The following is a 72,089-nucleotide window of genomic DNA, read 5'->3' as shown; positions in this document are numbered from 1 at the left end:
ATTCAGAATAATGAGTCTTTAAGACGATCACATAAAGAGAGAAAATCTATGATTCCAGACGATTATATCATCTATCTACAGGAGCATGAATTTGACATTTGGGCTAAAAATGATCTTATATCTTTTCCATAAGTCAAACAAAATATGAATTCTTCTCATTGGTTCGATGCCGTGAAGGATGAATAAAAATCCATGAGGAATCAAAAAGTCACATCGTTGAATTTTCGGAATGGATTAGGCTGATTAGTTGTTAGTGTGTATTGAAAACCAAACGGGATTCTAAGGAAAATATCGAAAGGTATAAAACCCGAATAATTGCAAAGGTTTCAGTCAGCGCAGGGGCATTGACTTTAATAAGACTTTCTCACCTGTGTCCAAGAAAGACTCCTTTAGAGTCATTATGGCTCTTATGGCTCATTCGGTTTTAGAGTTACATCAAATAAAAGTGAAAACTGCATTTCTCAATAGAGACTTAAGTGAGAATGTATATATGTTGCAACCAGAAGGTTTAAAAGCCAAGGACTCATAATATCTGATCTGTAAGCTCAAGAAGTCCATTTATGGGTTGAAGCAGGCATCATGATAGTGGTACTTAAAGTTTCATGAAGTCATTTCCTCATATGATTTCATTAAAAATACTGCAGATGTGTGTATATATATGAAAGTCAGTTGGAGTAAGTTTATTATTTTAGTCTTGTATATTGACGGCATCTTGTTGGACAATAGTGATATTGGATTATTGCATGAGACTAAGAAATTTCTATTTCAAAACTTTGAGAAGAAAGATCTTGATGATGCATCATTTGTCATCGACATTCAGATTATCCAAGATAGATCACATGAACTATTTGGCCTGTCACAAATGGCCTACATTAATAAGTTTCTCGAAAGATTTAACATGCAAAATTGTGCTCCTGGCTAAGCATCTATTGTAAAAGGTAATATGTTTGGCCAATTTCAGTGTTTTAAAAATGATTTATAAAAGGACATGATGAAAGATATGTCGTATGCATCAGCAGTAGGGAGTGGGTCTATACGCGCTTGGATATTTCTTTTATGGTTGGAATGTTGGGCAGGTACCTTAGCAATCCATGGATGAATCATTGGATATTTGTTAAGAAAGTGTTGTGCTACCTGCAAAAAAACAAAGGACTTCACAATCACGTATAAGAGATCCGACCATTTGGAGCTGCTTGGATATACAAATGCAGATTTTGTGGGCTGTCTCGATTGCAAGAAGTCCACCTCAGGCTGTGTATTCTTGATAGTTGGTGGAGCCATATCATAGAAAAGCATGAAACAGAGTATGTAGCTTGTCTTGAAGCCATGAGTCAAGCAATCTGGTTTCATAATTTTTTTCTGGTTTATGGGTTATGCAGATGATCCTGAAACCATTGAAAATCTATTGTGATAGTTCAGTTGCAATTAACTTCTCAAATAACAGCAAGCATTCATCGATGCCAAAGCATATTGATATTAAGTACCTTATTGTGAAGGAGAGATTTCAGAATCATCAAGTGTTTGTAGAACTCATTAGCACGAGGCAGATGATAACAAATTCTCCCAATAAAGGCCTTCCTATCATGATCTTTAAGGAACATGTGACATCTATGGGTGTTGTAAATCCCAATGATGTATTTTGAACAGTGAGAGTTTTTTCAGTTTTGATCCATTATGTACAGACATTTCAGAGATCTCTTTTATATGCATTGATGATTCTTTTATTCAGTTTATATCTTGCTTCTCCTTTAGTGTGCACTTTTAGTTTTGAGTAAGTAAGACTTTAGTTTGTATCTTGGTGACACGTTCAGATGGACCACTTGAAGATAGGCACATGTGATTAGAGGTATACACAAGTTGAACCGAGTCTAGCTTGGCACGGCTCAACTCTGCTCGACCACTAGCTGACCCCAGCTCAAACTTGGCTCGGTTCGGTCTTTGAGCCTGACTGGCCAGCTTGGCTCGGTTCAATTAACAGCTCGGGCCAGTTCAAGCCAAGCTCACCTCTGCGGCATTTTCACAAACACATGGACTGCACCTTCAAATTCTCACTGTTTGTAAAATAGCAGCATCAATTTTATAGGTATTTCATCAAACACCTTGTAGGCAACATCATAATCAAGAAAAAGGGGTATTTGTTTCACATACATACCTTCCTTATCACCTGTCAATACTTCGTTGGGTCATTTCATCAAACACTTAGTGAGCAACATCAATATCAAAGTAACCGAGTCACTAAATTGGTTCAATCCGAGTTCGATTCGAGTTGGGGTTCGATCTGAGTCAAGTCGAGCTCGGCCAAGTTCGAACTTGGTTCGAAATTTTTTCGAGCTAAAAAAATCAGCTCAACTCGGCTCAAACTCAGTTTCAAACCAAGTTGAATTGAGCTTTTTCGAGTCGAGTCGAGCAAGCTAACTGAGTTAACTCGGTTCATGTATAGCCCTACGTGTGATCACATTAAACGTATAATCTTCATACCACACCCCATATCCGAGGCTATATCTTTTTGCTAGCCTCGGGTCTTCCCGAAGTACAGTCCATGTAATTTCTTCTCATGATATGAAGGTTGTGTTTTGATTTATTTTTATTTAAAAAAAAAAAAAAAAAAAAAAAAAAAAAAACACCCCATATCCTTGATCTATGTTATTAAGGTCATAGATATTTATGACATTGATTTCTTGCACTTCGAAAAGTATAAATGTTGTATTGACTATTAGGATCCATTATCAATAGTCTTGATGGACTGAATCTGACAAGTGTTACTCATAATTATCGAACGATGCTGTTTTGAAATTCAGTAAGGCGCTCGCTCATTAGGAACTTTCAAAAGCAAATGCATTTTACAAAATTATATTCACAATTAAAATAAAATGTTTTGTTTTCTTTTGGAGATCAGTGTAGCTCAAGTTGGAGAATATAAGACTCTTATCAGGTGGGCTACACATGATTATTGTTTTACATTTGACCATCGGATTATTTAAATTGAGTGCTTTAATGGGCCCCACTATAGCTGTGATTATTGTAAATGGGTTAGGGGTGGGACACTTGAATGGTCCCTATACACGATTATTAAACTGGATATGGAAACCTACAATGTGGAGCTCCTAGAGGAGAGAAGTGTGATGGGTAAGCTTCTTTAACAATCTTTCGTATGAATAGATGTCTTGGCCTCCTCACCCATATAAGAGAGAAAAACCTAGTTCCCATTGAGAGGTTCCACTGAACGGTGTGATGTGTGGAAGATCAAGATTCCTATTGGTGACATCGAGACATCGAGAATATCTTCTCAATCAGACATGCTTTAAGATTATTGTGTTGAATCTCCATTATTGATGCATAGATGATCTGTCAATTCCACGATAAAGATATAACACCTACTCCCCTCATTTGATGACTATAAAATAGTAGTAGCAACAGTGGCTATTGACATTTAAATTAGTTAGAAATAATGTAAAAGTAAAACAATAGCTAATCTATTGGTAGCACACCATGGTCCAATTCCCTTGTCCTGTTCGAGTTGTGTCAAGTAGACTTGATGAGTCTTCCTGAGTGAGTATTGAGGCACCTCCCCGTTTGAGTTTTCTACCGACTTTGCTCGAAGTATCACTAAGTCGAGTTGACCCAGGCGAGTTTTAAAACTATGCATGCAAGGACTCCATCGAATCTTCAACTAGACTCAATACGAGTGGACAGTGAGCCAAGTTTTGAGTTTTCACATTTTTGCACTTTGATACAAGCTCGGAAATTTGGAACATGATTAGCTAGATTTTTTTCGCCACGTACGTAATTTCAGCTTAAAATCACCAATCAATCCTTGGATTCCCCATGACTCAGCTTGAAATCTCACCAAGTTGAGTTGACCCAGATGAATTTAGAGAAGAGTTAGCGAGTTCTAGAACTATGCATGCAAGGACCGCATTGAGTCTTTGAGTCGACTCTGCGTGACTGGACAGCAAACCGAGTCATCTTTCCTGGTTTTTGAACTTTGACACGAGCACAGTACGACGAGACACTCGACATTTGGACCATGTTTACAAAGGTTTTTTTCAGCCACAGAATTTCAACTTAAAAGCACCAATCAAACCCTTGGTAACCATGGGGTATTTTAGTAATTTTAACTTAGCATTTTAATACCGAGCAACCTCTTCCAACCAACCTCATTATATCTTCTCGTCCCTATATGTATCTTGCATATCCAACCATATTTCAGTAGGCATGGATTCCAGAAGAAGCACGCCATCTCCTTCTCTCCTCTTCTTCTTGATCCTCTCTCTCAAGGCCTACCTCTCCAATGGTTCAGATTCCATCAACCCAACTCAACCTCTTAGTTGGCCCCACAACCTAACCTCCCAAGGTGGGACATTTGAACTGGGTTTCTTCACACCAGGCAAGTCCAAAAACTACTACATAGGCATCTGGTACAAACAAGTCTCTGAACAAACAGTTGTCTGGGTAGCCAACAGAGAAAAACCCCTCCCAGCTCTCTCTGATTCAATCTTAAAAATTGCAGAAGATGGCAATCTAGTCCTCCTCAGCCCCAAAAATTTGCCAATCTGGTCCACCAATTTAACATCCAAGCCGCTGAATTCGACGGTTGTGGTCCTCCTAGAAACTGGAAATCTCGTTATGAGAGATCGGTTTGATCCATCCATCGTGCACTGGCAGAGCTTTGATCACCCAACTCATACATGGCTGCCTGGAGGTTGGCTCGGATTAAACAAGGCTACAGGTGAAAAGCAACAGCTTACTTCATGGAAGAACTCAGAAGATCCGGCCCCTGGGCAGTTCTCTCTTGAGATAGACCCAGGCGGGAGCAACCAGTATTTTATCATGTGGAATGGGACTGAAAAGTACTGGACTAGTGGGATTTGGGATGGGGTGATTTTCAGCAAAGTCCCTGAAATGGGGGTGAACTATATGTTCGATTTCAGCTTCATCGAAGATGAACAGAGGAAATATTTCACTTACTCAATGAAAAATGATTCTACACTTTCAAGATTCGTTATGGATCTTTCAGGCCAGATCAAGCAGCTTACATGGTTGAAAGACTTCCATATATGGAATCTGTTCTGGTCGCAGCCGATATCTCAATGCGAGGTTTATGGTCTCTGCGGGGCCTTCGGGAGCTGCAATGGGAAGAGATCGCCATTCTGTACGTGCTTGCCTGGTTTTGAGCCTAAGTCTCTAAAGGACTGGAATTTGGGGAGCTGGTCAGGGGGTTGCATGCGGAAAACCCATTTGGGGTGCGGGCAGAATGGATCGTTTACTGGTAAGAAAAATGGCTTCTGGGTTTTGCCTGACATGAAGCTTCCTGCCGGATTGCGTTCGCGTTCGTTGGCGGTTGGGACTACCCGAGAATGCGAATGGGCTTGCTTATATGAATGTTCTTGCACTGCTTATGCTTTCCAGGGCAGGTGTTTGATATGGAATGGAGATTTGTTGGATCTGCAGCAGCTGTCTGATGGAAATGTTGAAGGTAGGACTCTTCATCTCCGCCTTGCGATGTCTGAACTGAAGAATTCGGACGGTCCTAAGGGTACCATTACATGGGCCATTGTAGGTGCGGTTGCAGGGTCTATTTTTCTATCGAGTATTGTTGGGTTTTTTATTTGGAGGTGGCGTCAGCGACGGAATATAGAACGTTCGGAGGTGGTTCAAGACTCCTTGATTGCATTTAACTACAAAAGTCTGCTGATTGCAACGAAGAATTTCTCGGAGAAATTAGGCTGTGGAGGTTTTGGTTCTGTTTTCAAAGGGACTCTGACTGATCTAACAATCGTGGCAGTAAAGAAGCTTGAAGGGCTTCAGCAAGGAGAGAAGCAGTTCCGGATGGAGGTAAGCACGATCGGGATGATCCAGCACGTTAATCTCATCCACCTTCGTGGGTTTTGCTCAGAGGTGGCTAAAAGGCTGCTCGTCTACGAATACATGCCGAATGGTTCTTTGGATTCTCATCTGTTTGGTCAGAATTCCAACATCCTGGATTGGCCGACGAGGTACCAGATTGCGATTGGGACAGCAAGAGGAATAGATTATCTTCACGAGAAATGCCGAAACTGTATCATACATTGCGACATTAAGCCAGAAAACATACTTCTGGATGCTGGGTTCTGCCCGAAGGTTTCAGATTTTGGCCTGGCAAAGCTCTTTGGGCGGGAATTCAGCAGGGTTTTAACAACCATGAGAGGAACGATAGGTTATCTTGCGCCTGAATGGATTTCAGGCCTGGCGATCACGCCGAAGGCCGATGTCTACAGCTATGGGATGATGGTTTTCGAGATCATATCAGGGAGGAGGAATACAGAGCAATGGGCGGTTGGGGAAAGGGCGTTTTTCCCAACTTGGGCTGTGAGGAAAATCATCAGCGGCAAAATCTATTGCTTGTTGGATTACAGATTGGAGGGAAATGCGAACATGGAAGAGCTCAGCCGAGCTTGCAGAGTCGCTGGCTGGTGCATTCAGGACAACGAGAATGACAGGCCGTCGATGGGGCAGATTGTTCAAATTTTGGAGGGTGTTTTGGAAGTGAATGTGCCACCAGTACCAAGATCGCTTCAGATTCTCATGGAAGATCAGAACATGGTTTCTTTCTCTGAGTCTTCGCCGTCTGCTTGTCAAATCTCTCAGGTGCCAAGCAATACTTCAATGAATTCAAGGTAAAAAAGTTCTTTGTGGGCAAGTTACAAGTAACAATGATCGTCGTGGAGAGATCTGGACCGTCCGAATGTTCCAATTCAGATAATGGCATAGAAATTACAGTTTGTTTTATTAGCTTTGGCTTGTTTAGTTTTTGTTTTTATATATAGGCCACGTTTGGATGTTCAATTGAATTCAGTCGAATAGTGCTCCCAATTTGTGGTTTAGATTATTGTTTCAGGTCCATCTTGAAACCATGGAATCGCAATGGTGCCATTCCCACTAAGCTAATTGTTCTGTATCCGTCCGATTATTGTGTTTCAGTTAGATTGAGGATCCAAAAGCGCCATAGGTTTCTTTGAAATCCTATAGAAATAACAGCTGCTTGAAATTGTCGTATTTAGATTACTATTGCTGGATTGAAGCTTCGAGGTATACTGGCCAAGTTCTATCATTTTGATCTATTATTGTTTGAATTTCTTTCAGTTGAATATCCAAACCGCACATCTAGTAGGCCCACAATAAATGAGCGATGGGTGATGTAGAGTGGATAGCAGACACTTTCATGTCCACGATGGACCAAAGAAGGCCTGATCAGAGGCGGAAGTAATCAAAACAATCAGAATCCTAAAATAGGCATATCTCGTAAACCGGAATCATGAGTTTTGACCTTATATAATTTTGCGGTAGGAAAAGCTACTTTAGCCAACCAACCTGGTACCCGGGTTGCCGACATCGGATTTGTGAGATTCCATCAGATCGAAGGTCAAAAATCCTTTTTAATTTCATATTTAGTATTTATAATAAATTTTAATTCGATCATAACTCTCGATCATTGAGCTTTAAGAGTCATAACCTTTAGGAGAATAACGCCGTTGAGCCAAATTGGACACTAACTACTTTTAGCCGAAAGCCATAAAGTCTAGTAGAAACTATGATAGTTTATAAATAGTAAATTTACAATACTATTTATGGTAAGTCACATTTTTTTAGGAAGTTTGAGTTGGAGTTTGATTTTAAAACTTCCTCCTAAGTTCGAGATTACTTTTTAAAGGGTTGTAATTTCATTTTTATCATCAATTAATATAGTTTTGAATTTATTAGAATCATTTCTATTTTCCTATTTTAGCATGGTGGATTCGTGGAATCTTTGTGAAGAGTTCACAAAAGCTCCTTGGATTCGAAGTAATAATCTCCCGGGAAGACGGTGATCGACCTCATCAATTTAATCCCTGAATCAATGGCCCAAAATCTGATCCATTTAGACGATCCCAACAGCTGAATTTGGGATGACGAAAAAACAATCTACTTGCATTTTCAGCCATGTTACGATGTAGCAGTTGGGATTGTACGATTGGGTGGATATTTGGATTGTGGCCCATATGTCGTTGAATGCTCTGGATGACTGGTTCGGATGTTGTCTTCTCCAAAAATAATGGTGAGTATTGGCCTGGCTAACTGCTCAAGGATGGGGCAGACTCGTATGTTAGTTTGCACAATTCAAAAGATGGTTGTGACTCATCCCCCACGCCTAGCACTGATGTACAGCAATTTGGACCATCGAAATTGTTGGTTCCACATTGGATGGAGGGTATCTATAAAATCATATAAAACAAGCCCAAATAACGGCTGTCGAATGTAAAGTTAAGGGTAAGATAGTAAGTGATTGATGAGTGCATCCACCTGATTTACGTGACAAGGCATGTTCTAGGCTGGCCCCACATAATGATGGGCCCGGCCGGATGTCAATCCTCATGCTCCGACACATCAGGATTTATTGTATTTTATCGTATATGCCATTTCAATGTTTGGTTGGGCAACGCATGCCAAATAGATGTCGGTTTTCAACTCTATAAATGGCTGCTTTGTTGGGCATGTGCGGCCACTTGATCAACGGATGGGTATGGAATACTTGCTGAGTGAAATATGGATTAGATCAATTTTCAAGGCATGCCAGGTTGGCCACTGGTCCAGTGAATTTTTAGGCTGGGTTTGATCCTTATTGTGTTGGGCTGGGCCAGGCCTATCTTAGGGCATGGTGCTCAATTGATAGCATCCACTTTATCCAAAAGCACACATGGGTGCATTGGTCAATAGAGCCATGGACACACAAACGGTAGGAAAGTGCGGAAGGTGAGCCCTCAAGATCTAACGGTCTAAACGAGTTTTGAAATCCTCACAAAGCAAAAGATTGACGCTCCAACGGCCCGCCTATCTACTACTGGAGCAGATGGATCTATTCACACCTCTGATCCTATAGTATAAGTGGCCCCGGATCACGATATATGGATTAAATCGTCCCAAGGACAAGCCAAAATGGATAGACTCTGGTACACACTATCTCTCTCCGTATACCCTCGGTATTTCTGATGATTCAATGCGAGAGAGAGCGCATCCCTTTTTATAAGAAAGGAAGGAGAGATCGGATGAGATAGGATGAAACCATATCATCCGGTCAAATCCCTATCTCCTATCATATTTCAAATTCAAAGTTGAATTTGAAATCTCAACCGAATGGAAAAGGCTGGAAGAAGCCTAAACATGTGGGACCCACACACTAGTGATTGCTCATCAGTGGGCCCCACTGGCCTATGTCCAACATCTCCCACTCAATCACATTGTAGGATAGGCACAAAAATTTATCCATTTAACTTGCCTAATAACAATCAAAGACCAAACATCGCAATCAAAAGAATCAGAGGCGTGGGACCAGTTGGATCACCGTAATCTTCTCACAGGTGTTTAAGTACTAAGTGACCACCTAACTAGTACTCAATAACCCAAGCTTTACAATGCCTGTCCTAGTCTGTATAACCACACCAAATGGAGTTAACTCCCGATCTGGAGTACTCTGCCAACATACGCACTTATCCAACTTATCGAGTTATTCTAAAAACTTGATTTTTCACAAACTTCGACTAAAATCGATTTAAAGCAATACTTATATATATATATATGCTTTTAAGAAAAAAAAATATTATTTGAAAAAGTCTATTAAAAACAACTCGATACTGCCGGCGAATAAGTCTTCAAGTGTGTATTTAAAGTTCTAAAAATTTGATGTAGCTGTCACGGGATCTTCCCCACCCAGATGTGTAATTTGGAATCAATCAAGCTGCTTTTCTAGCATAACCGAGTCTGGCCAATCAAGGACCTTTCGTCATAGTACACTAAAGTAGCAACACTCAATCTCATCTTCATATACACAAGATGAGGGTAGCTAAGGACATAAAAAGTCACTTACGGGACTGGCTACTCGCACATTGTAATGATTAGATCGAATCAAAGAAATTTGTAGGTAAAAGGTCTCAGCACGTGGCTACAATCCATGTCGTAAAGTAGACAATACTGGGTGAATATTGGGTTTACAATACTCAGGTCATTTTACATGAGGTGCGACTCATCTCATAACCTCATAACCTGACTTTTAAATTCAGGTCATAACATTGATCGCATAAAAAGAATGGTGTGACTATGTTATTCAACTTTATCAGTATCATCTTCAATCTTAAAAGATTGTAGGCGGATACAACTCACTCATATCCTCATCCTTTATTATTCAAATAAAGAGAAGTTCATTCCTTAATGTATAAACATGACCCCAAATGTACCTCTCTTGTACATTCAAGGTTGGTCATCTCGTGCGAGTGGGTGACCGGCCTGCCGACAAAAATAGAAATCCTACATGATCTCAAAGTAAATGCTGATGATTTACTTACCTAGTTTATATTAGTGTTCAATACTAAATAAATGGAATATATTATTCATTAATGAAAGATCAAAGGTACTAAAAAAATAAGTACATCAGTCAAGCTTTCCTCAATCCCATCTGCCTGATGTGAACCTGAAATAGATCTCTAGCTATAGATTTCGTCATGGGATCAGCTATCATCTCCTTAGTAGGAATGTAGCTGAGGGTGACCTTCTTATCTCTCACTTGATCATGGACGTAATGATACTTGATCTCAATGTGCTTAGATTTCTAGTGCTGTTTAGGGTCCTTTGCCAAGTCAATAGCAGAAGTATTGTCTATCTTCAGCAATATAGGCTAACGAACACTCGATACAATACCCAGACTCAATAGAAATATGCGAACCCATACACACTCCTGAACTGCAGCACAACATGTAATGTACTCAGCCTCCATAGATGAAAGAGCTGTGGATGTCTGTTTCTTACTCGACCATGAGATAGCTCCTCCTCTGAGTAAGAATACATACCCTGAAGTAGACTTTTCCTCATCGGCGTCATTACCCCAAGCAGCATCAGAATATCCTTTGAGGTCAAGGCTTGTGCCTTCATAACACAACATTAGGTCTTTTATTTTTATGAGATAGCCAAATATGCGTTTGACGGTTTGCCAATGAGATTGTCCCGGGTTACTCTGATAACGGCTGACTATGCCAACTGCATATCTAATTTGCGGTCTGGTGCAAAGCATAGCATACATTAAGCTCCCTACTGCGCTAACATAAGGTATTGAGGACATATTCAATTTCTCAGCTTCAATCTGGGGATACGATTTCCTGTCTAACTTGGTAGCTTTATCCATAAGGGTTTCAACAACTTTTGAATTTTCCATCTTGAACCGCTCTAAGATCTTTTATATATAGGTTGCTTGAGACAAGCTTAAAAATTTCTTAGGGCGATCCCTGATGATTTTTACCCCGAGAATAAAGTTGGCTTCACCGAGGTCTTTCATCTCATAGTTCGAGAATAGCCAATCTTTAGTCAATATCAACAATTGCATGTCATTACCAGCTAATAGGATATCGTCTATATATAGAGATAGTATCAAAAAAGACCTTACGGACCGTTTCATGTATACACAATAATCTTCTTCACTCATCATGAATCCAAAAGTGGTGATGGCCAAGTGGAACCTCATGAACCACTGTCTTGAAGATTACTTCAGCCCATAGATAGACTTCAACACTTGCAGACTTTCTTTGGATGCTTTTTATCCACATAACCCATGGGCTGTTGCGTATATATTTCTTCATCCAAGTCACCATTCAAAAATGCAGTCTTTACATTCATCTGATATAACTCTAAGTTTAAACTCGTGACAATGGACAAGGTCATGTGGATTGAGGAGAACTTTGCAACATGTGAAAAAGTCTACTCGTAATTAATGCCTTCTTATTGTGTAGAACCTTTAACAACTAATCATGCTTTATACTTGTCCACTGTACCATCTGCCTTTCTTTTGATCTTTAGTACTCATTTGTTACCTATCGCTTTGTGATTGAAAGGCAGATCAACAAGTTCTCAGACTTTATTCTTCTCTATGGAAGCAATCTCTTCGTCCATAGCATTGACCCAATCGGCTGAATTAGAAGATAATAATGCATCCTGATACGAATCAGGTTCATCATCATCAACTGCGATACAAGAGAATGTTTGTCCCCTCAATATCGAAGTATCTTCGGGGAATCAATCATCTTTCGCTTCAACGTAACTCAGGAGCCTGCTGAGATATCCTCCCACTGTCATGACGAACTATAGGAACATCCCCATCTTGAGAAGCCGTGACAAACTATAGGAACATCCCCATCTTGAGAAGCAGAACTTCCACTCTCCTGAGATACATCGGGTATTTCAAAAAATTCTGTTGGAACCTTTTGCTGCATTCGGCTTGGGTATCTATCTTCAACGAAGGTTACGTCCCGAGATTCTATTTCAATTCATCGTCCATGGTCCTCATAAACTAGAATGTATCCCTTTGAATATATAGGGTACCTAATGAATACGCATTCAATGGTTTTACTATCAAGTTTACCTCTATGCGGAGTAGGTAGCAAAACATATCCTAAAGATCCCCAAGGGCGTAGGTTGGCTAGATAAGGAATCCTCCCAGACCGCATCTCATATGGAGTCTTAGGAATGAATTTAGTTGGGACTCTATTAAGGATGTAGACGCTGTTAACAGTGCGTCTCCCCAGAATGTAGTAGAGAGATTGGCTTGTGCCATCATCGATCTAACCATGTCCAATAGTGTCTTATTCCTTCTCTCTGAACATCATTTTGTTGTGGAGTGTAAGCCATTGTGTATTGCTGAATAATTCCAACGTTTTCACAATATGATTTAAACGTTTCAGATGTATACTCGCCACCTCTATCAGATCGAAGGATTTTAATTTTTTTCTCAAGCTGATTTTCCACCTCAGCTTTATATTTAAGAAAATAATCAAAAGTCTCAGATTTGTGTGAGATGAGATACACATATCCATAGTGCGAGTAATCGTCAATGAAAGTGACAAAGTATTGACATCCATTTCTGGCATGTACATTAAAGGGTCCACAGATATTTAAATGAATTATTTCTAGTGTGCCCTTGGACCTAGCCACTTTGAAAAATGGTTTCTTCGAAGTCTTCCCGAACACACAATGTTCACAAAATGAAAAATCAACTTTTGATAAGGAGTCTAATAGACTAGAACGTACTAGTCTTGTCATACAATCCTTTCCTATGTGACCTAACCTCACGTGCCATTTTTGAGATTCAGATAATACAATTTCATTCGACATAACAGATAAAGCAAGAGGGACATTATCATAATATAAGTCTAGAATAAATAAATCTGAAATTAAATTTCTCCATATAAAGATGAGGTTATTCAGTTTCAAAGAAACTTTTGTCCCGGAAAATCGAATATCAAAACCATCAAATAATAGCCTAGAAATAGAAATTAAATTCCGACGCATCCTTGGTGCAAAAAGAGTATCACGAAGGATTATTGTTTACCCTATGCGCGTACGGTGATGGAGAACGCCAATTCCTAGTACGTTTTCAACAATGTTATTGCCTATGTACAGCTTGTAACTTCCTTTGGCTACAGGCCAGAATTCCTCGAGTCCTCGACGACTCTATGTCATGTGCTTTGTTGTGCCTGAATCCAAAATCCACTCATTAGATATAGTATCAACGGAAAGGATTTCAGAACAAACGCCTATATATAAAGTATCTAATGACTGAGAAATTACCATCTTTTTATGGGCACACTGCTAAGCATAATGGCAAAAATTTTTACAGACAAAGCAGACTATATTTGTCTGTTTTCTACTTCTTCTTTCCATTCCCCTTCTTGAGATTTGGAGGAGGTGCTGTGGTCTTCTGTTCTTGGTTATTCTTTTTTGCCTTCTTGCGAGCTTTGGATCGATTCTTGTTAGCTTTCCGCTTATGAGTCTCTACTACAAAGGCCTTGGCCGAACCTGGCTGAATTTATTCATTTCAACCTTATGTACCAAGTGGCCATAAAAGTATCTGAACGTAGTGATAGAATCAGTATGGTTCAAAATTCTTTTGATTTGGACCCAAAATTTAGGCAAGGAATGGTGCATGACTATAATCTTTTGATTTTCAGTCAATTTACACCCAACATTCCTAAGGGCACCTATCATTTGCTCCATCTTACGAATATGATCTTTGATGGGGCAGCCGACAGGAATCCTATACTCCTGAAATTCTAATTTCATAGCCCGAACTCTTGCATCTGACTTCTGCGCATAGGCATTTGTTAGTGCTTCTCAGATTCCCTTAGCGGTTTCATGCACTTCATACATAGGTATGAGTTCTTTGTGCATAGTGCTAAGAAGGACATTACGAGCTGAACGATTTTGTTTTCGCCACTTATTGTAGCGAGTCATCGCAGCCCTATGTTCTTGTAAATTTTTATTTTCAGCCAATATGGATTCCTCTTGAACTTCATTGAGTGTGTGCGATATGTCGTCCTCATCCAAAAGGCATCGCACCACGCAGGACTAGTCTTCGTAGTTGTTGCCGTCGAAATGTTGTCCTTTCAGCTGTTCAGCGATTAACGCTTTGGTAGTCATTTCTACATTTCATGAGTATCATTACTTAGCTAAGATCTAAGGTATTGACACTAATCATTAGCATTTTTACGTGTTATACAAATTTTTAGAATATAAAAGTAGTCAACAATCTTAACGAGATCTGAAAGTCCACATACCCAAATGGGTGGTGTAGAACAATCAAGTTCTCTATTTAAGATGAAATTGGTACTTTTATAAAATTATGATTGTATAACATACAACCTTCCATTATATGGTTGCATGCATCATTTGGTGGAGGAGAATAAACTCCAACTCTCCCACTCAGGTTATGCACAACATTTATTTTTAGGAAGAATTCTAACACTAAGTTTTATAATTTCCAATGAAAATATAAGGAGCTTAGATCTAAACACATCAAGTCAAATATTTTCACACATATAAACATCATCATCAGAAAGAAAAATAAAGTGCTAAGATATCAAGAGAGTTCTATCTTTACCTGTGATCATGACCATTAGTGATGGATTCAATCGTTACCGTTAATGATCATTGTTGATGATGGATCCTTTCATCAACATTGATCATCATGGTTGATAATAATTTCGATCACTAATGAGCTCTAAATTAACAATGAAGAAGATATCATAAAGGAAACAACATTCTTGATATGTGTCTATCATCTCATACGAAATATATATATGATCAAATTCCAAAAAAAATAAAATCAGGATATCACATTCAGGTTGCAACATATCTGAATGTGGGCCACATAATTGTTTTGTAGATTAAGCATGAAATCATCATATATGTGCACTCATTTTTCAACAGATCTACACATGTGGAATTGGCAAAACTAAAACATAGTTGCTACACCTGTACATCAACGTACATCTGCCAACACGTATACACTAGCACATTGACCAAGTGCTTATTGTACTTCTCCAGTATAAATCTAAGCTCATCAGATGGATGGACGGTTTGGATTCAACACATATCTAGTGAAGAGATCTGTGTTATACACGGATCAGATCCACATGTGCGACTGATGTATATTACCACATGTGTTATAGTACAATACGGCTTGCCAATGAGTGGTACCCACATGTGCGGCTGATATGTTGTACAGAATAATATGTGTTTAACCAACATGTGCGGCTGATGTTTCATAGTTCAACGAACATGTCTTAGTGCAATACGTTGCTAACATGATTTGCTGAGATGTACGTCAGCCAACGTTGCACGTGTACAATAGCTAACATGTGAGATGTACATCAGCCAACGTGTCATAGTGCAATACGTTGCTATATATGATTTAATGAGATATACACGTGAGATGTACAGTAGCCAATGTTACACGTGTACAGCATATGTGTTGCACACCAGTTACATGTGTAAAACACACCAGCTAATCACATGTGTTTCAGTTAGATTTTTAGTAGATGTATTACTGTAAACAATCTACATGTGAAACATGCTAACGTGTTATAGTACATCACGTAAACGTGTTGCTGTTAAACTACATGTATAAACAACATGCTAGCGTGTTATGATACATCATATAACAATGTGCTGACATGTGTACATAACAACATGTTGACATGTGTACAGAAACAGTGTGTATAAAATAATATATGTATAAAACAACACGTGTACAAATACAAGGGTCTGTTTTGTACACACGTGTAAACATGGGTCTGATATGTATACTTGCACATCATTCAAGTATGGTGAAATATGTCACCAACAACTTAAGTACACGTGGTGTAGTTCAATACAACAACAATTACTGTATATTAGGTGATATGTACACGTATGTACTTCAATACAACAACTTATGTAAACTACCAGAATGTATACATCCATGCCGTCCATCCATTTTGACAGCTTATTTTAAGGCATGTTTACAAAAAAAAAAATCATATCCAAAGATAAAGTGCTAGTAGATCATTTTTAGTTCATGCATTAATGGCTAAGAAACTGTCCATTCCGAAAATCAATTAGGCCAACTGTGAACCTTATTTATTTAACCGTTCATTAAAATTTTGGTATACATGAGGGGCCCATTCCATTAATATGGAGAACAAGAGCAAGATCTTAATCATTCATATGAAAATCTATCATTGATATAATATGTTGTGGCCATAAATCAAGCATGACAGCTAATTAAGTGATTTAGATTTCATATACATCAAGTGCACCATTGTAATCTGAATTCTATTTTTCTTCTTAAGCCTAAAAAACAAGCATGCCGAATGGATGGACGTCAATATAGAAGCAATATTTCTGACTTACAGCCTAAAATCAAACATGGATTCCAATCCAAAAAGAAAGGATAGGCCACTTATCTTTTTAGATGAAAATTAATCGAAGATCTGCTATTGAACGCTTTGATACCACTATAGGGAAGCGCGGAAGATGAGTCCTCAAGATCTGACGGTCTACACGAGTTTTGGAACCTTCACAAAGTAGAAGATTGACGCTCCAACGGCCCGCCTATCTACTACTGGAGCAGATGGATCTATTCACACCTCTGATCCTACGGTACAAGTGGCCCTGGATCACGATCTATGGATTAGATCGTCCCAAGGACAAGCCAAAATGGATAGACTCTGGTGCACACTATCTCTCTCCGTATACCCTCGGTATTTCTGATGATTCAATGCGAGAGAGAGCGCATCCCTTTTTATAGGAAAGGAAGAAGAGATTGGATGAGATAGGATGAAACCATATCATCCGGTCAAATCCCTATCTCCTATCATATTTCAATTTCAAAGTTGAATTTAAAATATCAACCGAATGGAAAAGGCCGGAAGAAGTCTAAACATGTGGGACCCACCCACTAGTGATTGCTTACTAGTGGGCCCCACTGGTCTACGTCCAACACAAACACCATTTAAGGCTATTTTAGACTAAAATTATGGAATTAACGGACCAATCTATGCATAAATGATGAAGAATAAATAATGTTATCAATGAACTATAAAACAATAAAATAACTGAATGGGAAGCCATTTGTGAATACGCAAGAAACTGCTTGGATCTTCCTCACCTTACCATATAGAAAACTTTTTCAATGGGATCATAGTTTCATATATTTTGATGAAGGGATCAAGACTCTAATATATAAGAGAGTGCATGAAGAAGTTGAGCCCATCACAACTTCTTCCCCACTCATGAGTGTCCACATGGTCAAGAGTTCCACACGATAAGAAAATAGGCTTTTACCCACAATTTTTTAGCATTAGTTGAAAAAATGGAGGCTACATGTGTTTTTTAGCCTCAGTTACTAAGGAACTGATTTTTAATCTCAATTGCTAAGAAATTAAAAGTCTACTTTTTAGCCTTAGCTACATAGGAAACAGGGAAAAAATCTACTTTTTAACCTCAGATGCATAGGAATCAAGGTGAAAAGTCTACTTTTAACCTAAGATGCATACGAACTGAGGTATACTATTTTGCCTCAGTTGTATGTGAATCGAGATGAAAAGGGCCAAAAGTTGTATGGGAACTTAAGCTAAAAGTCTACCAAGTTCTGTGGGCCCCACCATAATATACGTGTTATATCCACACCATCCATCCATTTGGAGAGATCATTTCAGAGCATGATCTAAAGAATGAGGCAAATCCAAAGCTGGATTGGACCCCACCATAGAAAATAGTGGGGAGTGAGGCTTACTGTTGAAACCTTCTTAAGGTCCACCATGATGTTTATTTGAAATCCAACCTGTTTATGTGTTAACACAGATATGAAAGAAGGGAAAACACAAATATCAGCTTGAACAAAAGCTTTTGTGGCCATTAGAAGTTTTTAAGGGTGGGCGTCACTCTTCCCATTGTTTTATGTGGTGGGGTCCACTCGAGGTTTGGATCTGACTCATTCTTTGGATCATGCTCTAAAATGATCTCTCCAAATGGATGGACGGCGTGGATATAATACGTACATCATGGTGGGGCCCACAGAAGTTGGTGACGTCAGTAGCTAATCCGTTGCTGGACCTGTCAGTAGCTAATCCGCTGCTACCTCACCCCATATATTTGAAATCCCCCATTTCGTTTCTCAGCTTCGATCGAATTCAACAACTCTCTCTCTCTCTCTCTCTCTCTCTCTCTCATATCGTGAAACTCCATCTCTGCTAAATTTTCTCACTCGACCTCAATTCATCCCCACCGAATCGTTTCTCTTCCTAACATCTTCACCTTCCGTTCGGAACATCTCTCTCAATTGAGGTAAGTATCGTTAAAATCGGTGACCCGACGCTCCGAATCGAGGATATGGAGAAATCAGAGGCCGAATTGTGGATCTGTGTCAAGAAGTTGCGGTAGAACATTGAGGAGCGGGATGAGATGATCGGGTTCATGTCGAGGAAAGCGGATGATGAGGAGGATGTGAAGGAAGCAGAGATCCGTGGGCATGGATCGAAGAGCAGGGCCACGTTTGGCAGGAATGTGGAAGAAGGTGACGATTTAGGGGAGTATTGCATGGATTTTTCGTGGATTGGGAGAACTAGGGTTTTGCAGGGGTTGGATCCGATCCCTGAGGCTCGTTTCGTGGAGAGGATTATGGAAAGGAATGCTGCTGAAGCAGACGGGATGGCAGTTCTTTAAGGGCAGAGGAATGGCTTTGGGAGGGATTTCTTGCCATCAGCTTCTATTGTTTGGATGGAACGGTCGAGTCAATGGCAGCAGATTTGTGCGTCTTCTTCTTTCTCTTTCTCAGTTTCAGGAGCATGTATAACACACACACACACACACACACACACACACACAGATTCAAACTGAAATCAGAGAAGGGAAATCCTGTTGTAGAAACCCTCCTGAAAGTTCAGATGATCTTCTGCTCATTGCAGAGCTAAAATATTTCTTTACAGAAGTTGGTGGCCATTTAATACCTAATCTATAAAATGGCAACATGAATTGGTGGCCATTTAATACCTAATCTATAAAATGGCAACATGAATTGGTGGCCATTTAATATCAATTAATCAGCTAATTAGAGCATTGTTTCCACTACCTAAATGGTGGAATTTGATCCAGAAGTTGCAACTTGCACGGTTTTTTTTTAAATTGTGGGCATCACACTCTACTAGAGTATCAATCTTTTTTTCTCTCATATGGCATCACTTTTCTAAGTCTGCATGCCTGTAGACGAAAGCTCTTGAATGCACTACATATGTGCCAACGTGGCAACATAGTTGCGAGGTCGAATGCATTCATCAGGGGGGCTCCACTATGTGGATGCTCTGGCCCAAGAATTAGGTTGGTCCCATAGTCAGTTGGGTCACAGTTTTTCAAACAAATGTACAGTTGAACATGACTTATTTATTTATTTTTGATAGGTAATTATGGGTTCAAACCCAAGACCTCAATGTTGAAACACACTTTTGTCTACAGTTGAAAAGGACTTGGCAGAAATTCCTTTAAAATAATCATTTATTGAGAAGGATTCTGAGATTGAAGCCATTCTAGCTGTGACAGTGGCTAAACTGACCAATTTTTTTTTAGATTTACGATCGTTTGTAATCGCTTTACATATTTTTTCTTTTCTATGTCAGGTTTTCTTTGGGTTTATTGCTCAGAAGTGGAAATTGGATTAGTCTGATTGATTGTTGCCATTATGTGATCTAGCAGATCATTTTGCCACTAATGCTTCCGATGATCTTTCTGCATTTTAACCTTCTTTTATGTTTTACCGCTGGGTTTGGTTTTCTGTGTAAGTCATAATTTTCCTTCAAATCCATGCTGGCTCTAGATTTCTGATGAACTTTATAACTTACTCTCCATTGGCAATGCACTACGAAACCAGTAGCTTTACAGAGGTCTTTCTGTTATTCAATCGTTTTAAGCATTTAACCATTCTTTTTTTCTTTCTTCTTCTTCTTCTTCTTCTTCTTTTTTAAATGTTCTGAGCCAGTAAAGGACTCTTTGTTGGTAACAGAAATCCAATTCAAAATATTATGGCACTTGGGTGGGCCTGGAAAATTGTACCTGATCATAGCTATCTTATTGCATTCTGGTCTTACTCATCCTGAAACAAGTAGAGTATGAAACAACACAGGAAAGTCCATTGATTTTCTGGACATGTCAGACCCACATTCCCTAGGGCAGGGCTAGCTCGCATGCTCTTGTCGATAGTGCCTGTGAGGTTCTGATCATTGCATATTATGGGAAAAGAAGACCAAGATAGGTATAGGATGGAAAAACAGTGGTTGGGCAGTCCTACGGGTCATTACTCTTTTACCATCTCCTCCTCTCCCTCGCATTGGTAATGTTGGGTCTTTCTCAGGCTGGTGTGTAATTTGGTTATCCCTTACATCACTTTGCCATTTTAATACTCGAATAGTTACTACTTGGTTACATGTTCTCTTCTGTTTGCTACATCTTTCTCTTTAGTGTTTGGATAGAGAGAATCCAGAATGTGGAAATGGAAAATCCCTACGGAACCCTTAGGGAGAATGGAAAACCTAAAAATCCAAACTGGAATTCTGTTATTTGGAGTTTTGTTTTAAGTGTAGATGCTAAAAGGTCAAGAGTTGAACAGTGAGACCCATCTCTGGTTTCTCAAACAGAAGAAACCATCTCGTAAGTGGAGGTTGGAGTACTTCTCAGCACATTTCCACTTAAACAAATAGGTGTGTTTGGAAGCTCAACTGAATCGAATCACAATGATTAAGCTCATTCACAACTGAATTGTATCACAATGATTCTGAACTATAAAGATTTGAACTTGAGTACCATAGAATCTTTGAGGGGAGTACCATACCTGGCTATTAGAAAACATCTTTGTGGACATCTGCTGTTGAAGATTAGGTTGTTGCTTTCCTCTGTCTCTATTGTCTTTTAACTGTTCTTCCTTTGATATAGGAGCTCCATTCACAGGTGATCTCTCTCCCCCTGTTTTTTTCTTTTTTCTTGTTCTTGGTGCAGGAGGATTGCATTATACAAGCCCTTTATACACGTATGGACGTCATGTTCGTCACGTCTTTATGGTAATACGGATTGAAGATTTTCTCTGCTCTTTGGCCACACTCCATGGGTTTCAAAGTTGCATCCAGGTGCGTGCAGAAACTTTTTATTGGGGATTCTCATCCTAACTCTTGATGTAAACCTTATTTTTTGTTCCAAAAAAAAAAAAAAAAAAAAAAAAAAAAAAAAACACTCCTTTTGATAAGTTATGTCTTCTTTCTGTGGCTCTTCTTGGAACTTGCATGGTCATAGGGGATGGAATCTTGACTCCTTGCATTTCAGGTATTGCCACTTTTTTCTAAGTTGAAAGAGATTATGCATGCAGGACATCCTTTAGCCTACAGATTCCTAAGCCACCCTCCTCTTTAGGAAGAGTAATCCTTTTCCAATTCATTCCATGGCAGCTGCTCATATCCCTTCTCAGATTCTGTCCAATTTGGAGGCAAAGATGACCGATTTCTTCTAGGCCTGGCGGAAAGGAAAGAAGAAGCTCCACTGGATTAATTAGAAAAGGATTACTCTTCCTAAAGAGGAGGGTAGCTTAGGAATCCGCAGGCTAAAGGATGTCCTGCATGCCCTGCGTCTCAAATTGGCATGGTCGTTGCTTTCCAGAAACTCCTCAAGTATCTGGGCTGATTTTGTTACCTCAAAATATGGCTAGCCCCTGCAGTCTGATTCTGCCCCCGCCCCTCATCAGGTTTCCTCCCCGTTGTGGAGACAGGTTGTTAAAATGTCTCAGCTTGCAGAATCTGCCTCTCAATGGCACATTGGTCAAGGGGAGGTAAATTTCTGAACTTGTAATTGGTCTGGCCTTGGCGCTTTGGCGAATCTCGCCCTTCAGCCCATCCCTGCAGATTTCCTTCATCTCTCTGTTAAGAAGGTCCTTATTCCTGACGCCCACCCCCCCCCCCCCCCCCAAGGCATATCTCCACTATTCTTCCAGAGGAGACTGTTCACCACATTACTGCGGGGGGGTTCTGCATTTCCTCTACCCCTGATGAGTGCTTCTGGCCTCACGACCGTTCGGGAGCATTCACTGTTAACTCCGCCTAGAATCTCTGCAGAACTAGAAATGGCATGATGATATCGTCCAACAGGATCTGGAACCCGCTTCTTCCTCTGAAAATTTCGATGTTCATTTGGCGTTTGATCCAAGGAGCGATCCCTACTAATGATAGAATTCAGAGAAGAGGAGTCTCTCTTGCGTCAACGTGTAACTGCTACTGTCTCCTCCGCTCCCCTGCAACCCCTAAGCTGGAAACCATCAGCCACTTGTTTATCAATGGTCTCCTTACTGCCAGAGTTTGGTCTTTCTTTAATTGTGCCTTCCATTTCCACCTTCCCCACCAGGTATCGGTCTGGGAGAGACTATCCTCTTGGTGGAGCATTCTGCCCTCTGGAAGGAACCTGTCCCGGATCTAGTGTGCCATCCCCTGTCTCATCCTTTGGGAACTTTGGAAGGAAAGAAACATGGCTCGTTTTGATGATGTCCGCCCAAACGTGGTTAACGTTCTCAACCGCATCAAACGATCGCTTATAAGGATTAGCTCTGGCTGCCCCGACACCAGACCCTTAAGCAGATCGGATCTCTCTTCGCTCCAGCTGCTCAACATTCGTCATCGCACCCCCACCCCTAAATCATTTCAGGTTGTTAACTGGTTCAGACCGCATCAAGGCTGGATAAAAGTGAATATAGACGGAACAGCTATGGGAAATCCTGGTAAATCAGGTGGGGGAGGAATTGGCAGGGACTCTTCTGGAGTCTTTCTTTTTGCTTTCTCCAATGGTTATGGGATTGGCACTAATAATAGAGCAGAACTTTGGGCCCTCCACGACGCAATGACTACTTGTATTAACCGGGGTTATCATTGGGTTTTTTTGGAATCTGATTCCAAATGTGTGGTTGATGCTTTCATTGGTAAATCCTCCCCAGCTTGGATATGGAAATATTGGTGGACGCGGATCAAAATTCTAAAGACTAGGGTCACCTTTGTCATCTTTCATATCCTGAGGGAAGGTAATGGGCCTGCTGATGCATTAGCTAAAGCAGCCGCATCGTCCCAACATCACATATCGTACCTTACCTTCTCCGACCTCCCTCGCAGCGTCAGAGGTCCCTATAACATGGATGCACTTGGTCTTGGGTCGATGAGAGAGATCTAATGTTCATCCAGATATGTCCTCTCCTGTCTGCTATGTTTTTCTTCCTTTTGTTGGGTGTCTTTTGTAAAGCTTGAGCGTATAGGATAGGTGGGTCCTGCCCCTTTTTGTTGGGTCCCACCCGAAATGGCTGTACAGTTTTTGGTGATCAATGATATTTGTGGCATGAGCTCACTTTCTTTAGAAAAAAAAAAAAAGAAAAAGAAGAAGTTGAAAGAGATTATTTTTATGCAATGGTCCACATGTGTACCAGATCTGAACCAGTTATTCAACAGGATCCACCATTGATGGGGTAAAGGTCAGATTTCACAATGATTAGAGAATGATAACCGTTCAATTGGGTAATTTAAAAAAAATAAAATTTGACCAACATTCCCTTCATCATTCCTTACATAGAACAATTCTCCAGTACAAGGATTAGGGATGGTCCAATCAGTTGAGCTATTGGGCTATGAACCATCCATGGTGGGGCCCACTTAAATGAATGATTCAGATATTGTAAGCACATGTTACAGGAGTAGAGTTGCTAAATTGACGCAGGGGAGGACGTGAGGTCGAGCACCGTCTTCCTCAAGAGGATAACTATTCCGAATCCACGGAACTTCTCTGGACTCCTCACAGAGACTTCTCGAATCCACGAGGAAAGAAAGCAGAAAATAGAAATAAATTCTAATAAAATCGAAATTGATTGATGAATGATTAAAATCGAGTTCACAACCCTTTAAATAAGGGTATCAAGCAATGGGAAAGAAATCATAATCAAACTACAACTCAAACTCCTAGAATCCGCGACTTACTATAAATAGTAAACTTACTATTTATAGACGGTCGTGATGTCTACTAGTGCGCAAGGTTTTCGGCCAAAAATAGTAAGTGTCCTATTTGGCTTCACCAAACCGTTCCCCTAATTATTCTAAGCTCTTTTCACGTTGGGCGCAACTCCTAAAGCCCAACGGATGAAGAGTTATAATCAAACTAAAACTTACTATTTATAGTAAAAACGAAATTAAAACAGGGAAACGACCGTCAATCAAGGGGTTTTTCGCAATTCCGGGCGGCGCAACCCGGCATAGCGGGTTGGTTGGCTAAAGTAGCTCGTTCTACCCCAAAATCATATATTTTACGTAAGCTAACTCATTCCGGATTGCGAGATACGCCCGATCTAAGGTCCGATGGTCCGGATCACTTCTGTCGTCGACCGGGCCTTTTATGATCCATCTTGGCCATGAAACTGTCCGCGACCTGCTCTACATCATAAATACTCTAGGGAAAGTTTTTAAAATACCTTTTTTTAAAAGGTAAAAGTACCATAGTGTCCTTTATTATTATTATCTATGATGATGATCATCATCATCATGGTCTGGTGGCCATGACTTCCCCCTGCACTTTCACTTTGGCATCCTACTTGATTTGATTGCCATGAGCTGTGCCTTTTCCATTAGTATGTATTGTGATGTCAGTCCAGAAGACTACTAAACAAAGTGGTCTCTCTGTTGTTGAAGCAATTGGGTCCCACCAATAGGTGGTCCAAAAATGAAAATTATAGCCCCTCAAAGCACCTGTTTTAAGGAAAATTTATGAAGCAATCATGTAAAATTAAGGGATTAATGCTATGTAATTCTCTTTTTTTTTTTTTATAGATTAATTATACAATTGCCTTTCTATTATTATTTTGCAATTAATTTTTATCAATTTTAAACTTGTTCAAATTGATGCAGTTCTATCATTAGTAATTGGACTAAGGAAAATTGATGCAGGTCTAAGGGTAAAGAAGAATGGCCGAGAGCAGAATTTCAGTGCGGACTGGGAGCGCTGATATCTGGCAGCACATCATTTCCCACCATTTAATGGTTTTTGGTGGGAATCTATAATCAATTCAAAATTTGAATTTGAAAAACACAATTTATAAAATCATGTTACGATTCCCACCCATGATTGTTGGATGGTGGCAAATATGTGCCCACTAAATCTTCATGCACACGAGGTGCACATAATCTTTTCTTCTCCTCTATATGACAGGTACACAATCATTATAGATATCCTTAACTTACACAATCAATTTTGATTGTTCAAGTAGTTTTTCTATTTGTATTCTGATTTTAAGAAGTTCTGAGCATGATCATTACTGCCATTTTTATTTATACTTTAGGTATATTGACATGATGATAATAACATGGAAAACATGGGAATTCATGGATTGTTGGATCCATTGAAGGCTTTTGGGTAAGTAGTTTCAGACCTTTTCTGTGATGTTTTCTTATTCATGTTTGAAAAAAATGAAATAAATCATCGAGTTTCCTTATTCAGATACATTGCAGAAGCCTTGGAGATGCTATTGATGTCCATGGCAAAAGATGGCACTGGGGCTCTTAGCTCAATGGGAAATGATGCTCCTTTGGCTGTGATGTCCAACAGAGAGAAACTTACATTTGAGTATTTCAAGCAGATGTTTGCTCAGGTTACAAACCAACCGATTGATCCAATCCGAGAGAAAATAGTCACGTAGAAGGGGACCTTACTAAAACAGTTCATGTGGAAGGCTATGTGGCAGTTTGTTTGTTTTGAAAACTTTAAATAGACCATTAATTGTTTTGTTGGTATTGTGCTGATTGTTGTCTTGACGGATGTTAAATGGGTGAAACACGCACAGGTTCAATCATTGGTTGATTATAATATTGTTAGCTTTTGTTGATAGAAACTAAATTTAGCCTCGTTATTGATAAATGAGGTTAAAAATTGAATTTAGCCTCAGTTGATGTCAACAAAGGCTAAATCTATCTTTTGCCTCAGTTTTGCCTCAGTTACCTAAACTGATACTACAACTCACGTGGCTAAAGGCTTTAGCTTCGGTTGCTGAGAACCGAGGTTAAAAATAGATTTAGTTTTAATTGGAGGCAATTGAGGCTGAAATTTGGATTTACTCTCAGTTTGAAACAATGGAGGCTAAAATTTTGATTTAGCCTTATTTCAAGAAAACTGAAGCGAAAAAGGTTATTTTAGCTTCACTTGAAGAACCGAGACTATAAAAGTCATTTTAGCCTTGGTTGCTAAAACTAAGGCTAAAGCCTTTATCCAAGGGGGTTTCAACCTCGGTTTGGATAACTGAGGCAAAACTGAGGCTAAAGGCTTTAGCCACAGTTTTGAACCGAGGCTAAAGCCCCATTTTCTTGTAGTGGCCATGTCTATCCAAATGATATGTATAGAGAACACATCGTGAGTGTAACCACTCTAGACCTATCTTTTTGATAATCACACACATAATGAGTCCCACCGGTTAACTCATTATAGGAATCCAATCATATGATCTAGCCTAATGATCATGTGGGGCCTACTTAATAGAGATCCTGACACCCACAATGATGAGAGTGATACATGGGAGAAGCATTTGTTGATCGAACTAGGGAATGACACAGACAATCGAGTAGACAACCAAGTCCAAGTTGAGTCATGACTAGCCTAAATCAGGAGTAAACATGTGCGAGCTTCTTGTATTGGACCCAGCCCTTATAACTCTATGCTAGTGCTCTATCATTTGCATTTATAGAATTTCAACTCAATTATGATATATAAAAAAGTCCATTTTCCAGCACGATGGCTGTTGTGGTGATCTGCCCTGATAGAGTCAGGTGGGCAATGTCCAGTTTGCTTTGGGCTTGATTTGGGCTGAACTTAGAGGTTGGTAGGCTGGACTGAGAAATGAACATTCATGCCTGGTGGAAATGAGAGAGGATATGATGATTACATTTTAACAATTTAGGTTAAGACCAGGGTAAAATATTGCATGACTTGGGATGATTGGCTCTTGAAAGTTTTTAGGATACATAATATCTTTTCATTAATTGGTTGAAATAGTAGGTTTGGTAATTTAGGCGAATATTAAGGATAAAATATTTTTCATTTTAGGAATTTTCATAAATAAAGTTGGAAAAGGCTTATGGTAAGAATGGGTTTGATAGGAAAAACTGAAAATGATTTCATAATTGAGTTGTTATCAAAAGTGAAAATTTAATTTTTGCTAGTAGTGATTGACCCAATTTTGACATTTGATCAGCTAGATGTTGATTGTGGAAATAATTGGTATTTTCTGAAGGAAATAAAGGGATACCGGAAATTAAATTTCCGATACATCCCTTTAACTTGAATCCAAATGCCTAATTGGTTGGCTTTTGATTGTAGAGACTCAGACTTTTTTAGAGTAGAAATGGGGTAGTGGAAAATAGATTTTCACTGTGTATTTTTACCTGAATTTCAATGCATGATTGACAAACTGTTCACTTTGGGGAGATGGGGTAGCTTCTTGATGCAAGCCAATGGATTTTGGATTTTTCTTTTACTGCGAAAAGGTTAATCTGACCTCATTTTAGGGTTTCAATTGATAGGATTCAACTTTGGGTTGATTACATTGGGTCAGTCTAGGATGAACTTGGATTAGTGTTTGTGGTTCTTAACATCATGAGAGATGGGATTTATTTGATTCAAATAAGATTGATAATTCGGTGGTCGGGTGATGTGTTTAGAGATACATCTCTCTGGCGAAGGTTGCCTACAATTCAATGATAAAGCCCTAGGAACGTACCCCACCATAGTCATGCTTACAAGTGGTTTGGTCTGTTATGACTTATGTGTCTGTGTCAGTTGTTCGTTTAGTAAAGTGCAACTCAAGTGTATCCAAGTGTGAAATGAATGAGGTAGCTACACTACGCGTTCTACAGTTTCATGGGGAAACTACTGATTACCCGATAAACACACAAGGTTTTGGAGAATTCTTCAGATATTCATATATTTTGTTTATACCAAAATAGGATTTATATAGAGATGAACAATGTGTAATACAATGAATAATATTAATGACGATATATATGGAAGTGAAATCTATAGATATATGGAAGAGGAATCAATTAGGATATGTATATCACCCCCCTCAAAACAATGTAGGTGATCAACCAGCAACAATTGCCAACAAGGAAAGAATGTCTCATGGTCGTTAAAATATTCATAAGAATGTCGGTAATCTAATCCTGAAATGCCACCTGAGGGAGCAAAATAAGTCACGATTAAAACTCTTCTCAAATGAAATAACAATCAACCTAAATGTGCTTTGTCTTTTCTTTAAAAACAAGATTGGACACTATTTGGGTAGTACTGGTATTATCAATGTGCAATGGAATCATAGCAAGTGGAATCCCAAAATCTAAAAGCAATCCACTTACCCAAATGATCTCACTATAGATGGAAGACATACCTCAATATTCACCCTCTGTACTGGACTTGGAGTATGTGGTTTACTTCTTGCACTTCCAATAGATAAGGGAAGTGGCAAAAAAACATATAACATCTTGTGGTAGATCATCGAGTGAGGGCACATCCTGCCCAGTCAGCATTAGCATAGGCAACATGCTTAAGAGGAGTTGTAGAGGAATAAAACAGTGATCAATCCAAGGTGTCACTCAAGTTTTGAATAATCCTCAAGACAACTATCATGTGTAAGGTACGGGGTTTGGAAATGAATTGGCTAAAAACTCTTACAACATATGCGATGTTAGGTCTAGTTATTGTTAAGTAAACAAGACTGCCAATGAGGTGACAATATAGGGTAGGCTAATGCAAAAGGTCACCATCTTGTTTACCATGTTGAACATTTAGCATCGGCATCTCAACAGTACTATTATCAGAAAGATGTGCTATATTGATGAGATCCTGAGCATATTTTCGTTGGATGATGAGTATACCCTGATTGGTATTAAAAACTTTCAATCAATGGAAGTATTTAAGATTGTCTGGATCTTTCATGTGGAAGGATGACTAAAGAGCCTTCTGAATATCTATTATGCCATCTATGTCATTGTTGGTCAACAGTAAATCATCAACATAAACAAGTAGAATGATATTAGCATGTGAGGAGGACTATATGAATCAAGAGGGATCATGACTACTCTGTCAAAAACCCGTACTGTCACAACCTCGTGGAACTGTTGAAACCATACACAAGGTGCTTGTTTTATCGCATATAATGCTTTTAGAAGTTTTCATACCAAATTATTCTGACCTTTGCTAGAACCAGGAGGTCGAGTGATGTACAGTTTCATGTAGGCCTCCATGAAGAGAAGCATTCATTACATCCATTCGTTGAATAGGCCAACTATGAGTTATGGCAATCACAAGTAGTGTGCGGACAATCTTCATCTTCTTAACCAAAGTAAAGGTCTCTTCATGGTTAATGTCATATTTCTATTTATATCCTTGAGCAATGAGACCAACTTTATATCGATTAAGAGAACCATCAGATGTGAGCCTGATAAAGTATACTCATTTACTTCTAATCACCTATCAACCAGGTCGGAAAGAAATAAGATCTAATATGTAATTATCTATTAGAGCTTATAATTCTTTAGTCATGGCATCCTTTCATGACAAATGTATAAAAGCTTGAGAATATGAGGCAGGGACAGAGATAGACTCAAGACCAGAAAACATAAAGTAAATGAGTCGATCAAGAGGATGTGATATCAAGTAGATCAAAGGATTGGCTATAGGTTGAGTAGTAGGAGGAGGAGGAGAATGTACTTCTTGCTCTGGTTATTGATAATACTATACAAGAATGAGAGTTTTATGTGAAAAAGTAGGTACTTCAAGGAACCATGTTAATGCCGACAAACAGCAAAGCTACTACTTAGAGTTGGTGAAGATGGAGAATGAAATGGAACATCTTCTAAAAATATGATGACATTTCTCGGAATGCGGACGCGATGAGCATGAGAACTAGAGCTAGGCATCGGACCGAGTCGGATCGAATTGGGTCCAACTCGATTCGGTCTGAAATCTATATAGGCTGACCCGAACTCGATCCGATCCGGGACCGAGTCCGGGACATCTGACTCGAACCGATCCAATGCACGGTTGGCCTGACCCGAACCGAGTCCGACTCGGTCAGGGAAACCGAGTTGGATCGAGTTAGGTACGATTCAAATCGAATTTTTTAACGGTGAAAATCATTATCCACGCTACTATTTTCAGTGTGGTCCATTTGAGCTTTAGATATGATTCATTTTTTTTCCAAATGCTCTAAAATGATCACGAAAAATGGATTAAGGGTATGGATATAATAAATACATCATTGTGGGGCCCATGTAATTTTGATCTCATTTGAGCTGTTTGTACAACTCAAAGCTCGAGGTGTGTAGGCATAACTGTGTTGACGTGCACAACACAAAAGTGTAGCTGTGTTGACACTTGACGTGCACTTTGTTGTATTGACGTTAGCAAGTTCTGTGGGTTTGATCATGGGGTATGTGTTATATCCAAACTGTCCATCCATTTGGCGAGCTCGTCTTAAGGCTTGAGACAAAAAATAAGACAGATCTAACCATCAAGTGGACCACACGAATTGTCTAATCGTGAAAATCATTATCATTGCTACTATTTGTGGTGTGGTCCAGATGATCTTTGGATATTATTCTTCTTTTTTTTTACAATGCTCTATAATAATCTCTAAAAATATATGAATGGTGTAGATATAATAAATACATCACTGTGGGGTCTATATAACTTTGATCTCCTTTGAATCGTTCGTACAACTCGGAGCTCGAGGAGCGTCAGTACTCGTCTTCGCACGACACGTACCTACAGCTACAACAACTATATAGTTCTCTCTCTCTCTCTCTCTCTCTCTCTCTCTCTTTCTCTCTCTCTTCCAGAAAATGATAGGATGATATCATCGTCCACCCTGATTGATATAAACACTCTTTTCTTTCTACTCGTGGTAATACAGAGTGCAAATCTATACTATTGTATGTTACCATAAGTACATAAGAGAGGATGTATCTTACTGTGTGGTACTGAGTAAACTCTGTTGGGGCCCACTGTGAATGCATGTGGTTTATCCACTCCGGATCGGGTTAAATCAGATCCATTCGGATCGGGTTTCAGATCGGAATAGTCCGGATTGACCACAATTCGAACTCAATCCGAAAAACATTCGGATATGAATGTCCCAACTCGATCCGCACCGATCCAGGCCGTCAGTTCGGTTCGGATCGGATCGGATCCACCGGAACGGGTCAGACATGCCCAGCTCTAATGAGAACTATAATAACAATAGCTCTTTTATTTATCTCTGAATCTGAGATATATACAACGAACAAATTTTGGAGAAAGTTTGTAGTGCTCATATGGAGAAAGATAAGTATAACAAATACACCTAAAGATCTGAAGTAAGGAATAAGTAGGCAAGGAACCGAATATGATAAAATAAAGAAAAACATTGCTAAAAAGTTTAGTTGACAAACAGTTAATGAGATATATAGAGTATAACCACTTTATCCTAGAAGGTTGGTGGAACAAAGGTCTTTATCATCAAGGTATTGGTTGTTTCAAAAATGCGTCGATTCTTTCATTCAATAACCCTATTATGCTGTGGTGTGTTATGAAATATCTTTTTGCGAATAACTTTTCAATCTCGCAAATATGCCTCAAACTATTTTAAAAAAATGTATACTTCAATCTTTTTCTTGAACTACATGCTATCATAGTATAAATTTGCTGAAATGATGGAAATATTTGTGAATTGGAGCACATAAAATTTATCCATGTATATTTAGAGAAGTTACATATAAAGATTACATAATATTGTATACTAGACATGGATAAAATCAGGGATGATCTCTGAACATTAGTGTGCATAATTTGAAAAAGGAGCAGTTGAATGAGAAATACTAAGAGAAAATTGAAGATGTTTACTTATTGATAAATAACATGAAGAGAAAGAAATATCAATGAAAGATTTAGTAGCCTTCAGATTATACAAAAAACTAGAAGAAAATAAGTGGGGGAGTCTATCAAAGTGTAGATGACCTAGGTGACAATGATTAGGATTTCAAAAGAAAATTTAAGAAATTCCTCAAATTGAGTAGAGGGAAAAGTTGTGACAGGAAAGATAAGACGGTTGAGAAACAAAAAAGAAAATCTGTTAAACAACCTAAGACAATCTAATGTTACAACTGTAAAGGTTGTAGACAACCCTTGATTGCGCTAGCAAAATAAGATTTAAAAGCAAGGCTATCATGGTGACATAGGATGATACGGAGGAGTCTCAACACACTTCAGAAGACTCTTTTAGTATTGAAGACTTAGTTACTTACGTGTCTTAACGGCTTACGCCACAATATCATTCCTAGAGATTTAGGAGACTATAACACCTCAAGAAGATGACCTTAGAAGGTTTGTTTGGGCTAAATTGTTGAATTTGAGGATTTCAGCATCATATTATGAGCTTAATCGATGGATCTGATGTTATAGCCTCATATTATGCTTAATAGTTAAATATGAGGATTAAGTTTCATTTATTTTGATAGCTTAAGCTTTAAAGTTGTTAAATTTCACTATCACTTATTTTTAGCTTAGACTATCGTTGATCATTACTATTTTAATTGATATATCCATTCAATAACCATAATTAGTATGCTTCATGTTTTTAATGATTATATGCACCTTTTAAACATCTGTTAGTATGTGCCTTATAATTGGTAAATCTATAGAGTAGTTCTATACTATGTTTTTATTAGTATATTTATTTGAACTATCTCTTTGTCAAATATTGATAAATGGGGAGGGAAAGATTAAGTCTCACCAAAACAATGAATTCTATTTTGCAGGGTTTGTTTGTTATTGCAGGAATTAATAAGATATAGGGAGCAAGTATGGGGGAGCATTGCAAGTGTTACATATCTTGTTTATATAAAGTTGTAAATCATTTATAATTTCACATGTAATATTTTCATGTTGTTTTAGTATGTCATTAGTATGGACCATGACATAGTCTTAGGTTAGGTTTTCATTATGTAATTGACAAGGTGGAGATTGTTAATGCACTGATTTATGCACCCTATTTACAAATCACTTGATACCTTGTGTCATGTAGTTGATTGAGCCCTTAAAAGCTGAAAAACGAAGACACAGGTGAAGGTGGAGTATCAAGAAGCAAAGAATAGGTAAACATGGTGCCTTGGTGACCTTAACCCTTAAACTAAAACAACATAAACCTCCAGATGATCTTAAACCCAATTGAAAAACTCTTTATTAATCATCCCTTAAGCTATTTCCTTAGTTTAGCTTTAGAGGTCCCGTGTTGTTAAGAAAACTGCACAATTTCAGGAACCTTCGGTCCCATCGAACCCACCATCGGTCGACTGATTGAAAATGGCTAAAATAGTATAGTATGTTGGGGCAGATTTCTGGGCAATTCAGTTGCAACCAACTGCTACTTTCGGTCTTATTGAAGACTACTTTCGGTGTGACCGAAGACCACCTTCAGGGAGATTGAAAGTACCCGAATCGATTAAGTGACTTCTTTCATAAATTTAGTTCGATCGAAACCTCAATTCGGTGCGACCAAACATGCACTAAATGTGACCAAAGACTAGCCATTATAGATCTATTAAAGTTATATATATATATATAAATCTATCAATTAAATCTTTGTAAAAATGATGGATTTTGCTATTTTAGAAAACCTAATGCATATTAGGCTCTACTAAACCTCTTATGCTCTATCTTAATGAGATTTATGCTATCTTCTTAGTGATTATTCACTCTAATGAGGATTCCAAGATCCTCTACAAGAAAACCATGATCTTCAGCAATCTCTAGAGTTTAGACACAATTTTTTATAGAAAAAGTGTCTATTAATGTCTAGAGTTTCCATCAAGTAGAATTCCCTAGGCTTACAACTTCTCATTACTTGTAGGAGATTTTACCCAACATCCCATCTTCTTGGTCACTGCATCGGAGTATCACATACAAGGTGTTTGATCTTGGAGTTGATTGAAGTAGGGGAGAGCATCAATCAAACAACCTGAGAAGGCACTACAAAAGAAGTTCAATCCGACAAGTAAGTTATCATATGTAAGAGTCCGTACATCAGTGAATTCTTGTGTAGGACTGAGGTTCGTGGCGAGCCTATAGAAATCCACTTAATGTCTCTTTCGGGAGCCAATCCTTGTGTATGATTATAAAAGTTAAAGGTGAACCTAATTTAAAACCTCTAATAGTGAAATCCAGTACACTAATAGGTTGAGTGCGTCCGCTGAGAGTTGTTGTGTTTGAGATTGTTATTTAAGCACTTTTTTAATTATGCTTATATGGTGAATGTTTAATTATATATATATGCATGATTAAATGAAAGCTAGTTGTTAATAGTTGTACATATCCTACATACACATGTAAACTATCATGTTTATATACTAGTTGCTTAATTATAACATCTTTTCTAATCTATTTGATTGGACCCTTTAATGGCTTGAAGGCCTTAAAGTTAATTGCCTTACTTAGTTTAATTTTCATATTAGTTTAAGTAGATAGTTGTATTTTTTGTTTGCTTCTTATAAAATGCCCCTGACATAGCCATTATTCCTTAGCTCTGCCAAGTTCCAAGTTTCTGCACATAGTCGTGGTATCCTATTTTGCACAACTTCATTTATATCATAACATCAACATTTAAATAGCTAAATTACCCTTTTTAGTAAAGGTAAATTTTTTTACACACAAAACCCCACACTCACGCGTTAGTACATATCCAACACGCCATTCATGCTCTTGTTGTTCCTTAAAAAACTTACAAAGTTGAAGTTTACTCATAATGCTCTGAAAGTAAAGTTTGATCGTAATGTTGCTGACGTGCTTATTTCCAATAATATTAACAAAGATTTACACACTTTGGCTTATGGAGGATCCTAACTATAGAGTAAGATAATATTTATCATAGATTTCCTTTAAAGTTAGAGAAGGAAAGAGCATTGGAAAAAAAGATGCTTTATATATTCTAACTTGACATTATAAATAGTATAATTTTCATCTAATGTAATATTGAGTTTTTACCCCATGGGCACACTGTTTCGTGGGAGGGCCACTATAACATTGCTTTTCAAAACATTATTTTTCTACACATTTGGATATTGTTTGTCTTTTTCTCAAATGAAGATGCCAGTAATCACCTTTTTAATTTTTCTATGCAATCATACCTTTTATTATTATTATTATTATTATTATTATCATTACCCTCTGGTAAGTTCTCTGGTGGAAACTCCCATGAGAGAAAAATGGGTTATTCTTCTTATTACCTATTAATTAGCACTAAGCTTTTTGGGAAGAAAGAGAGAAAATTAGATGAAAAATTATAAATATTCTACTTTTAAAAGACGTGTTCTTCTTCTTTTTTAAAAGATTTTGCTTAGATGTGTCTTTTGTAAAGAAATAAATAGAAGGAAAGAAAAGAGAGAATTTTACTTTTAAAAGATGGGTTCTTCTTCTTTCTATACAGATTATAATCAAATTAGTTTACTTGAGAAGAAACTGATATAAAGATAGAATATTAAAAATTCCACTTTTAGAAGATAACTTCTTTTTTCCTCTTCAAAAAATTAGATTTAGATTTATCTTTTTCCAAGAACTAGAAGTTGAGCCAACTTTTGCAAGGTAAAACAATGTTCAATGAGACGATTTCACAGTCATTCAAAAGCTTATCGAATTATGTTTCCAACAAGCTTAAGATTGCCTTGATTCAACCTGTAATGAGAAAATTATGCACATTTTAGGGGGACCTGTAACACCCGGCCCAATTGGAACAGTGTCGTAAGGCGTCCACGTGTGAATTGATGCAGGACCGTATGATTTGATAACACGTGTGGATTTATCATCGATAATTTAATCCGGATTAAGCCACTAATGTGATTAAATCTAATAATGTTCAGGCCGAGCATGGGCCAAAGAGTCGGTCAGCCCAATTGTATTTGGCAGCTGCCTGTTCGAGTCATGCACCACCCAATGTTAGATAGAAAATTTTCAAACTTTAGGAGGCCAGGGGCCTCACCGGGCTTGTGGTCCATCGCAGACGACCAGCTTGGATGACGCTCGAAAATGGTCAAATCGCGTTGTCTAGTTAGCACTTGTGAATTGCAAATCACCCTAGTTTTGGATATAAAATCTGAATTTTAAATCAATTGGCCCCGCAACTTGAATCAGCAAATTTGGGCATTTCAATCGTCGAATTTCTTCTAAATTCACACCGAAGGCTGATAATATTCCCTTGAACTCGCCCATGAAATCTGACCATTGATCGAGGATCGGTAACTGTTGACCGCAAATCGGACCATTGCGGTAAATCCCAACATTCGTTTGCCGTCAAACTTTGCCCAACCCTTCATCGCGCCATGGGGCACCTATCCCATAAATTAGATGGGCCAGGGAGGCATCAAGGCAGCCCCTAATGATAAAAAATGGGCCCATAAGGCCATTGGGGGAATTACACCAAACTATAGGGTCAACTAATATAATTCTGGACATATAAAAGTCCAGCCATCTCTCCCTCATTTACTGAAATATCAGCTATTAAAATTCAAAGAGAGAGAGAGAGAGTGTGTGTGTGAGGGTGTAGGATTGCACCTTTGTTCTTGGAGATCGTAATTCCCCGCACCTACATCCCTACATTGCCGAAAAACTCCGACCAATCGCTGTAAAATCAAGCTACGTCCGATCCAAGGTAAGATTTGGACTCTTATCCATCTCTCTCTAACATCTGGCACATGCGTGCACCTCACTACAGTTTTCATTCAACATAGGGCCCTGTTGCGTCGAGCTTGCGGACCCGACGCCGCTAGAGCGACCACAAAGGCTTCCGGTCGACAATAGGTGCAGACCATTACCTCTAGGTAGCCGGCTATCGTGCCTTGTGTAGATCATAGTGATTTTATGTGATGGATGCATATGCATGTTGTTGAATTTTAAGAATTTCTTAACTTAGAACATATGTGTAGGATTTTCCCAAATTTGATAAAGAGGATTAGGTTCTGAGTGCATCTTGAAATGTAGATTACTAATTTATCAGTCCAATTCAGGGAATTTCGAGTAGGATTTCCCCAAATATGGCTGGTTGTGTGTTACATGTTGATTGTTGGTTTGTACGTCACATGTTGGTTACTAATTTATGATTTACATGATTGTTGCTAATGTGTTATCTATATGTTGCCTGTTGATATGCAAGTTATATGTGGGTACCTTTAATTGAAATTATGAAAGTTGGGTGTATTGATGTCCATGTTGTCGGGAGTTAGAACATGCTATTTTGTTTACTGAAATAACTCTTGAAATTTTGTTGAATGAATGCTATATATACTTGCTCACATGCTCCTTTATGGATTAGCCAATTAACCGAAAGTCAATGGGCAATCTTTCCATTGGATCCGCCTACAGGCAAGTTTTACCCGACTAGTCAAACCACGAATTGTCGACTATAGTTAGACTACACGAGAGGTTGTTCTCAGGCTGTACAGTCTGTGGTTCATCTCATGGGGGCAGATTAGCCCACTGGTTGGCCATCCTTGTACGTTAACTATGTTTGCGCAAGCCTGTTAGAACCTGAGATACCCCGTAACCCTTGCACCCACTAACAATCATGATTTGCGGCCCACAAGACTCATGAGCCAGGGATGGCGGTGTGGGACACTATGCCCGTATTGTTGGCCAAAGCTGGGGTGACGAGCCTCCTCGTAGTGACCAGTGAGCACAGAGGACTTGTGAGCCAGGAATGGTGGTATGAGACACTATTCCCGAGCTGTCGACCTACGCCGAGATGATGAGTCCCCCCATAGTGACTGCGAATAGGACTTTAATGTACTAATTGTATTTGTATGAGCTTATAATTATGAGAATGACGAACCCACAAGGGCTAAGGATTGCGAGAGCCATACGGCCACGGTCATTAGAGCCGCGCGATCGGATTAGGAAAATAATCCAACAGGGAATCTGAAATGGCCAAGCTATATGTCCTAGAGGGGGGGTGAATAAGACTATGCCAAATTAAATTTAAATACTGCGGAATATGAAACAAAGAATATATAGCACTATACACCAATCACAGTATAGGAATGGAAGACAACCTAAAATAGAGAAATAGAAACAAAAATTGTTCTGAGGACAACCTTACACCAAAAACCAAAGTTTATGGTAGGACAACCTTATTTCTAGAATAAATAGAGAAATTGAAGCTCAACGTAATAAAGAGATAGCAAAAATGTAATGCTGAAATGTAAATCTAAATTATTACAACATTCCCCACTGAGCTTGAAATGTAAAATTTACAACATTCTCATCCACACATACATTTCACAATTCTGAATGATAAAAGATAGGAAATATAAATCACACATCCACAACACAGAGAATTATAGTGGTTCGCTTGTGTGTTCACCAACTGGTAAATAACAGCCACACAGAATGCTACTCCACTCCTAATATCCTCACACAGGGGATATTAGCGTTCACTATCAAATAGGTTTCACAGGTTCACCCAAAACCTTCACAATTGTGTCTTTTTCAAAGGGCTTACACAATTCAAAAACCCTCACTTCTGAGTTTTCTGGCTCTCCTCAGATAACCAACAACTTTGAGATTTTTCTTGCTTAACCTAAAATAAAACTAAATAATGTAAATTACACAAATTGTAAAATACCTGATTTTCTCCTTCGTTGTAGCAGCCCAGAAGAACCAAGTCGGAGTAGAGATTTGAATGTCAAAGTTCAATGTCCAATACTCACTTTATAAGGGTTCTAGGTTCTAATAGATTTTAAATTAAAACAAAAGGGCTAGCTCTAATTGATTTTGATTCCAGAAAAAGGAAAACAAAATTCCTCTTTTCAGATTAGATTGGAATGCAAGAAACAAAATCAATTAACAAATCTAAAGAAAGAGAATATTAAATATGCACACTTAGCTTAAATGGAGCACCGACTTATCTCTCAGAAGACCAAAATAAATTAACGTGAATTGCTTATTTTATTCTGAGATTCGTGCTCTATTTATAGGTGAGCAAATCACGTCTTCGACTGGTCTAAGGACCTCTACGACTGGTCATAGAACCAACAAATATTTAAAAATTCGGGCGCGATAAGATTTGGTAGTTTCACGACTGGTCGTAGTTTTCCTTCAACTGGTTGTAGGTCTCCTTCGACTGGTCGTAGGTGGCCGAATTTCAACGCTGTTCTTTGAGTCGTAGGTATACGACTGGTCGAAGATGCAGTCGACATTGTTCCTACAACTGGTCGAACAGTCCCCAGGACTAGTCGAAGCCTAACAGAAAATTTTTGATTTTTGTAACAAACTTACGACTGATTCAGGAATTTCTTAGACAGGTCGAAGCAGTGCTAGGACTAGTCGAACAAAGTCCAGGACTAGTCTTAGAACAGACCAAACTCATTTATATAAAACATATGAATTATGTATCCAAAATGGCCTACTCTAAACGTCAACCTAAGGTCAGCCATACCTCAATAGTGAAGTAAAGACATTGAAACTTTAGAGACGAGTGACCTTTGAAAGTAATGGAGCTTAAAGTCTTACTGTCGTTTAAACTTGAGAGCTTTTTGTGATCTTGAGATTGAACTTGAAAGCTCCTTGAGATTCTTGACTTGTGAACAGTGCTTGTCAACCTAAGTTGATCTTGGGTAGTGCATTGTTCTTCACAGATGCAAGCTTCATAATAGTGTCTTTGGCATCACAAATTTGATAACACAAAGGGCTATAAACTATGACACTTATAGAATCTCGGTTTCCCCAACCTGTTGGACGAATGAACTTAATTAATCAACAAGTCTAACATGTCCATTACATACATTGGCTACTTTTGCGATTCAGCAGTCGAGGTTGCTTGAGGGAGTGTTGGTTCGCAAACGTAAGATAGTGTCGCAAGAGGGAGTGTTGTGGTGAGAGGCATGCATCATATCATTAAATCATACATTTGCATTAACCAGAGTATCTAGGATTCTGTGAATGTATGCTTTTTACTAAATTTACTCTTGTGCATGATACCTTGTGTAACTTATAGCTAATGGTACCACTGAGATAGCTACTCACTCCTACTCTGGGACGGTGTTTTAAAACACCAACTAGAACCCATTATAGATGCAGGGTTGATGGAATTGGATGCGCTGGAGGATGCTTGTGTGGACGACGAGGAGGAGCGAGCATACTACCAGACTTTCGGTGGACCTTTCTACGTTGATTTTGTTGATCGTGGGACTCGGCCAAGGCCCTAGTCATTTTGGGTATTACTGTATGGATGGGACTAGTCCCTGATGGTTGATACTTTGGATGTTTCATTTTATTAGTGGCACTTGAATTTCTTTATAGTTTGATGTCATACTATGCTTGGTTTAATTCTCCATCGCCACAGGATACTTCACTTCATATGCATATGAGGCTCGTTAGGGTACACGTGGCACTCGAAAATTCGGGAGCCGAGTTCCTACTCGGTCCTTGAATTTCGGAGCGTTACAACTTGGTATCAGAGCATGGTTCAGAATAAGCTGAGCCTGGGGTGACGGGTCTATCATGACGTATTTTCGACTTAGGAGGGAGCGATTGAACTTAGGGCCATTGGCAAATCCAAAAACAGAACCCTAGTTTAGGACTTGATATTAAGAGAACCTAGGCTATGTGAAGTGATTCAAATCACTTCTTAATTAGCATTCCGACGACTCGAGTTGACTCGACTCGAATGATGTAGTATTGAGCTACACGAGTAGCTCAGGAGATTAGAACCATTTAGTGGTCAAGTCGACGGTTCTACCTGACGTAGAATCCACTCAAATTTTAGTCAGGGTGAGACTGAACATCTCCGCATCAAACCTAAAGTACCTGAGGCTCACTCAGGCCAGCGTTTAAAGAAAATTCTTAAGCCCGAAGGAACCTCATCGGCACCAGGGAATGATCCTTGAGTCGCGATGGGCGAACCCGACAATCTAGAGACCTAACAAATACTTAGGGAGGGACCAAAATGGCCCCACAGATGTTCCAGACGACTTAAGGGTGGCTGGCCACCGCCAGATCGGTAGCGCACTGTCGGAACCACCAGAGGGTGGCAACGACACCGCCAGATCGGCGGCGTGCTGCCGCCAGGACCAGCGGACGGTGGTGTCACCGCCGACTCGGCGGCACGCCGCCGGTCCTATAGATGTGTGGGGTCCTCCCGCGTGTGGGGACCCCCTCTATTCCTTTTTACCTTTTTAAAAGCTTGCAGTCCCTACCCTAAGCCACTTCCTACACATTTCACCCCTCTAAACCCTTTTTCCTCTCCCAAATCCTCACTTCCCACTTCTTAAACCCATTTCCATCCTTGCATGCACCACCCCTCACTTCCTCTAGCCCCTAACCATTTCAAAACACCCTTTCACCCTCTTAACTCAAATCATTTGAGCACAAAACTCCTCCATTTAGGGACCCACAACCCACATTCCCTCAAAACCACCACCTAGCAATCATCTTCTTCAAGAACTTCCAATTCATGGCTTTCTTTGAGGTGGTGACATCCATCTTCACCATCCGCATGCTCTTAATTATCACTCATAGGGAAGAAGCGGCGACCTCCGATGAAGCTGGGTCGAGTCGAGAGAAGAGATCTAAGAAGAAGCTTAATGCCGGTGCGGACCCAAGCACTGAGCGAAGATAAAAAAGGGATCTCGATCTCTTAACCCCGCCGGCAAGAGTGCTACCGCCAGGCGTCGAATATGGTAAGTTTAAAGACCGTAAGATCGTGTTTGAGGTGCATGTGGACGAGGAGCTATTCGGGGAGCATCAACTACTCGATCATCTTCTTGAGAATGGTTGGGGTCCGATGTTCGAAGGAAAGAATCGGGCCAATGAGGGCCTAGTGCGGACCTTCTATGCACGCATGCAAAAGCCATCTCTCGAACCGCTTAGATTCTCCATTGCCCTAGGCAGATAGGAGGCTCGAGTCGACGTAAACATGATTGCACGCATCCTCGGGGTAGAGCGTGGGGCCGTTCATGCCAGTGAGGATAACGTAGTGGATAAGCCGGTTAGGGACAGCCACACGCGCCACTTATGCAGCCGACTTGTCGAATGAGGGCGCAAAAATAGCTTCATGTTGACAGACATGACCCCTAACTATCGCATAGTCCATCACATTTGCACCTATAATGTGTATCCGAGGTCAAGCAACCGCATAAAATGCACTAGGTTCATGGTAGATTTCCTTTATTGAGTAGGGCAGGGAGAGAAGGTTTATCTGCCTAACCTTGTGCTAACTCAGATTGTAAGGGCTGTGCAATCCCCTCGTGAGAACCAATCACTTCCATTTGGCCGACTGATCTATAAGAATGCCCATAACTATGGGTACAAGCAACCTGAGGAGCTCCCCATTTTGATCAAGATGATCAATGAGAATACTCTTAACAATATGAAGATAGGCCCTAAGTAGCATCGGGCTCGTATAGAAGAGTTTGGAGCCGAGGTGGAGGAAGAGGGCGAAGATGAAGAAGAGAGCGAGACTGAAGAGGAGGAAGAAGAAGAGGAAGGAGGAGAGGCCCAGGACACTGATTGGGAACCTCCTGCCACCCGTAGTGAGCACAAGAGTCTGGATGCACTTGACACTCACCTAGGTAAGATCAAAGAGAACCAGGTGAAACTGAAGGGGCGACTGAAGAAACTGTCCCGCACTATGAAAGAAATCTTGTGTTGTGTACAGGAAAAGGGAGCACTGCCTCCTTCGCCGGAGTCGGAGGATTAGGAGGGCGATACCATAGCTTCCTTCTTAAGTAGTGACTTAAGATGAATCTTCTTTACTTGTTTTCAGTTGTAGTTTTTTTTTAAAAAAAGCTTTCCTAGCATTGGCAACCCTTGCATTTTCCATCTTTGTACATGTAATGCCTCAGCATATGTATCACTGACAATTTTGTTTAATGGAATGCTTAAAGTTGCCAAATTTCGCAATGTTTTGAAACGTTGTGGTGAAGAATAATAATGCTTGCGTAACATCTCTATGGAAATGTATGTGTGCTAAATGTTGCATTCATAATTTAATACTACTAAATGGTATGAGAATGCCTTATAGGAAATGAGGCCTCGGGGTGATAGCCGCCTAGTCCGCCTATCTCTTGATGGGATGGATGAACGAGACCACACTGCTCCCAATGAACAACAAGGCCGCCAAGGGGCAGTTGACCAACATAATATAGGAAATTTTACTCTAGATCACCTTCCTGAAGCACCACCAGATCAAGGCACAACCTCTGCATACCAGTCATCCCCGACTATGGGCACCATGGAGCAGATGCTGCACGCTATGCAACAGCAGCAACAGACCCTGAACATTCTGGTGGGGACTATGACCCACCACATCAGAGCAACCTGGGTCATCTATGTCTCCATGCAGTCTCTTCGAATGTTTCCAAAGGTTCAGGCCGCCCACCTTCACCAGAACTCATTGACTTGAACAGGCCGAGTTTTGGGTAAATTGGGTCACTACGGCGATTCGACCCCTTCACAGCACTGAAGCAAAACAAGTTCAGTTGGTCTCTTACCTGTTCAAGAAGGAGGCCGACATATGGTGGGAAGGCGTGTTAAGGACCATCCCGACCAACTTTGTCTGGACGTGGGAAGACTTTGAAACCTGTTTATTTCAAAAGTATTTCCCAAAGACCTATAGGAACGAGAAGGAGAATAAATTCTTGCATCTCTAACAAGGAGGGATGACGGTAGCCAAGTACGAGAACCGGTTTACCGAGTTGTCCCGCTATGCCCCTCGAATTGTTGCTGATGAAACAACACGGATGAGGCGTTTCGTCGAGGGCCTCAGAGCTGGTATTCGCACCAAGTTGTGCTGTGTGAATATTCATATGTACACCAAGCTGGTAGAAATGTCTTTGCAATCGAAACAGGATGGAGAGTGGGTCTCCCGAGCACACCTCTAAGCTGACTCTCGAGGCAGATCAGGAGGACAATCTTCTTCCTCCTCAGGAAGGAGGCCACACCCGACCTTGCCTCCCCAACATACACCTCCTCCAACCACATACTCCCAGCCCGATTGTATATGCGAGTATTGTAAGAGGGTGGGCCACATTGAGGCCTTCTACTTCTCCAAGATGAGGGACCATGGCTACGTACCCCCTTAGCATATCAACCGACCGCCTCAACAAGCATTATCTGCTTACTCTCCATGAGCCTCGGGTCCGGCCCAACAACTCTATAAGTTTCCAGCACCTCCAAGTAGACTGCTGCCTCAACCTACACATCAGTCCAATAGGCCACAACAAGCTCGTGTACACACTCTAACAGCAAAAGGTATGGATGCAGCCACGACCACGCCTTCAGCATTCAAAGTGACGACTCACATCCAAGGTATCCCAATCTTTCTCCTTGTGGACACTGGGTCCACGACATCACTCATATCACACACGACCATCAAGAATCTGAGGTTACCAACTACCCCCATGTCGGGAGTAAGAATCATAGCGGTAGCCGAAACCTTCACTAAAGCTACATCCATCTACTGAGGTTACCCTATAGACCTGGGAAATAAGAGGATGTGTGTAGATCTTGTAGTCACCAGAGTCTTCCATTATGATGTAATTTTGGGCATGAACTGGCTCTCTGCGATGAGAGCCAAGATCAATTGCGAGGACCAAACAGTGGCAATTCATGAAGATGATAGGTTGTCTTTTATGTTTTCGGTCCAGGTTAGCTATCCACAACGAGTTCTATGTTATGCTTCGATAGAAGAGGACGTTAAAGAGCTTTCATTTACATGTACACCCATTGTTAAAGACTTCATTGATGTATTTAAACACATACCAGGACTCCCTCCCCAATGGGAGATTGATTTCACCATAGACTTGGTGTCGGGTACTACGCCCTTCTCCCTTCCAACCTACCGGATGCCTCCATGTGAAATGGAGGAACTTAGGATCCAAATTAACATCCTATTAGACTCGAGTTTCATCCAACCCAGTGTGTCGCCCTAGGGAGCCCCATTCGTGTTTGTGAGAAAGAAGGACGGCTCTTTGCGATTATGCATCGATTATTGAATATTAAATCAAGTTATCGTAAGGAATAAATACTCGCTGCCTAGAATTGATGATCTATTCGATCAACTGAGAGGTGCTCATACTTCTCGAAGATCAATTTACAATCCGAGTACCTTCAATTAAGGGTTAGAGACGAGGATGCTCCGAAAACGTCATTCAGAACTAGCTTTAGGCACTATTAAGTTTCTAGCCATGCCTTTTGCATTCACAAACGCGCCAGCTGTGTTCATGGACCTAATGAACAAAGTCTTCAGACCTTTTTGGTACTATTCGTCATCGTATTCATAGATGGCATCCTAATATACTCCAAAAGTCGCAAGGAGCATGAGGAACACTTGCGAGCTGTCTTGGAAACACTCAAACGGAACAAGTTATTTGCTCAATTCTGAAAGTGCGACTTCTAGAAAGAGGAAGTCAAGTTCTTAGGCCACGTGGTGTCTAAGGAAGGCATCTCTATGGACCTAGCTAAAGCGACAGCGATACAAGATTGGAAATGTCCGGGCTCAGTTACAAAAGTTAGAAGTTTCTTGGGATTGGCGGGATATTACCGTCGGTTCATCAAAGATTTCTCAAAAATAGCCCGACCTTTGTCCCAGCTCACCAGGAAGGATCTCAAGTTCGCCTGGAATGAAAAGGCGGAAGCGGCCTTCCTAGAATTGAAGGAAAAGTTGACCTTAGCTCCAGTGCTCATTTTACCTGAGCAAGGGGTCAAGTACACCATCTACACGGATGCGTCCCATGTGGGATTGGGTTGCGTCCTTATGTAGAAGGACAAGGTCATTGCCTATGCCTCTTGGCAATTGAGAAAGCATAAAGAGAATTACCCTACCCACGACCTCGAATTAGCGGCAGTCATTTTCGCTTTGAAATTATGGAGACATTACCTCTATGAGGAGGAATTTGAGCTCTTTTGCGATCATAAGAGCCTCAAATACATCTTCACCCAAAGGGACTTGAACATGAGACAACGTCATTGGATGGAGACGTTGAAAGATTTTAAGTTCGAGGTTTTTTTATCATCCTGGCAAGGCTAACTTAGTGGCCGATGCATTGACCTAAAAGAAGACGTTGGAATTTACAGCTCCGTTGATGGTGAGAGAGTGGAACATGATGGAGTTTGTATGAGACTTTGAACTGAAGTTGACGGTGGAAGAGTCATACAAAGTCATCGCGCATACTCACGTCCAACCGATGATCAATAGTCAGATCATCGAGGCCCAAAGAGGCGATGAATTACTAAGAAAGATGTGAGAATTTACAAGAGTCCGGAGTGATTCCGAATGGAGGATCAGCTTTGATGGAGGCCTTCGATTTCGAGGTCACCTTTGTGTTCCAAACCACCCTGGATTGAAGGAAGAATTGCTAAGTGATGCCCATAACTCCAAATTGGCAATGCATCCAGGGAGCACCAAAATGTACCAGGACCTCTAGCAGAATTATTGGTGGGATAACATGAAGAGGGAAATAGCCGACTATGTATCTCGGTAGCTCACATGTCAGCAAGTCAAAGTCAAGCATCACTTACCACCAGGCCTCCTGTAGCCCGTGCCGCTTGCCAAATGGAAGTGGGATTTCGTATCTATGGACTTCATTTCGGGTTTGCCCAGGACACAGAAAGGACACGATTCGATTTAGGTGATTGTGGACCAATTGAAAAAATCGGCTCACTTCCTTCCGATTCGAGCTTCTTACTCGGCCGATGATTTGGCCAGGCTATATATTAAGGAGATAATCTGGCTCCACGGCGTTCCTTTGGAAATCGTATCGAATCGAGATGCCTGGTTTACCTCGATGTTTTGGACCCAAATTCAAGAGGCAATGGGAGTAAAGTTGAAATTCAGCACTGCTTTCTACCCACAAACAGATGGAAAAACAGAGTGGGTGAACCAAACACTAAAAGATATGTTGAGGGCTTGTGCACTGGACTTTTTGGATAGTTGAGATGAGTGTCTTCCCTATGCAGAGTTCGCCTACAACAATAGCTTCCAAGCTAGCATCGGCATGGCGCTTTATGAGGCTTTATATGGGCGCCCTTGTCGAGCTCCTCATTGTTAAGTAGAGGTTGGTGAAAAAAGCTTAATAGGGTCTGATTTGGTGCGGACGACCACTGAGAAGATTGAAATCATTAGGCGTCGTCTCTTGACAGCCCAGAGTAGACAGAAGAGGTATGCGGATACAAGACGTAGGGACTTGGAATTTGAAGTAGGGGACCATGTGTTGCTAAGAATCTCACCGATGAAAGGAGTGCTACACTTTGGCAAGAAAGGAAAACTCGCCCCACGTTATATTGGGCCTTTCCAATTCCTCGATCACATTGGGCCTGTCGCCTATCGCTTGGCCTTGCCCACTCTTCTTACCGAAGTGCACAATGTATTTCATGTTTTCATGCTTAAGAAGTACATCCCCGACCCTACTCATGTCATCTGGTGGCAGCACGTTGAACTCAAAGACAATGCCACGTATATCCTCAGGCCCACCCAAATTCTAAACAAGAAGGAACAGGTGTTACGGAACGAAGTGATCCCATTAGTCAAAGTCTTGTGGACGCACTACGGAGAAGAAGAAGCCACCTGGGAGACTGAAGCTGAGATCCGTAAGCACTACCCAAACCTACTCAAGCAATACGAATAGGTACAAAATTTTTGAGGATGAAATTTATTTATAAGGGGGGTAGATTGTAACACTCGGTCCAATCGGAACAGTGTCTTGAGGCGTCCACATGTTACTTAACGCAGAACCGTATAATTCGATCGCATGTGTGGATTTATCACCAATAATTTAATCCAAATTAAGCCACTAATGAGATTAAATCCAATAATGTTTAGGCCGAGCACGGGCCGAAGAGCCAGTTAGCCCAATTGTACTTAGCAGCTGCCTGTTCGAGCCATGACCGCCCAATGTTGGACAAAAAATTCTGAAACTTTGGGAGGCCAGGGGCCTCATTGGCTTGTAGTCCATCATGGACAACAAGCTTGGATGATGCCTAGAAATGGTCAAATCATGCTATCAATTAGCACTTGTGAATTGCAAATCACCCTAGTTTTGGATATAAAATCTGAATTTTAAATTAATTGGCCCCGCAACTTGAGTATACAAATTTGGGCATTTTAGCTGTCATGTTTCTTCTAAATTCACACCGAAGGCTGATAATATTCCCTTGAACTCACCCATGTAATCTGACCATTGATCGAGGATCAATGACCGTTGATCACAAATCGGACCATTGTGGTAAATTCCCGCATCTGTTTGCCATCAAACTTTGCCCAGCCCTTCGTCGGGCCATAGGGCACCTATCCCATAAATTAGATGGGCCAGGGGAGCATCAGGGCAGCGCCTAAAGATAAAAAATGGGCCCACAGGGCCATTTAGGGAATTACACCAAACTGTAGGGTCAATTGATATAATTCTGGACATAAAATTCCAGTCCTCTCTCCCTCATTTGCTGAAATATCAATAGCCGAAATTCAAAGAGAGAGAGAGAGAGGGTGTAGGATTGCACCTTGGTGCTTGGAGATCGTTATTCCCCACACCTACATCCTTACATTGCCGAAAAACTCTGACCGATCACCGTTGAATCAGGCTACATCCGATCCAAGGTAAGATTTGGACTCCTATCCATCTCTCTCTAACATCTAGGCAATGCATGCACCTCATTACGGTTTTCATTCAACGCGGGGCCCCGGCACGTCGAGCTTGCGAACCCGACGCCGCTAGACTGACCGCAAAGGCTTCCGATCGATAATAGGTACGGACCATTACCTTTAGGTGGCTGGCTATCATGCCTTGTGTAGATCATAGTGATTTTGTGTGATGAATGCATATGCATGTTGCTGAATTTTAAAAATTTCTTATCTTAGAACATATGTGTAGGATTTTCCCAAATTTGATAAAGAGGATTAAGTTCTGAGTGCATGTTGATGTGTAGATTGCTGATTTATCAGTCCAATTCAGGGAATTTTGAGTAGGATTTCTCTAAATATGGCTGGTTGTGTGTTACATGTTGATTGTTGGCTTGTACGTCAGATGTTGGTTGCTAATTTATGATTTATATGATTGTTGCTGATGTGCTATCTATATGTTGCCTGTTGATATGCAAGTTATATGTGGGTACCTTTAATTGAAATGATGAAAGTTGGGTGTATTGATGTCCATGCTGTTGGGAGTCAAAACATGCTATTTTGTTTGTTGAAATAACTCCTGAAATTTTGTTGAATGAATGCTATACATACTTGCTCACATGCTTCTTTATGGATTGACCAATCAACCAAATTAAAGTCCTTGGGCAATCTTTCCATTGGATCCGCCTACAAGCAAGTTTGGCCCAACTAGTCAAACCGTGAATTGTCGACTGTAGTTGGACTACACGAGACATTGTTCTCAGGCCGTACAATTTGTAGTTCGTCTCGTGGGGGCAGATTAGCCCACTAGTTGGCCATCTTTGTACGTTAACCATGTTTGCGCACGCCTGTTGGAACCTAAGATACCCCGTAACCCTTGCGCCCACTAACAATCATGATTTGCGGCCCATAAAACTCATGAGCTGGGGGTGGCAGTATGTAACACTGTGCCCCTGCTGTCGGCTTATGTTGGGGTGACGAGCCTCCCTGTAATAACCAGTGAGCACCGAAGACTCATGAACCGAGAATGGTGGTATGAGACATTATTCCTAAGCTGTCGGCCTATGCTGAGGTGACGAGCCTCCTCGTAGTGACCGCGAGTAGGACTTTAATGTACTAATTGTATTCGTATGAGCTTATAATTATGGGAATGACGAACACACAAGGGCTAAGAATCGTGAGAGCCATACAACTATGGTCATTAGAGCTGCGCAATCGGATTATGGCAATGGTCCGACAAAGAATCTCGATTTCCCCAACCTGTTGGACGAATGAACTTAATTAATCAACTTGGCTAACATGTGCATTACATGCATTGGTTACTTTTGCGATTCGGTAGTTGAGTCGCTTGAGGGAGTGTTAGTTCACGAACGTAAGATGGTGTCACAAGAGGGAGTGTTATGGTGAGAGGCGTGCATTATATCATTAAATCATACATTTGCATTAACTAGAGTATCTAGGATTCTGTGAATGTATGATTTTCACTAAATTTACTCCTGTGCATGACAGCTTGTGTAACTTATAGCTAATGGGACCACTGAGTTAGCTATTCACTCTCACTTTAGGACGGTGTTTTAAAACACCAACCAGAACCCACTATAGATGCAGGGCTGATGGAGCTGGATGTGCTGGAGGATGCTGATGTGGACGACGATGAGGAGCGAGCATACTACCAGACTTTTGGTGGACCTTTCTAGGCTGATTTTGTTGATCATGGGATTGGGCCAGGGCCTTAGTCATTTGGGTATTACTGTATGGATGGGACTAGGTCCCTGATGGTTGATACTTTGGATATTTTGGATTTATTTTGGATGTTTCATTTTGTTAGTGGCACTTGAATTTCTTTATAGTTCAATGTCATACTATGCTTGGTTTAATTCTCCATCGCCACAGGATTCTTCACTTCATATGCATATGAGGCCCGTTAGGGTACACGTGGCACTTGAAAATTCGGGAGCTGAGTTCCTACTCGATCATTTAATTTCTGGGCGTTACAACTTGGTATCAGAGCATGGTTCGGAATAAGCTGGGCCTGGGGTGACGGGTCTATCGTGACGTATTTCCGACTTAGGAGGGAGCGATTGAACTTAGAGACATTCATAAAACTTAGAAATCATGTCATTGGCAAATCCAAAAATAGAACCCTAGTCTACGACTTGATATTAAGAGAACCTAGGCTATGCGAAGTGATTCATATCACTTCTTAATTAGCATTCCGACGACTCGAGTCGACCCAACTCGAATGATGTAGTATTGAGTTGCACGAGTAGCTCACGAGATTAGAACCATTCAGTGTACATGTCAACGGTTCTACTGGACGTAGAATTCGCTCAAATTTCAGTCAGGATGAGACTAAACGTCTCCGCATCGAACCTAAAGTACCTGAGGCCCACTTGGGCCAGCGTTTAAAGAAAATTCTTAAGCCCGAAGGAACCTCATCAGCGCCAAGGAATGATCCTTGAGTCGCGATGGGCGAACCCGACAATCTAGGGACCTAACAAATACTTAGGGGGGACCAAAATGGCCCCACAGACTTCCCAGACGACCCAAGGGTGGCTGGCCACCACCAGATCGACAGCGCACCGCCGGAACCACCAGAGGGTGGCGGCGACACCACCAGATCGGCGGTGTGCCGCCGCCAGGACCAGAGGACGCCGCCGCCACCGCTGACTCGACGGCGCGCCACCAGTCCTATAGATGTGCGGGGGCCCTCACACGTGTGGGGACCCCCTCTATTCGTGTTTACCCTTTTTAAAAGCCTGGGGACCCTACCCCAAGCGACTTCCTAGACATTTCACCCATCTAAACCCTTTTCCCTCTCCTAAATCCTCACTTCCCACTTCTTAAACCCATTTCCATCCTTGCATGCACCACCCCTCACTTCCTCTAGCCCCTAATCATTTCAAAGCACCCTTTCACCCTCTTACCTCAAATCATTTGAGCACAAAACTCCTCCATTTGGGGACCCACAACCCACATTCCCTCAAAACCACATTGGAAAGATAATTCGGCAAACTTTTAAATAACTTTATAATCATCTCATTATTTGAATACCATTTAACCTTTTAAAAATTGGCTCAAAGTGTAGCTCTTGGTAAAAGGCTAATTAAAACATAATCTTTTGAATAAAGAAAAACATATAATCTAAAAGTAGAGGTTTTTTTTTTTCATCTCTCCTCTCTTTATATAAGTTTCTTCCCAAGAAAACTCATCCGAATATAATCTTTATAAAAAGAATAAGGACCATCCTTTAAAAGAAAAATATTTATAATTTTTTTTCATTTAATTCTCTCATGTTCTTTCCTAATAAACCTAGGTCAACATAATAGGAAAAAAGAAGAACCCATTCTTTCCATGTGGGAGTTTCCGTCAAAAAATTTGCTAACGAGTACTAAAAATAAAAAAGTAGGTGCATAGAAATTATAAAAAAAAAGGTGATTACGAGCATTTCATTAAAAAAAGAAAAGACAAATAGTGTCCTCTTGTATAGAAAAATACTATTTTGAGAAGCGATATTATTGCAATGCTCTCACAAAAAGGAGGGTGTACTTGGCATAAATCCCCTATAATATTTAATCCATTTGAGCCTACCAAGAAAGGTCAACTATGCGCTAAAAGAATACTTTGAAATAAATCTTTTGGACCAGTTAAGATCAGCCCCTGTTACTAAGTAGTTCTAAGCTCAACACACCTTCACCACAGCAAAGGATCCGTGGCCATGACCGTTAACGGTCCAAACAATCTTATCATCATCAGCGAAGAGATGAAGACCTTGTTGCTCTAAAATTTTCTATGAGCTCGCCTGGCTTGGTCCTTGGAAGATTCTGAGAACGAAAGATAAAGGCACACACTGCAATGTCTTTTACATGCAACTTGATGTCTTTGTCCTAGCCCTAAGAAAGTTCTGCTACCATACTGGCCGTAGAAGCTATCCGTTTGAACCTAGGGGGTCCAACTGGAAGCCAGGGATTTTGAAAGTCTTACTTGGGGGTGTGGCTTCCGTGGAACCCCAGATCCACGGGGTAGGTGGGATCCCTGACCGTGTGACTACCGTGATTTATGTGACTTATATATATATATATATATATATATATATATATATATATATATATATATATATATATATATATATATATATGCACACCATCCATCCATTTTGACAGCTCATTTTAGGGCACTATCTTAAAAATGAAGTAGATCCAAATCTCAGGTGGACCATAATATGGATGCAGTGATGATCGACCAGTAAGAACTTCTTATGGGGCACAAAAGTTTTGGATCAAGTTGATGTTTGTGTGGCCTCTTCATCCAGATCTTTGTGACTTTATTAGTAGTTTGGATGAGAAGTAGCTATTTTAGTGGCCCCATGATGTATTTAATGGTGGGGATTCAATCATAACCATTTCCTGTGGTATGGTCTACCTAAGATTTGGATCTACTTCATTTTTGCCATCATGCCCTAAAAATGAGTTGTCACATGGACACAGACCTCACAGTGGGCCCACAGGGATCCATTGACTATTCCGAGGTTTGAAAGGTCACCACCACATGGTGTGGAATTAGGGGTGGGCATCGAGCCGAGTCGAGTCGAGGTGGGCCAAGCTCAGCTCGATTTGTCCATGCTATACTTGAGTTCGAGCTCTAGCTCAACATTGAAGCTTGGCTTATTTGCCAAAGTTGTCGAGTCGAGTTCGAGTCAAGCTAGTGGTTCGAGTCGAGTCGAGCTCGAGCTTTTTCATATGTAAAGGGTAGATCGATCATGGTTGTGTATATGTCATCCAACTCAGTCATCAGGTATGCCCCACAAGGATCAAGGGACCCACTAGAACTTAGCCACAACAAGTGAACATGTAGGATGTTGGTATGATTCTACACTGCTTCCTTTGGTGTGGCCCACCCAAGATTTTGATGGAGATGATTCTTAGCATATATGGTGCCCCATGAAGAATCTCACCTGTTGAACGGTTTAGATTCTACATACACATCATGAATGTGGTCCACAGCTCAAACGCACGCATGTGATCTTTTCACCCTTTGTAAACTATCTACAGCCAGTAATGGTAGGATTCTCCCAAGGAGATTCTTATATTGTGGCCCATCCACCACCAGACCAGATAAAAATAATATGGACCGTCAAACCATGGGACCCACTTTAAAAAACCAACGATCCAACTGTATAATTTCTCAAGTCTAACTTTCAATGAAAACCGAATTTCATTTTTTCTCAAAATCCTTATTGCATTTCCATCTCCTTGTTACAGGGACCTAGTGTTGTAACAAGAGCAACCGTTCATCCTCCTAATCCATCTCTAATTGCTCAACCGTGTCCAAATCCGAATCATGGTTGCATCAGATGATTTAGAAAAAAGGTAAAAAAGAGGATGATTTGGAAACGATGAGATGGGAAAACCCAAAAAAAAAAAAAAGAAGCAAAGAGTAATTTCTTAAAATAAAGGCATGGATGTGTCAGGAGACAGGTAAGTGCTAACCGAGTCGGGATTGGGCGCACGACCGTGCGGTCTTCTTTGCTCGGCGAGATCGATCAGGTAGGCAGTGTGCTAGTCGTGCGTCGGTAGTGGTGGTCCGGTGGATTTCTTCTGGTCGGACGCCGAGCGGGCATGCGGCAGGTAGAGAAAGAGAAGAAAGGGAAAGGGACAGCTTGCTAGGGTTGGGTGCGGTCGGGTGTTTCAGTGACTTATATATATATATATATATATATATATATATTTATATATTTATATATTTATATATAGCTTCGAGTCGAGTTGAGTTGAAATGCCCCCTGGTCGAACTCGGCTCGAACTTAACTCGAGCTACAAAAAATCAGCTTGACTCGACCCGAGTCGATCATTCAAGCCGAGTCAATCCGAGCTGACTCGTGCCGAGTCGAGCGAGTTAGTTGAGCTAGCTCGACTCATGAACAGCCCTATGTGGAAAAAGAGAGGGGATTAGGTGAGACGTGTCGCCCTTACTATAAGGCCCACTTTGATGTATATATTCCATATCCACTCCGTCCATCTGTTTTTGCAGATCATTTTAGGAAATTATCCTAAAAATATAATCCAATTATCAGATGGACCATATCATAGGAAACAACGGTGATTAACCTTTAATGGGTGACAAAAGTTCTAGATCAAGTTGATATTTGTTTTTTCACTTCATCCAAACTTATGTGACCTTATCAATAGATTGAATGGCTGATAAACACTCTGGAAACATTAATTGGGTCCTAATAAGTTTTTAACGGTTTCAATCAATGTTATCTCAAACTGGGTCTCACTCCAGGGCTCACTGGTAGACGCATGGATTTCAACACTCACAGTCATGGGTGCTGAGTACCAATGGGGTATCTGTGTGTGGGTTTGTATAACAAAAAAAATATTATCTTAAGTAATCAATGGCCTAGATTAACTAATCATTGATCTCACTGGTCAGGACTGAACATTCCTAAAAATCTGTACGCTCTTATCCTACCGAGTAAACTCTGTTGAGCCCACCCTGAATGTAAGTAGTTTATCCACACCGTACATCCATTTAAGCAGCTCATTTTAGGAATTGAACCAAAAATCGAAGCATATTCAAATCTCAAGTGGACCATACTACAGGAAACAGTGGGAATAATGATTTCCACGGTTGAAACATTTCTAGTGCCACAGTGATGTTTATTTGTCATCCAACATGTCCATGAGATCAAAAAGAAATGGATGAAGGAAAAAAAAAGAAAATATCAGCTTGATCCAAAACTTCCATGGCCCTAACGAAAATTTCAACGTAGATGTTCAATAAATATTGTTTCCTGTGGTGTGGTCCACTTTAGCATTTTATATGCTTCATTTTTGGGCTAAAGGCCTTAAATTATCTGATAAAATGGATGGATCGGAGTGGATAAAATACATAAATCATATTAAACCCTACACAGTTTACTCAGTATGCTTACTCAGTACGCAGTCCGCTTCCATCTGCGAATGCCACGAAAAGACACGCGTTTCCTGCAGTATAGTTATGCTTGGAAGGAAATAGGACTGCGTACTGAGTTACTCAGTACGCTCTTATCGTACTGAGTAAACTCAGTTGGGCCCACTGCGAATGCATGTGGTTTATCCACGCCGTCCATTCATTTTTCCAGATCATTTTATGGGTTCAACCCAAAATTGATGCATATACAAATCTCAAGTGGGCCATACCACTGGAAAAAGTGGAAGTATTGATTTCAACCGTTGAAAAATTTCTAAGGCCCCCAGTGATGTTTATTTGTCATCCAACTTGTTCATAAGATCAGAAGGACATGGATGAAGGAAAACACAAATATCAGCCTGATCTAAAGCCTCTGTTGTCCCTAAGAATTTTTCAATGGTAGATGTTCAATTCATACAGTTTCCGGTGGTGTGGTCTATTTGAGGATTAGATATACTCCATTTTTGGGAAAAAGCCTAAAATTATGTGTTAAAGGAGATGGAAGGAGTGGATAAAATGCATGAATGACACAGGGGCCCACGGAGTTTACTGAGTACGCTTACCGTAATGAGTTACTCAGTACGCAATCCGCTTCCGCTTGGAAGGGCATCTTTGACTGCCAGTCTCCGCTGCCCTGGTGCACGACTTGGCTGGAACCCGTAACCAGCGATCTGGGTGGTTCTCTGAACGTGTGGGGCCCACATCTATGTCCGAGTTATATACCCACGCCATCCATCCATTTTATAGCATGGCCCCAAAAAATGAAGCAGACAAAAATCTCACGTGGGCCACGCTATAAGAAATAGTGGCGAATGACAATTTAAGAATCCGGATCCTCTGCATCTCTGCTTGTATGCATTGTAATTCATCAAATGTAATGTGTGATGATGCGGTCCAATTAGACTGCAACAGGTAGAATTTTTCTGCTTGAGGCAAACGGAAAATCCCTATTTACAATTTAAAAACTGTGTGTGCTGATATTTTTAATGATGGTCATCCAATCACCACTGTTTCCTATGGTATGGCCCACCTGAGATTTGTGTCAGCTTCATTTTTGAGCTCATGCCATAAAATGAGTTGGCAAGACCACATGGCTATACCAATACAACGTATAAATTGAGGTTGGCCCCACAGCCAGGGAACCACCCACATCGATGTCTCTGGCATAACTTATCTTTACCAGTGATTCAGCAACACTTATCCTGCCTTCGGCCTAAAAAAACTAATGTAATGATCCTAAACATTCATCTATGTGGACGTGGAATGCGTCAGGGCTCTTTGAGGCCCAAAGTGATGTAAGTAATTTATCCACGCTGTTCATCGCTTTTCTCAGACCATTTTAATGTATAATGCAAAAAATTAAGGAAATCTACACCTCCCGTGGACCACATCAAAGGAAGCTGCAGTGATAATGACTCTCACCATTGAAACCTTTCTAAGGGCCACCATGATGTTTTTTCACCACCCAACCTAGTAATAATGTCATGAAGACAGGGATGAAGTGAAAACACAAATATCAGCTTGATCAGAAACTTCTCCAGCTCCCAAGAAGTTTTTAATGGTGGAAGTTAAATCATCACTTTGTGGTCCACTTAAACCCTGGACCTGCCTCATTTTTTGCATTGTACATTAAAATGATCTGAGAAAAATTATGAACGGCATGGATAAAACATTTACATCACTTTGATCCCCACAGAGCCCTGCCCGGACGGTACGCAATCCGCGTCCCATCTATGCGTTCTACGTACGTTTCGCATCGGCGTGAATTTGAATTTATCTTGACGTCTCAAGATATATCGATGAGAATAAGTGAAAATCATTTTCTCCTCTAGATATTCGTAGATATCCGTAAAGGAGGAGATAGAGATGCATCTCCACCTTACACATGGATCATGTACACAACAATCAGAACCTTCGATCAGTTAGGCCACCATGTGGGAAGACGATACCCAATAAAATTATAAGATTTAATTAATTTTTTATCCATTCATTTTTCTAACAACTAATGCAATGGCTAAGATGACACTATAGCTGTCAATTTCTTTATCCATAGCCTCATCTACATGGTGGTCCACTAATCAATCATTTTGATTGTCCGAAAGTGTAGTCAATGCATGATGAATAGAAAACTATAAAATTGTGAATGAATTAATAATTGGGTTATTAAAGTAAATTAAAATATAAAATATTGTTAACCTATCACAAATATAAAGAAATCAAGTACTCAACCATGCTCAAATTCAAGGCCACATCATAATTCTGTAGAATAATCTTATGCTCAAATTCAAGGTCACATCATAATTCTTCATAATAATCTTAAAATTATCGATCGAAAATGGCCCCATGGAAGGTAGGACTTCTATCTAGCATATGATTCAATCTAAATTTGATGTTTCACTTGCGCTTTCTTAGGGTTTGAAAGAATTATAGTTTGGAGATTTAAGGTTTATGGAATTGGAAAAATTAGGGTTTGAAGTTTTAGGTTCTAATGTCATGGTTTTTGGTCTTAGGTTTAGAGTTATGAAATTTTAAAGGAGAATGATCAAAGACTAACAAGAGGGAAAGAAGGGGGATGGGGCTGGCCATACAGATTGTCATACAGTTGCATCTATACAATTGTACGGGGCATGGGGGTGGTTCGTACAATTATAAGATTGGGTGGGGTTAGGTCTAGAGAGTTTTTCAGATGGTGGGGGATAGAATTTAGGAGGAAATAAAAGAAAATTAAAGAAAATAGATAAAGAGAAGTAGAAAATTTTAAAAGAATACCTTGAAAAGAAAAAATAATATTTAAAAAAAAAAGAATTACAAAAAGTTAAAAGAATACCTTGAAAAGAAAAATAATAGTAAAAAAATAAAAATAAATAAGAAGTTGGAATCACTCAATGGCTTCACACCAAATTCCAATCGTATGAGGCTTTTATTTACTCAAACCAACAAAGAATAAAATTTTATTTCCAATCAACCTTATGGCTTCACATGTCCAACCCTTTAATAGTGTTTTTGGAGTATTTTTATAAAAATACCCTTAGTACATATAAAATGTGTGAAACACTCTTATTTTAACTAAGTTATTAAATAAACTAAAATAACTTAAATAAATAAACAAAATAACTAAACTAAGCCATCCCAATGGTACCATCATGTCCAATGAGTCCACGATCAAGATGGTCCATGGTCAATATCCAACAATTAAGATGGTTCGCAGCCATGATCCAATGGTCCAACACTCCCAAGTAAGCAACCCACATGCATCTTCTTAATATAGAGTTATCAAATATGTATGATCATAGATGTGTGGTCTTTAATGGGGCTAGAAACTTAAATTGGGCCCACTGGACACCATGTAAGGATCATATATAGCCATAACGGAAGAGGAACAACTCTAATCTATTTTTGATAAATTCTAAAAGGAACTCGGATGTGCTCATCAATACTACTTGTAAGAAGAGATGTACTATTGATTATTGATTGGCATGCCTTCATCTCCCTATTCAATTTCTCTATTTCTATTTTAACATTGGAATTTGACTCATTTGTAGATTTGGAAATTTTAATGCTATATAAAATGCGAGTGTCCTAATTTACTTTTAGTGAGAATTTCTAATAGTATCCCTGAAAAAAATTCAAAATCTGAAAATATTCTGCCAAGCTCTCAAATCGAGAAACTGCCAAGAAGGAGATTTTGTCACCTAACACTTGCATTTATAAATTTCACTCTAAAAATTAAGAATGTAATGACAACATGTTGGACTGCTATCATTTTATATATCCTTCCTAGATTTTGATCATACTAGCATTGTGTTATGGTTGAATTCTCGATATCGAAGGGAAGTTTCAAATATTCCCAAGGTAGTCATCTAACAAGTTTTGAAAAAAAAAATTTAGACCAAATTGCCCTTGTTCTTGGATTAGTAGTTGTACGATTCTTTAGTGAAGAAGAAGTTACATCATATTCATTCATGAAAAAGCGACGTGGATGAAAGTTATTATTGGGCCTATGGAATCTAGATATAATCCATTCATTTTCTTTGTAGCCCTTTATTTATATGGAAAGATGCTAACTTCTTACTGATATGATCTCTTTGTGGCCCACAAAAATTGATAAATTATAACAGTGTTCAATCAATACCAACTATTTTCTTGTGATGTGGCCAATGTGCCTGACGAATGTTGATCATGCTTCCAATCATAGCTTTCCATGAAAATTTGAAGTTAATGGATGGAGTAGATTCCGCACATATGTGATGGTGGACCCCACAAATGGTATCCTTATAGTGTTAAGAGTCAGAGTCGAGGTTGTCATGAGTTAAGGGTCGATGTTGTCAGGGTCAAGGTTGTCATATGTTAAGGGTCGAAGTTGTCATGTGTTGAGGGTTGAGGTTGTCTTGTGTTAAGGGTCAAGATTGTCATGTGTTCACTACCTTTTCTACTAAAAAATGGATGAAAGGTATGGACTAAAACCATAGCGAAAGAATCTTTTAGTAAGTAACCATTGGTACCGTAGCCTAATGCCCACAATGGGGTGATCTGTTCCATCCACCTTGTCGGCCAGCTTGCTGTGGACCTAAGAAGTCATGGCTTTGGGCAGGGTCCACTTATAACAAACATCACAGTGAACCTAGAAAGTTTCAACAGTGAGTGCCTCTGTCACCATTGTTTTCTATTATGTTCCCCACACGAGCTTTGGATCAGGCTGATATTTGGGCCCTAGCCCTAAAATGACATGACAAAAAGGATGGGTAGTGTAGATTATACACATACATCAATGTGGGCCCCACGAGTTGGGCCTTGCCCTCTCTCAAAAAGGGCTTTCGCCCTCTGATGGTTACTGGGCATGCACGTAAAGCTTTATATATATATATATATATATATAATTTTTGAAATTTTCAGTTTATGTGGGGTGCATTTGCAAGATCAAATCGTCCATTGGGTTTGCCAGCTCACTGTGGGCCCGGAGAGCCCTACCTTTGATAGGTTATAATACACACATGTACCACTGTGGGCCTTAGAAAATTTCAACAGTGGGTGCCATCACCGTCACTGTTTTCTATGGTGTTTCCCACCTAAGAGATGATATTTGCTAGTACGGTTGAGGTTGACATGTGTTAAGGGTCTGAGTTGTGGTTATCATGTGTTAAGGGTCGAGGTTTTCATTTGTTAAGGGTTCAGGTCATGGTTGTCATGTGTTGAGGGTCGAGCTGGTCAAGGTATAGGTCATGGTTGTCATATGAAGGGTCAACATTGTCATATGCTAATAGTTGAGGTTGTTATGTTATAAGGGTCGAGGTCGTAGTCCTAATATGTTAAGGGTCGAGGTTGTCATGTTGTAGAGTCAAGCTTGTGGTCATAATGTGTTAAGGGTCGAGGTTGTCATGTTGTAGGGTCAAGTTCGTGGTTATAATGTGTTAAGGGTCGAGGTTGTCATGTTAAAGAGTTGAGGTCATGGTTGTATGTTTTAAGGATTGAGGTCATGGTTGTAATGTGATAAGGGTCAAGGTTGGGTCGAGGTCGTGGTTGTATGTTATAAGGGTCGAAGTCATGGTTGTATTGTATTAAGGGTCGAGGTTGTCATGTTATAATGGTATAGTTGTAATGTGGTAATGGTCCAAGTTGTCATGTGTCAAGGGTTGTGAGTCCTGCCGTGGGGTAATGTGTTGAATTGACTCTGTCCATTGGATTTAGAATTTAATTTAATGTCATGGGCTAAAAAATGAGTTACATCCAAAAATTCTATAGCCCCCAGTAAGTTTTCAATGGTAGGTTTTTAATCTCACTGCTTTCTATGGTGTGGTCCACATGAACCTTTGATATGCCTCATTTTTGAGCTTATGCGTTAAAATGATCTTTCAAAATGGATAGATGATGTGGATAAAATATATACATCACAATGGGCCCCACAGGACTATCCATATCTAGATAGGTCCGACTCCCGATCCACGTCACATCACATTACATTGAAGCGGTGTCTGAGAGAAGCTTCTCGAAGGCACTTTCTCATATTACCATAAGCTATGTTGGTTAGATCCATGATGTTTGTAGGAAATCTACTCCATCCATTTATTTTGGAAGATCATGTTAAGATATGAGACAAAAAATAGGACAGATTTGAAACTCAGGTGGACCACATGACTAGAAATAGTGGAAAGGAATTCCCTATCATTCAAACTTTTTTAGGCTCCATTGTGTTGTCATAAAGTGGCCCAAATGCTCGTAAACACCTTAATATATGGATGGACTAAAAGAATAAAAATATTAGCCTGATCTAAAGCTTCTACAGCCCCACGAATGTTTCAAACGTGGGTATACCATCTCCACTGTTTTATGTGGTGTGGCCCACTTGAGCTTTGGATCTACCTCGTTTTTGGGCTCATGTCATAAAATGTTTTGAAAAAATATATGAATGGTGTGAATTTCACACAAACACCATGATGGGTTGTACTGTGTTTACCACATTCGAATCCGTCCACTTGTCACACGCTGGCAGCTCGGAGTAATTTCGTCCCAACCTTTAAAAAAAAAAAAAAAAAAAAAAAAAGCAGGGGTGGTGGTGGGGGCGGGTGACTATTGACTATTCGGGACATTTGTTTAACTGGTTGGGGGGCGGGAGCGGGTGACTATTGACTACCCGGGACATTTGTTTAATCCTTTTAATATTTAGGGCATTGTATGTCTTACATGTCCTCGGATGTTTCAGTAGGCATGGATAACAGAAGAAGCATGCCATTTCTCTCTTTCCTCCTCTTCTTGATCTTCTCTCTCAAGGCCGACCTCTCCTATGGTTCAGATTCCATCACCTCAACTCAACATCTTAGTTGGCCCCATAACTTAACCTCCCAAGGTGGGACATTTGAACTCGGTTTCTTCACACCAGGCAAATCCCAAAAATACTACATAGGCATCTGGTACAAACAACTCCCAGAACAAACAGTTGTCTGGGTAGCCAACAGAGAAGCACCCGTCTCAGACCCCTTCAATTCAATCCTAAAAATCACAGAAGACGGCAATCTAATCCTCCTCAGCCCCTCAAATTTGCTAATCTGGTCCACCTATATAACATCCAAGACGTTGAATTCAACGGTTGCAGTCCTTCTAGACACTGGAAATCTTGTTCTAAGAGATTGGTCCGATCCGTCTGTCGTGCACTGGCAGAGCTTTGGTCACCCAACCCATACATTGCTGCCTGGAGGGTGGTTTGGATTGAACAAGGTTACAGGTGAAAGCCAACGTCTTACTTCGTGGAAGAACTCTGAAGATCCAGCCCCTGGACCATTCTCTCTCTCCATAGACCCCGGCCGGATCACTCAGTATTATGTCAAGTTGAATGGGGAGAAATTGCAATTATCCTCCCAAATGGAATCAAATTATTTACACGATTTCAGCTTCAACGAAAGCGAACGGGAGGAGTACATCACTTACTCGGTGAAAAATGCTTCCACCCTTTCAAGAGTCGTGTTGAATCTTACAGGACAGATCAAGCATCTTTCATGGCGGAAAGACTACCAAGAATGGGATATGTTCTGGTCGCTGCCGGTATCTCAATGCCGGGTTTATAATCTTTGTGGGACCTTCGGTAGCTGCAATGAGAACAGCATGTCCTGTACGTGCTTGCCTGGCTTCGAGCCGAAGTGTCTGAAGGATTGGAATTTGGGGAGTTGGTCCGACGGATGCATGCGGAAAACCAATTTGGGATGTGGGAAGTTTGAGTCGTTTGATGGTGGGAAAGACAGTGAGAAAGATGGGTTTTGGGCTTTGTCTGACATGAATCTTACTGACGGAAGGAGATCGTTGGCAGCTGGGAGCATCCAAGATTGCGAATTAGCTTGCTTGAATGACTGTTCTTGCACTGCTTATGCATTCAAGAGCGGGTGTTTGATATGGAATGGAGATTTGGTGAATCTCCAGCAGTTACCTGCTGGAAATGTTGAAGGTATGACTCTTCATGTCCGTCTTGCAAGCTCCGAACTGAAGATTTCAAACAGTCGGAAGGGGGCAATTACACGGACTGTTGTAGTCGCAGTTGCGGTGGCTGTTTTTCTATTGGGTATTGTTCTGTTGTTTATATGGAGGCGCCAGCGGCAACAGGATATAGTACATCCAGATGCAGTTCAAGGCTCTTTGATCTGGTTTAGTTACCAAAGTCTACAGATTGCAACAAAGAATTTCTCAGAGAAATTGGGCGGCGGAGGTTTCGGTTCTGTTTTCAAAGGGACTCTGTCTGATCTAACGACGGTGGCAGTGAAGAAGCTTGAAGGGCTTCAACAAGGAGAGAAGGAGTTCCGGACAGAGGTGAGTACGGTCGGAATGATCCAGCACGTTAATCTCATCCGCCTTCGTGGGTTTTGCTCGAAAATGGCTAAAAGGCTGCTCGTATATGATTACATGCCGAATGGGTCTTTGGATTCTCATCTGTTTGGTAAGAATTCCAACGTCCTCGATTGGCCAACGAGGTACAAGATAGCAATTGGGACGGCAAGAGGAATAGCTTATCTTCACGAGAAATGCCGAAACTGTATTATACATTGTGATATTAAGCCAGAAAACATACTTCTGGATTGTGAGTTCTGTCCGAAGGTGGCAGATTTTGGCCTTGCGAAGCTTTTCGGGCGGGAATTCAGTCGGGTTTTAACAACGATGAGAGGAACAAGAGGCTATCTTGCACCTGAATGGATTTCAGGTCTGGCAATCACACCGAAAGCCGATGTCTACAGCTATGGGATGATGGTTTTTGAGATCATATCAGGGAGGAGGAATACCGAGCAGCTGGCAGTTGGGGAAACAGTGTTTTTCCCGATTTGGGCTGTGGGTAAAATCATGAAAGGTGAAATCCATTGCTTGTTGGATTACAGATTGGAGGGAAATGCGAATATGGAAGAGCTCAGTCGAGCCTGCAGAGTCGCAGGCTGGTGCATTCAGGACAACGAGAGCGACAGGCCGTCGATGGGGCAGATTATTCAAATGTTGGAGGGTGTTTTAGAGGTGAACGTGCCACCCGTGCCGAGATCACTTCAGATTCTTACAGAAAATGAGTCTTCGTCGTCTCAAGCGTGGAGCATTGCTTCAACGAATACGCGGTCCGAAAGCATGTCGTCAGGAAGATACAAGGAAACGGATCAGCTAGGGAGCCAGCCACTAGCCAATGGCTAGTGTCAGTGCTCTGTGGGCCCCACCCTTATGTATGTGTTTCATCCATGCCGTCCACCAATATTTTCAGATCATTTTATCGCATGAACCTAAAAGTAAGGTAGATCAAAATCTGAACTGGATCACACAGTGTTGATTGAACTCCCACCATTAAAAACTTCTTCGTTGCTACAAAAGTTTTGGATCAAGTTGATTTTTTTTTTCTTTTCTTTTTTTCCTTTCCTCCAGGTCTTTATGACTTAATCAACGGTTGGATGTCATATAAACACTACAATCAACCCTAGGAGGTTTTAAATGGTGGACATTCAATTGCTACTGTTTTCCACTGGTGTGGTCCACATGAAGTTCATATCTGACTCATTTTTGGGATAAAACTCTAAAATGATCTTTAAAAATGGATGGACAGTGTGGATAGAATACATAAATCACAGTGGGCCTGCAGAACACCAACCACTAGCCAGCAGGCTAGTTCAACGCAATCTCTGTCGTCTTCTTCGTACACTGTAATAAAAGAGACGGAAAATCTCTAGAATTACGGTAATAAAAAGAAAAATCCTATCCCTACTAGTAAAACCGTGGTTGTTTATATTTGAATAGAAAATTCAGATGGTCAATATTATCGTCTCATTATATTTTTAAAAATCTTAATTAATGTATAAGTAATTAATGTTTATTTAAAAGGTCACCATCATTTAGAAAATGATAATGGTCTAGCCTAGACTTTGGTCTTCCATGAGAAATTACGTATGCTTTGGGCTATATGATGTCAAAGATATATGGCCCATCATGATGTATGTGTTTTACCCATGCCATTTATCCATTTTGCTAGATCATTTTAAAGCATATGTGGCCCATCATGATGTATGTGTTTTATTCCTACCACTACCACTGTTCATTTCGTTAGATCATTTTAGAGCATTAGTCTTAAAATAACTCAAGAAACAGTGGAAATTGATCAGCATATTATTCAAAACATTTTGGGAAACTGAAGTTTTGGTTCAAGTTGGTATTTGTGTTTTCCATTCATCCATTATGCCTACGTGACCTTATCAATAGGTTAGATGGACAATACACATTACAGCGGGCTTTCGAAATTTTTTAATGGCTGTCCTTTAATTAATATGATTTTTTTAAACAGCGTTGTCCTTATCCTAAGATTTATATCTGGGCTCATGCCCTAATGAACTGGCAAAATGAATGAATGGCCTAGATAAAATACATACGTCATTGGAGGGTCCCATAAAGCTTGGACACCAGCTAGCTCGCTGTCACTAGCTAAATAGAGGCTAGAAATTACGTGATACATGATACACCAATTGCGGGCTGCTTGTATCACAAATTTATTTGGCTAAAGTCTTCCGTGAGTACGATGGCCGCGGTACATGCACCGGGATCCTCTCTTAGGAAAATAAAGATTCTTTTATGTGAAAATGGGACCAGGATTTCCTGCAAAACCACGGTACATGCGCCGGGATCCTCTCTTAGAAAAATATAGATTCTTTTATGTGAAAATGGGACCCGGATTTCCTGCAAAACCACTTCACAATAAGTTCCCGTATTGGGAACCTAGACGGGTCCACCGTGATGTTTGTGCCAAATCCACCTCATCCATCTGTTCTGTGAGATCACTTTAAGACATGAGGTCAAATTGAGCATTATATAGGACTTGAGTGGCTCGTACTACGGGAAAATGTGGGTAAGGAAATTCTTACCATTAAACCTCGCTAGGGTCCTATGTAAATATCTCTGGGTCGACAGTGATATATTTACATACCATCTATACAGTTCATAACGTCATTTCTACTTGGATGAACTGAAAACATGAATATTAGCTTGATTCAACACTTCTGTGGCCCCACAACTATTTTGACTGTGGATGTTTAATCTCCACGTTTTTAGCCCACTTAATTATTAGATCCAACTCATCTTTAGCCTTGCTTCCTAAAACGATCTCACAAAAATATGGGTGAATTTCCTACAAACATCACAGTGGCCCCAACTAGGTTCCCAGCACAGGAACTTTGTGCTAAAGGCTTTTCAAGGAATTTGCTCCCCTTTTTATGCGCGTATGTATGTGTGTATATATATATATATATATATATATATATATATATATATATATATATATATATATATATATATATATATATATATATGAGAAATGGTTGTATGCGGTGGAGCTCATGGGAACTTCCCATGAGGTTGAGCTGTGTGGGCCCCACCATGATGCATGCCAAACATCAACACCGTGCATTTGATGGGTCCCCTTTAAATGATGAGATATACCAAAAATCAGCCGTATAAGGAACTCAAGTGGGCTATACCATCTAAAATAATGTGAATACATGACTAAAACATATAAAAGTACTTGGTGGGGCCCACCTAAAATTTAGATGTGTCTGAAACTTGGTTTGACCCCTCGTACAAGTGGAACACACATAATGGATGGGCTGAATTTGTGAACCACACCTCGGTGGACCCAACAAATCATTATGAATGTTTTAATGGGAGGATAACCCTTCTCAACTTTTGTATGTGGTGTGGCCCAGACAAGTCATGGATTGACTTGATTTTTAATCACGAGGCCCATCAGGGAATGTTGTATCTAACTGATGGGGTAGATGTTCAACATACATCACGGTGGGGCCCACACAGCTCGACCTCATGGGAAGTTCCCATGAGCTTGACCGCATGGAACCATTTCCCTACACACACTACTATGAGGTCGACCTCATGGGAACTTCCCATGAGGTCGAGCTATGTGAGCCCCATCATGATGTGGGTTGAACATCAACGTCGTGTATTTTGACAAGTCCCCTTTAGGTTATGAGATATCCCAAAAATCAGCCGTATACGAAACTCAAGTGGGCCATCCCATCAAAAACCTTGTGAGGGCATGCTTAAAACATATAAAAGCACTTGGTAGGGCCTACCTGAGTTTTGGATGCTACTGAAACTTTGTCCAACCCCTCATCCAAGTAGGACACACACAATGGATGGGTTGGATTTTTGAACCACATCTTAGTGGGCCCAATAAATTATTATGAATGTTTTAATGGGAGGGTAACCCCTATCACTGTTGTATGTGGTGTGGTCCACCTAAGTCATGGATTGACTTGATTTTTAAGCCTATGGCCTGTCATATAATGGTGTATCTAACTGATGGGGTAGATGCTCGACCACATCGCGGTGGGGCCCACACAGCTCAACCTCCGGTCAAGCTCATGGGAACTTCCCATGAGGTCGAGTTGTGTGGGCCCACTGTGATGCGTGTCAAACATCTACCCCACCAGTCAGATGCACCATTCCATGGTAGGCCTAGGGTTTAAAAATCAAGTCAATCCATGACTTGTGTGGGCCACACCACATACAAAAGTTGAGAGGGGTTACCCTCCATTAAAACATTCATATTTATTTATTGGGCCCACCAAGATGTGGTTCACAAATCCAACCCATCCATTATGAGTGTCCCACTTGGATGAGGGGTCAGACTAAGTTTTAGATGCATCCAAATTTTAAGTGGGCCCCACCAAGTGCTTTGATATGTTTTAGGCATGTCTTCACATGATTTTAGATGGTATAGCCTACCTAAGTTCCGTATATGGCTGATTTTTGGGATATCCCATAATTTAAAACGGACCCATCAAATGCACGGCATTGATGTTAGACATACATCACGGTGGGGCCCAGACAGCTCAACCTCATGGGAAGTTCCCATGAGCTGGCACGACTGCATAGAACCTTTGCCATATATATATATATATATATATATATATATATATATATATATATATATATATATATATATATATATATATATATATATATATATATATATATATATATCCTTTCTTTTTTCCTTTCCAGGGATGAAACTATTTTTGGAATCCCTGACACAAGCCATTGAGCATGGGAGAAGATGCGGGGTCCCACCATCATGGGCCCATCAAGTGGTGATGGGACCTATTATCAAGCGCTGATTGGGTCTATTATAAGGGAGATCTAGTTCGTTTATTCGTTTTGTAGAGGTGTGGATGAATAGAAGGAAAAAAAAAAAAGCCTAATACAAGTTTTCTATGAGTCACAATAATTGATAATAATGTGTGGTCCATCGTTGCTGTTGATATGCTTCATTCTTGGGATTATGCCCTTAAATTAAGAATTGAATCCAATCGACTACCTGAATTTGCCACATATATCATACGGTTGGTGCACAAATGGTGTCTAAAGATTCTTTAGTAGGGCTAAGTCTATCAAGAGGATCTCATTTCAAGTTTTCATATTTTTTAGATACCTTCCTTTGTGAGACCAACCACTGGCCTATTCCAATCACCGAGGTTTCATTCTCTTGCTTATTTTCTTTGAAATCCTTCTTCGAAGCATCTTCCATGATATCCACCACTTCTCTTCGGCATTTTATTCTCCGAAAGATGGTTCTCCTGCGTTTTATTGTCCAACATTCTTTCCAATTTGAAGGAATGACCATGAAAGTCTTCTCTTTTGACTATTCATCAGCCTTCCATTTACAATATCAACATAAGAAGAAGAAGTACTTGTAACCTGTTTTATCGGAATATATATTAACAAAACTAAAAATGTTGGTGCCAACTTTAAACCAACTGTGACCCGTGACAACCACAACCATTACCGCTTGACAATTGCAATCTGTTACACATGACAACCTGTTATACGGGACAACTGTGACCCGTTCCACATGACAACCGTAACCCATTCTGAATGACAACCCATTACACTTTACAACCATGAACCCTTCCACTTAAGAACTTTAACCATTTACACTTGACAATATTGACTTTTTACAGTTGACAACAATGACTCCCTCAACGTGACAACCATGACCCATTCCACATGTGTAAGAACTTGAATTCATGTAGATGGAAATACACACATGTGCGCATACAAACATATGACTCATGGAACATAACAGATACTTAGATAGACCATAGAGTAGCATCTTTATCCGTTAATAGATGCGATTGGATTTCAAGGATAAAATTCTTGTAAGGGTGGTAGAATATAATATCCTAAATTTTTTCCTCACGAATAAGTACATGAGTGCTTTCCCACATGAGTAAACATGCGTAACTTAACACAGTTTTTAAGAGTAGAGTTATGTAGATGAATGCACATCTACAATTCTTATACCACATGCACACTATATTGAACTTCAAGACCTCATATACATTTGTATACTCGATAATTCATTATACCAACTGTTGAATAAATTATCATCACCAGATAAAGATGTTTGATCATCCACTTCAATTATAAACCGCCCAATCCTACTATCCAACTTCAAGATCTTCATATCCGCTTGTACATGCATCCGTACGATGATAGGGCCATCTTACCCATTATCCTAGTAAAAGCTTAAACTACCATTGAATTTAAGATCTAGTGATCCCACTTTCAAGCACATGAACATACACATCCTTTATACATCTCGAGCCAACCTATCCTCACTGTGAACACCATCTACCGCGCAGCCGCAATCACTTTCACTTTTACTTATTAATTGTGCAGATGGGGGGATGGAATTAACATAGATGTAGAGAATACAATTGATTTTTTTTATAGTCGCCATTAGTCAAATGAAGTTTGGAATCTACGGCTAGTTAGAAACTTCAGAATCACTTAACTTGGCCCTCCAATACTTGGATATTGCTCATGCTCGGGTGTTACCTATCAATTTTTTTAATGAAATATTTGCATGAGCATACCCTTCCATTGCTTTGTTTGGAGATGACCTGAACCACTTGGTTGGTTAACTCTAGGACCCTCAAAAGAGAAAGGTAGCCTTTTCAAGTAATTTCATATTTTTGTCGGTTCGACTGGTGGTGATGTCCATTCGATCGACTTATGAGAACCCAGAATTGGAAATGCATGTTTGGTTGGCCCGATTGACCAGATTATCAGTTCTTGACGGTCCAATCGAAACCATCATCGGTTCGACCGACAGAGCATGTTTAGTTATGAAACGTTTCACCGTCGGACTACCTAACCTGATTCTTGAAGCTATAAAAATCGACCCGATCGAACCTTCCTTTCATTTCTAGCACCTTTCAGCCCTTCAGAGAGAGAGAGAGAGAGAGAGAGAGAGAGAGAGAGAGAGAGACTAAAGGATTATGGGCAAACCCTAGCCGTTTTTCCCCTCAACCCATCGATTGGAGTCACTTGGTGCTTCCTTGTCATCGTCCTCGCATCTATGAGCTCTTCTGTGTTCGAATTCACTAGGTGAGATCCTCCTCCGGCCTTGCATGTGTTTATTTAGTGTATTCCTTAAGTTTAGGCATGGAATGGGGAGAAAATCTCTCTCAATTCTGTGTCCACAGTCCTAATATCCCCCCTTGCTCACCATGCATGTCAAGTTTTGAGACCCTAACAAGTGTCCGATGCACCTTAACCTTGCTTGGCGGTTGAGCATCAATGCAACATCATCAAGATCCTTACTAGGTAGGTCAAATCGCAAATTTGGGAAGTTTGGGTGGCTAGGAATTGGGTTTTCCCTAAATTAAATGCACCGGTGGGCTTGATTCCTCAGAACCCAAACTCGGAAGAGGTGAAGATCTACCTTCGAGTTTTTTCTTGACATTTTTACTTATTAATTTCATTTGTATTTGTTACCGGCTAGTGATCCAAGCTATGATTGGTTTTAGGTTGTAGTAAATTGCAAAATTATGATCAATTTCTTCTTTCTTTTTATTTTTTTATCTAGGGCTATGACATGATAGATCAATCATCATATAAAGTAATGTCGGGTTGAAAACAGTTAGAAGCATACTTGCACTCATGGCCCTGCCCCTGGAAATCTCTAGAGCTTATGGTGGATTGCAATAGAAGCATGGGCCATGGTGGCATTTCTTGGAGGCTATCCTAGTTACTATCCTTTCTTGGGCCTTTTGGTAGACACAACTTGGGACAGGCCACT

At 40.2% G+C, this 72,089-nt stretch overlaps 4 protein-coding genes across 7 annotated transcripts; all 4 read left to right on the top strand.

Moving 5' to 3' along the window:
- Nucleotides 1-4,215: 4,215 nt before the first annotated feature.
- Nucleotides 4,216-7,065, top strand: LOC131220298 (G-type lectin S-receptor-like serine/threonine-protein kinase At2g19130). The gene has a single exon (XM_058215247.1). It carries the CDS (start codon nt 4,216-4,218, stop codon nt 6,658-6,660), a length of 2,445 nt encoding a protein of 814 aa, XP_058071230.1. The 3' UTR covers nt 6,661-7,065.
- Nucleotides 7,066-21,383: 14,318 nt separating this feature from the next.
- LOC131220658 (glutamate synthase 1 [NADH], chloroplastic-like) lies at nt 21,384-26,259 on the top strand. 4 transcript variants are annotated; one of them, XR_009158759.1, is made up of 5 exons: nt 21,384-21,485; nt 21,649-21,678; nt 25,275-25,540; nt 25,706-25,779; nt 25,864-26,259. XR_009158759.1 is itself a non-coding variant. In XM_058215446.1 (2 exons), exons 1-2 carry the CDS (start codon nt 25,730-25,732, stop codon nt 26,060-26,062), a joined length of 249 nt encoding a protein of 82 aa, XP_058071429.1. In that variant the 5' UTR covers nt 25,555-25,729; the 3' UTR covers nt 26,063-26,215. The 4 variants fall into 4 exon arrangements, 1 of the variants encoding a protein (XP_058071429.1); XR_009158761.1 differs by having other exon boundaries at nt 25,275-25,575; XR_009158760.1 differs by lacking the exon at nt 21,649-21,678 and having other exon boundaries at nt 25,314-25,540.
- Nucleotides 26,260-44,090: 17,831 nt separating this feature from the next.
- LOC131220297 (uncharacterized) lies at nt 44,091-48,056 on the top strand. The gene is made up of 2 exons (XM_058215246.1): nt 44,091-44,202; nt 47,509-48,056. Exons 1-2 carry the CDS (start codon nt 44,091-44,093, stop codon nt 48,054-48,056), a joined length of 660 nt encoding a protein of 219 aa, XP_058071229.1.
- A 14,642-nt stretch (nt 48,057-62,698) lies between these two features.
- LOC131220296 (G-type lectin S-receptor-like serine/threonine-protein kinase At2g19130) lies at nt 62,699-65,143 on the top strand. Its single transcript, XM_058215245.1, has one exon. It carries the CDS (start codon nt 62,699-62,701, stop codon nt 65,141-65,143), a length of 2,445 nt encoding a protein of 814 aa, XP_058071228.1.
- The last annotated feature ends 6,946 nt before the right edge of the window (nt 65,144-72,089 follow it).

Source organism: Magnolia sinica, chromosome 12 (assembly GCF_029962835.1).
Source record: "Magnolia sinica isolate HGM2019 chromosome 12, MsV1, whole genome shotgun sequence".
Lineage (NCBI taxonomy): Eukaryota > Viridiplantae > Streptophyta > Magnoliopsida > Magnoliales > Magnoliaceae > Magnolia > Magnolia sinica.
Note: the sequence above shows the minus strand (reverse complement) of the source record. Positions and strands in the feature narration are given on the sequence as shown.

Excerpts from the sequence above, each read along its gene's own strand:
- LOC131220298 (XM_058215247.1), top strand. The coding sequence starts at position 4,216 with ATGGATTCCAGAAGAAGCACGCCATCTCCTTCTCTCCTCTTCTTCTTG.
- LOC131220658 (XM_058215446.1), top strand. The coding sequence starts at position 25,730 with ATGGAAAACATGGGAATTCATGGATTGTTGGATCCATTGAAGGCTTTT. Across the intron at positions 25,780-25,863 it reads GATCCATTGAAGGCTTTTGG|ATACATTGCAGAAGCCTTGG; the intron begins GTAAGTAGTTTC and ends TTCCTTATTCAG.
- LOC131220297 (XM_058215246.1), top strand. The coding sequence starts at position 44,091 with ATGACGGTAGCCAAGTACGAGAACCGGTTTACCGAGTTGTCCCGCTAT. Across the intron at positions 44,203-47,508 it reads CGTCGAGGGCCTCAGAGCTG|GGTCTGATTTGGTGCGGACG; the intron begins GTATTCGCACCA and ends AAAGCTTAATAG.
- LOC131220296 (XM_058215245.1), top strand. The coding sequence starts at position 62,699 with ATGGATAACAGAAGAAGCATGCCATTTCTCTCTTTCCTCCTCTTCTTG.